At 43.0% G+C, this 72,089-nt stretch overlaps 1 protein-coding gene across 1 annotated transcript; it reads right to left on the reverse strand.

Moving 5' to 3' along the window:
* Positions 1-369: 369 nt before the first annotated feature.
* On the reverse strand, positions 370-48,886 carry cyb5a (cytochrome b5 type A (microsomal)). Its single transcript, XM_043688447.2, has 5 exons — positions 48,466-48,886; positions 13,076-13,204; positions 11,455-11,484; positions 1,972-2,006; positions 370-544 (listed from the first exon to the last, which is right to left on the reverse strand). The coding sequence occupies exons 1-5, from the start codon at positions 48,589-48,591 to the stop codon at positions 463-465; spliced, it is 402 nt and encodes a 133-aa protein (XP_043544382.1). The 5' UTR covers positions 48,592-48,886; the 3' UTR covers positions 370-462.
* Between the last annotated feature and the right edge of the window lie 23,203 nt (positions 48,887-72,089).

Genomic DNA, 72,089 nt, shown 5'->3' on the forward strand with positions numbered 1-72,089 from the left:
TCGTCAGCAGTGATCCTCGAGTAAGTTTCAGGAGCAATATTGGACTGGGCAACAGATAGTGAGAAGATGGTGTAAGATGATCAGTGCTGTGTCCCTGGAAGTGAGGTGGTGGCAGAGGGGACAATTTTTACACCAGAGATAAGCATTTTTTTTCGTATCTTTAAATACCAGCAATAGCCAGGTAATTACTCACAAGGAAGTAATTTCTCAAATGGTTCTTCAACATGTGTTGGGGCACCTACAAACTATTTCCCATAGATTTATTCCATGTAGTTTAGGCAAAGGAAACCTCACAGGTCAACTGGTATGCTTCGCACTTATTTTACACCAAGGGATGAGATTTGCTACCCAAAGTCTCTTCAATGCAAGTAACATAATTGTCAAATTTATTTTCTGTGATAATTAATTTGCAATTGGTTGAAATTGACATGAAATAGTTCCATCATCTCTTCCACAGAATGTTCAATGATCCATTGCAAAATAGCGGTATAGGAGAGCCACAGTCAAGCCAGCTGCTGCTGGGATTATCCAATTGGACCACCAACTGCAAGGAAAGAACAACCACAGAATCAAAAGGCATTGTAGTGTCAGGATCAAAAAATGCTGTAAATCATAATGGGTCCGGCAGCATCCATGGAGAGAAAGCAAGCTAATATTTTGAATTTCGATGACTCTTCATCAGCTGTGATGAAACGTCATCGAGACTTGAAATCTTAGCTTGCTTTCCATCCATGGATGCTGCCTGACCCACTGATTTACAGCATTTTTGTTTTCAGTACAGATTCCAGCATCTGCAGTAATTTGCTCCTATATAGAAGAAGGATCACTTAGATTTACTAACTTCCAAACACTTGGTTATGGATATATATCTTCACTTTCACTTTAAGCAGAAATAGTCATTTAAAATGCACCTTCACATTTACAAGCAAGCGCTACTGAATGCACATATATTTAAAAAAATACACTTTCAATATTGGTACAAGTGACAGAGGAAATCACACCTCTTAGGTATATTTCCAGAGTCCGTGTTGGGTAAAAACTGGGCTAAAATATTTTTAAAAAAAGCAGGTGAGGCAGAACTAGGGAGGGAAGAGGAGGCAGTAATGGGAATGCTTTTGCAGAGACAGTTCTGTGAAGACAATAAACAATACTACCTCATTATTTACCATAAACATACAGTACAAAAGCAAATAAAAAATTAGTTTAAAATTGCTAGAATTCAAACAGAACTGAGCAAAAAATGTTGAATTATACAAAGATATCAGTTTATATCTTATTTAACCAAGGAAACTTATTAATTTTCATTCATGAAAGTCTATGAGATTGGAATGCATTCTGTTGGCCATTGGCAAACAATTTTAGTTCATGATTTGGAGATGCCGGTGTTGGTCTGGGGTGTACAAAGTTAAAAATCACACAACACTAGGTTATAGTCCAACAGGTTTAATTGGAAGCACTAGCTTTCGGAGCGCTGCTCCTTCATCAGGTGGTTGTGGAGTACCTGTTGGACTATAACCTGGTGTTGTGTGATTTTTAATTTTGGTTCAATTTTGGGGCGACACAGTGGCTCAGTGGTTAGCACTGCTGCCTCACAGCCAGGGACCTGGGTTTGATTCATACCTTGTGCGACTGCCTGTGTGCAGTTTACACATTTTTCCCATGTCTGCATGGGTTTCCTCCGGGTGCTCCGGTTTCCTCCCACAATCCAAAGAAGTGCAGGTCAGGTGAATTGGCCATGCTAAATTGCCCATAATGTTAGGTACATTAGTCACAGGTAAATATAGGCTTGGGAAATGGGTCTGGGGGGTTACTTTGTGGAGGGTCGGTGTGGACTTGTTGGGCGGAAGGGCCTGTTTCCATACTGTAGGGAATTTAATCTAATCAAACTTGGTTCAATATTTGAAATCCAATGTTGTATAAGAATACGTCATTGACTTCATTAAAAAAAGATAATTATTAATAATATCATACCTTTGTTCAGACTCCACTAAGACAACATTTGGCTCCTGTAACAAAGACCAAGATGTTAAAGCAGGAGCATAAATGGTCTCAATCAGTAAGATTTCACTTACAAACAGAAAAGGCCAACATGGAGGAAGTTGTCAGCTGCACAATGTTTTCCTCCAAATATCTGCTCCTCGTGTATTTGGCAATACACGAATTTAAAAAGAAAATTCTTAACAGGGTGGGGAAGTCGCGGGCTGGGACAGTATTTATTGCACATCACTAATTGCCCAGCAGATGCTGTAGTGAGCTGCCTTCTTGAACAGCTGCAGTCCATTTGCTGAATGTAAACCCACAATGTCCTTAAGAAGGAAATCCCAGAATTCTAACCTAGTGACAGATGATTATTGCCATCATCTGCATTGGAAAGGAAAAACTACTTTGTGGTCTAATGAGAGAAGACTCGTCTTAAACAAGATGTAGTTTATTGCAAGATAACAAACAGGAACAAGATAAATGTCACTGATTCCTTGGAACCAAGAATGACGCCTGTCAGACTAAATGAATTTTCTGAAGACAGAGAAGCCCAATTTTGGATCCATATGCTTTTCTTCCTCCTTCCTATGCTTCTGCCAGCTAACTTCTCCTTCCTCGTTCCACTTCATAGTCAAGTAAGGCTCAAAGTGGCTTTTTCTTTTATGTTATCAGGAGATGTTAGCAGTCAGCAGCTTCTTCCTCGCAGTTAGATTTTAAGACAGATCCAAAGTTGGTCTAGGTTGGACTTAGATTTTTAATATTGATGGCATATCCATGAATTTCCTGATCATTTCAGAGAGTTGAAGCCTGTTGTAAAGGAAGACAGAGGCAGCCTACCAAATTGCCTGTAATTGCCACTCCTTTTGGTCATTCTTCGCAAAATTTTCATTATTGAATCTTTCTCGAACTTCTTTTCGAAACTTTAGAATATCATGATTACATTAGTGTGGAAACAGGCCCTTTGGCCCAACAAGTCCACACCGACCCTCCAAACAGTAACCCACCCAGACCCATTCCCCTTCACCTAACACTACAGGCAATTTAGCATGGCCAGTTCACCTAAGCTGCACATTTTTAGACTGTGGGAGGAAACCGAAGCACCCGGAGGAAACCCACGCAGACACAGGGAGAATGTACAAATTCCACACAGATAGTTGCCTGAGGCAGGAATTGAACCCGGGTCTCTGGCGCTGTGAGGCAGCAGTGCCAACCACTGAGCCATCGTGCCGCCCACATCATCTTTCTCTTTTATTATTCTTCCCAGCCTCTCCTATGTCACTTGTTCAAATCTGTTGCATCTCATACATATTCCCAATGTTGAAGATTAAGATTGCAGACCTGAACAATTAACTCCCTCTTTCTCCGCAGATGCTGTCTGGCCTGCTGGCTATTTCTAGCATTTCAATTTTTAATTCCGATTTCCAGAACAGAGGGTATTTTGTCCTTTTGTATGTTATTGTGTAAACTGCAAGCAAACCAGATGTGATGGACTTAACCAAAGAACAAAAGAGAAGTACAGCATAGGAACAAGTCCTTCAACCGTCCTAGTCGGTGCCAACCATCATGCCTTAAATAAACTAAAACACAAACCTTCTGCCCTTATTCAGTCCATATCCCTATTTTCCCTCCCTATTCATGTGACCATCCAGATGCCTCTTAAAAGTCGCCAACATGCCTGCTTTCACCACCTCTTCTGACAGTGCATTCCAGGCTCCTACCACTCTATTCCTCGTGGATCTCCTTTAAACATTCCCCCTTTCGCCTGGAATCTGTGCTCCTCTGTAATTGAAATGTCAACCCTCAGAAAAACCCTCTGACTATCCACCCCAACTATGCTTATAATTTTGTAGACCTCTAATTAGGTCTCCTCTGAGCCACTATTTTTCCAGTGAAAACAGTCTTTTTAACCTTTCCTCATGGCCAATGTCCTCAAGATCAGGCACCATTCTCTGCACACTTTCCAAAGCATCTATGCCCTTCTGATCGTGTGGCAACTAAATCTTCACACAATACTTCACATGTGTCCTAATAATGGTTTTAAATAACTGCAACACGGTTTGCCAACACTTGTACTCTGTTTCCCAGCCAATGAAGGCAAGCATGCCAAATGCCTTCTTAATCATCTTGGACATCTGTTTGTGTCGTTGAAAGTTTGGGTTTTTTTTGGGAGGTGGGGGGGTGGGGGAGTGGGGGGACATAAATTTCATTTAAGAGTAGGGAGTGCTTTAGATATGGGCAGCACAGTGGCTCAGTGGTTAGCACTGCTGCCTCACAGCACCAGGGTCCCAGGTTCAATTCCAACCTCTGGCGACTGTCTATGTGGAGTTTGCACATTCTCCCAGTGTCTGGGTGGGGGTGCTCCGGTTTCCTCCCACAGTCCAAAGATGTGCAGGTTAGGTGAATTGGCCATGCTAAATTGCCCATAGTGTTAGGTGCATTAGTCAGAGAGAAAAGGGGTTTGGGTGGGTTACTTTTCGGAGGGTCGGTGTGGACTGTTGGGCCGAAGGACCTGTTTCCACACTGTAGGGAATCTAACCTATTCAATACAAACTCCTTTTAAAAGAAAATCATTTTGGGAACTAGTACATACAGAATTAACAGCAGAGCGAGATTGTTCTGCCCAACTGACCCAACAGCTCATATGGAGATGCCATCTACATTCTAGATCTAATTTCAAACTAGACCAACTTCTGACCTTTCTTAAGACACAAACGCTGACTGGAAGAATGAAGCTGCTGACTGTTAGGCATGTATCTCCTGATCCATAAAAGTGTAAGCCACTTTCAGCCTCAATTAGTTGACCATGAAGTGGAAAGCTAGTGATTATCCTCCCCATGATCCTCAGGATTCTTAGCCTCCTGTAGCGTCCTGCTGAAAGACTTCAGTCCTAAATCACTTCAACATCTTGAAGTGGTCAGGGAGCTCACATGGAGATGCCATCTACATTCCAAAGCTAATTCCAAACTAGATGGATTCCGGACTACATTCAACCCAGCACAGTTCGGAACCGAACAGAACAACCAGTACAGACTACAGATTCAAAACCATCAGAAACAGTTCTCCTTCCAGATCCTCTACTCCACACTCGCAGCAATGTGCCGGCACCTAACCTCTCTACAGTCAGCCCTGCCTCAGCTAAGGGCCACACACTCCCAGAACTGTAAAGGACCCACTCTGTACTATATTCTAAGAATACAAACAGTATTTCAATACCATCTCAAAAATCAAAAACTGTAAATACAACAAACTTTTACACATGCACCCCCATAACCAGCGCTCCTCAAACATTCCAGAAGATTTACCCAGCCTCTGCAACTGCTCGGACGCCATTATCCATATGGTTGGTACAGCTATCAACCCCACGGTGATTGATGACATCACTTCCGCCGCCATCATGGCCACTTCCACAGACACTTCTGCCCCTCACGATTCCTCATGCACCACACGACATCACTTCCGCCCCACGTGTCATTGCTGATGTCACATGTTCAGTGACTTCTATCCGCTCTACTGCCGTGTTCACCACCACTTCCACCCCCACCAACACCACTCACCTGCATTCTGCCGACACCTCACCCCCCCCCCCCCCCCCCCCAAGAACCCTGAGGGGAACACCACCCCTGCTCATGACTCCATCCCAATTGCCCCCACCACCACACCCACTCCAGTCACTCCAGTTACAGGCTCCACCCTCACTCCCAGCTCCACACCTACACCAGGCCCTAGCTCCCAGCCCTGCCAAGTTTTCCCCATTCCCCTGACTTCCCCCTCACTGAGGACAAACAATCAGCCCACAGCAAAGGCCTTACCTTTATCCACTTCCGTCCATGCAATGAATTGAATACACGTCGTGACGTCAAACACTTCTTCCGTCGCCTCCTTACTTTTACAATCAGGACTCCCACCCACCTTCCAAAGACCTCTTCACTCGCCTCCAACGCAGTCCATCCACCTGGACATCCCGCACTGGCCTATTACCCGCCCTCGACCTCTTCATTTCCAACTGCCGCTGAGACATTAACCGTCTAAAACTGTCTAACCCCCTCCCCCACTCCAACCCCTCACCCTCATAATGTGCAGCCCTCCACTCCAATCCCAACCTCACCATCAAACCAGCAGATAAAAGGGGTGCAGTGGTAATTTGGCGCACTGACCTCTACACTGCTGAAGCCAGACGCCAACTCCAAGACACCTCCTCCTACCGCCCCCTCAACGATGACCCCACCCCCATCACCAAATCATCATTTCCCAGACCATACAGAACCTCATCACCTCAGGAAATCTCCCACCCACAGCTTCCAACCTCGTAGTCCAGGAACTCTGCACCGCCCGATTCTACCTCCTTCCCAAGATCCACAAGCCTGACCACCCCGGCCGACCCATTGTCTCAGCATGCTCCTGCCCCACTGAACTCATCTCCTACCTCGACACTGTCCTATCCCCCCAGTCCGGGATCTCCTCACATACATTCAAGACACCACCCATGCCCTCCACCTCCTCCAAGACTTCCGTTTCCCTGACCCCCAACACCTCATCTTCACCATGGACATCCAATCCCTCAACGCCTCCATCCACTATGATCAGGGCCTCCAAGCCCTCCGTTTCTTCCTCTCCCGACATCCCCAACAGTACCCTTCCACTGACACTCTCATTTGTTTGGCTGAACTGGTCCTTACCCTTAATTTCTCCTTCGAATCCTCCCCCTTCCTCCAGACCAAACGAGTAGCCATGGATACCTGTATGGGCCCCAGCTATGCCTGTCTCTTTGTCGTAGAACAGTCGATCTTCCGTAATTATACCAGCACCAATCCCCACCTCTTCCTCTGCTACAGTGATGACTGCATCGGCACCATCTCCAGCTCCTGCAAGGAGGTTGAGCAGTTCATCAACTTCACCAACACATTCCACCCCGACCTTAAATTCACCTGGACCATCACTGACACATCCCTCCCCTTCCTAGACCTCTCCATCTCCATTAATGACGATCGACTTGACACTGACATTTTTTTTTTTTTACAAACCCACCGACTCCCACAGCTACCTGGATTACACCTCTTCCCACCCCACCTCCTGCAAAAATGCCATCCCGAATTCCCAATTCCTCCGCCTCCGCCATATCTGCTCCCAAGGAGGACCAGTTCCACCACAGAACACACCAGATGGCCTCCTTCTTTAGAGATTGCAATTTTCCTGCTCACGTGGTTGAAGATGCCCTCCAATGCATCGCATCCACATCCCGCACCTCTGCCCTCAAACCCCACCCCTCCAACCATAACAAGGACAGAACCCCCCTGGTCCTTACTTTCACCTTACCAACCTTCGCATTAACCATATCATCCGCCGACATTTCTGCCACCTCCAAATGGACCCCACCACCAGGGATATAGTTCCCTCCCCACCCCTTTCCGCAAAGGCCATTCTCTCCGTAACTACCTGGTCAGGTCTGCGCCCCTCAACAACCCACCCTCCCATCCTGGCACCCTCCCCTGCCATCGCAGGAATTGCAAAACCTGCGCCCACACCTCCTCCCTCACCACCATCCAAGGCCCCAAAGGAGCCTTCCACATCCAAAGTTTCACCTGCACATCCACCAATGTCATTTATTGTATCCATTGCTCCCGATGCAGTCTCCTCTACACTGGGGAGACTGGATGCCTCCTCACAGAGCGCTTCAGGGAACACCTCTGGGACACCTGCACCAATCAACTCCACCACCCCGTGCCCCAACATTTCAACTCCCCCTTCCACTCTACCGAGGACAAGCAGGTCCTGGGCTTCCTCCACCGCCGCTCCCTCACCACCTGATGCTTGGACGAAGAACGCCTCATCTTCCACCTCGGAACACTTCAACCCCAGGGCATCAATGTGGACTTCACCAGTGCCCTCATTTCCCCTCCCCCCACTTCACCTCAGTTCCAACCTTCCAGTGCAGCACTGTCCTCCTTCAAGACATGACATTGAAGAGAAGGAGAGATTGTACTTGTGAAGTGCTTGGTCATTACCTCAGTTCCACATCTTGGTTAACGTGAGCAAGCAAATAACAATCTTGAATATATAGTTTAGCACAATTTAATGTTTGTTGGTAAGTAGTGTCTTGCTGGGCGGAGGGGCCTGTTTCTATGCTGCATGACTCTATATCTCAGGACAAGGAAGGCAAACTACCTTGGGACAAGATCCCTTAAATCTGTCAACTGCTTGCAAAAGATCAATATTTTAACAGTAATTTTAACAGTAATAGTCACAGCACACGTGTCGGCAATCACCATCAAGAGCTGCTTAACATCATCACGACGGAATTCCCTAATATTACAAACCTGGGAGTTACCATTTACCAGAAACTGAACTGATGTAGCCTAAGCTGAAAATGTGTTGCTGGAAAAGCGCAGCAGGTCAGGCAGCATCCAAGGAACAGGAGAATCGACGTTTCGGGCATAAGCCCTTGTTCAGGAATGAGGAAAGTGTGTCCAGCAGGCTAAGATAAAAGGTAGGGAGGAGGGACTTGGGAGAGGGGCGTTGGAAATGCGATAGGTGGAGGGAGGTCAAGGTGAGGGTGATAGGCCGGAGTGGGGTGGGGGCGGAGAGGTCAGGAAGATGATTGCAGGTTAGGAAGGCGGTGCTGAGTTCAAGAGATTTGACTGAGACAAGGTGGGGGGAGGGGAAATGAGGAAACTGGAGAAATCCGAGTTCATCCCTTGTGGTTGGAGGGTTCCTAGGCAGAAGATGAGGCGCTCTTCCTCCAACCGTCGTGTTGCCATGGTCTGGCGATGGAGGAGTCCAAGGACCTGCATGTCCTTGGTGGAGTGGGAGGGGGAGTTAAAGTGTTGGGCTACGGGGTGGTTGGGTTGGTTGGTCCGGGTGTCCCAGAGGTGTTCTCTGAAACGATCCGCAAGTAGCCGGCCTGTCTCCCCAATATAGAGGAGGCCACATCGGGTGCAGCGGATGCAATAGATGATGTGTGTGGAGGTGCAGGTGAATTTGTGGCGGATATGGAAGTGTCCCTTGGGGCCTTAGTGGGAAGTAAGGGGGGAGGTGAGGGCACAACTTTTGCATTTCTTGCGGTTGCAGGGGAAGGTGCCGGGAGTGGAGGTTGGGTTGGTGTGGGGTGTGGACCTGACGAGGGAGTCACGGAGGGAGTGGTCTTTTCGGAACGCTGATAGGGGAGGGGAGGGAAATATATCACTGGTGGTGGGGTCCGTTTGGAGGTGGCGGAAATGGCGGCGTTGTACATGGAGGTTGGTGGGGTGGTAGGTGAGGACCAGTGGGGTTCTGTCCTGGTGGCGGTTGGAGGGGCAGGGCTCAAGGGCGGAGGAGCGGGAAGTGGAAGAGATGCGGTGGAGGGCATCGTCGACTACGTCTGGCGGGAAATTGCGGTCCTTGAAGAAGGAGGCCATCTGGGTTGTACGGTTTTGGAACTGGTCCTCCTGGGAGCAGATGCGGCGGAGACGAAGGAATTGGGAATATGGGATGGCGATTTTACAGGGGGCAGGGTGGGAGGAGGTGTAGTCTAGGTAGCTGTGGGAGTCAGTCGGTTTATAGTAAATGTCCGTGTCAATTCGGTCACCCGAGATAGAAATGGAAAGATCTAGGAAGGGGAGGGAGGAGGCTGAGACGGTCCAGGTGAATTTGAGGTCAGGGTGGAAGGTGTTGGTAAAATGGATGAACTGTTCAACCTCGTCGTGGGAGCACGAGGCAGCGCCGATACAGTCATCGATGTAGCGGAGGATAAGGTGGGGATTGATGCCAGTGTAGCTCCGGAAGATGGACTGTTCCACATATCCTACAAAGAGGCAGGCATAGCTGGGGCCCATGGCTACTCCTTTGGTTTGGAGGAAGTGGGAGGATTGGAAAGAGAAGTTGTTCAGGGCGAGGACCAGTTCAGTCAGTCGAAGGAGGGTGTCAGTAGAAGGGTACTGGTTGGTACGGCGGGAAAGGAAGAAGCGGAGGTCTTTAAGTCCTTCGTGATGGGGGATGGAGGTGTACAGGGACTGGATGTCAATGGTGAAGATAAGGCGTTGGGGACCGGGGAAGCGAAAATCATGGAGGAGGTGGAGGGCATGGGTGGTGTCCCGAACGTAGGTGGGGAGTTCTTGGACTAAGGGGGACAGGACCGTGTCGAGGTATGCAGAGATGAGTTCGGTGGGGCAGGAGCAGGCTGAGACAATGGGTCGGCCGGGGCAGTCAGGTTTGTGGATTTTGGGCAGGAGGTAGAAACAGGCGGTGGGGGGTTGTGGGACTGAGGTTGGAGGCGGTGGATGGGAGATCCCATGAGGTGATGAGGTTCTGGATGGTCTGGGAGACGATGGTTTGGTGGTGGGAGGTGGGGTCATGGTCAAGGGGGCATGACACCAGTCATGGATCATAAAATCCCGAAGTGTGGGAACGGCATTCAGCCCATTCAGTTCACACCGACCCTCTAAACAGCATCCCATCCAGATTTAAACCCCTATTTTAATCCTGTAAGCTCATATTTACCATGGCTAATCCACCTATCCTGAAGATCCCTGGGCACTATGGCAATTTAGCATGGCCAGCTCACCCAACCTGCACATGTTTGGACAGTGCGAGGAAACTGGAGCACCCAGAGGAAACCCATGCAGACACAGGGAAGAATGTGCAAAGGCCACAGTCACCAGAGGTTGGAATTGAACCCGAGTCCATGGCATTGTGAGACAGCAGCGCTAACGACTGCGCCATCATGCCATCCCTAAGTTGGGGTAATGATGGAATAGTCCCCATTTGATTCCGTACAGTGTGGAAACAGGCCATTTGGCCCAACAGGTCCATACCAACCCACCCACACCCACATCCCTCTGACTAATGCACCTAACACTATTGGCAATTTAGCATGACCAATTCACCTGACCCACACATCTTTGGATGGTGGGAGGAAACCCACGCAGACACGAGGAGAATGTGCAAATTCCACACAGACTGTCACCCGAGGCTGGAATTGAACCCGGGTTCCTGGAGCTGTGAGGCAGCAGTGCTAACCACTTGCCTGGAGGTGCAGGTCCAATAACTTTCAAGAAGCTTGACATCATCCAGAAAAAAGCAGTCCATTTGATCGCTGCCAGATTCTCAACCATACACCTGTTCAGCGGTTATGCAGTAGGAGCAGTTTGTACAATGTCAAGGTACCTTTGACAGCATCTTCGAAATCCATTACCACTTCCAGCTAGAAGGTCAAGGGCAGAAAATACATGGGAACACCACCCTCAAGTTCTCCTCCAAGCCAAACCATCCTGACTTGGAAATATTCCATCATTCCTTCAGTGTCACTGGGTCAAAATCCTTAAACTTCTTTCCTAATGGCACTATGGGAGTCATTACACTCCAAGGACCACAGCAATTCAAGAAGGCAGTTCACCATCAACTTCAAAGACAACTAGGGATAGCCATTAAATGCTGGGTGAATCAGTGAACTCCTGTACCATACAATAAAAAGTAAAAGCTTTTATTCTAACAAAACCTTACCGGTGGCTTCACAAAAGCTCCTCTATCATCCTGCAATAAAATAAACAAAATACATTATCAAAAATTCATTTTGGTAATCCAATAGTCATACCCTGAATGATTTCACATTATAAAGTTATTTATTGAACCATGGTTTTAATCTGATCATCTGGGACCTCGACCTCCCTCTCCATTTTGCATTATTTGCTCAGAATTGCCATTTTCATATAGTCAGTTTTGCTATAATAGGTGTTTCTTCAATGCGAATTTGTTTTAATGTGATTGAAGAATTTAGACTGTTATTTGTAGAATGCGAACTTTCCTACCTATATTGACTATAGTACGATTCGGCCCATTAGTTTAGATGGTGCGGCTATAGCACAATTTCCTTACAATGTGTAATCACACAAGAATGGAACTATGTCAGAACTGACTGTGCTCAATATTACAACTATAGTCAGAACTGACTGTACTCAATATTACTATACTCAATGTTACAAGACTCTAGTTCTGATAATATATATATCGTATTACAAATGGATTGGACTTGGATTTAATTGGTCAAGCCCTTAAAAACTTGCAGGGAGCACTAAAATAATAAATTGGGTTAAAATTTAAAAGAACAGACAAATTAGCAGATTGTGAAGAAGGATGCAAAAGGAAACAATTGTTGAAGTGATAGATATTTAATGGAATAATTAGACTATAATTAAATACTAAATGGAAAATAAAATTACTAATAAAACCAGAGAACAGGAATAAAAATTGGAAGTAAATTTAGAACGGTGAAAGCGAGATGGCAAGGTGAAAAAGTTGCATATTCTAGAGATGAAACATATTAGTTGCTTTCATCCATGTCTTTGTCATTTCAATTCCCCAGGGTTTACCTGGCTGGAGATCCATGAAAATTTCCATCCATTGCCCTCCATTAATCATCTCATTCAAATATCTACTGCCCATATCTTTACAACATCAGTTTTCACTCACCTATCACATCTCTCCTTGCTACACAGGCTTTGTATTCCATTGTTCCTCAAATTTCAGCTATCTTTAAGTCCTCCTAGTTTTGCTTTTACCTATTCATACAACATCATCCAGTTTGAACAATTTCATTTCCCAAATTCTCCATTCCAGTGACTTGGTCTCCTGAATTTCTTATCCATCATCTCCACTTTATTAATGGCTGCTTCTTCAGTTAAAAGTCCCCTCTACGTTGTAGGGTGCACAATCATGTAGTAATCAAGGAGTGCCACACAGTGGACGTATTGGTCAATTTGAGTAGTGGTTCCTTTAAGACAGCTGCATGAGTTAGCCACTGGCTATTTACAGAGACCATACTGTCAGAAACAGGACAGGTACAATGAAGAGGAAATCAGAGACAACATTCCACAAGCTACCTCGAACATTTATTCTGAAAGTTCTCTTTAAAGCTCTTCTCTGATCATTCCTATTAAAACCAACTTCACATTCTTGCTGGACATCCAATTGCTTCTCCTTCATGCCTCTAAAGTGCTTGAACAATCTTCTATTTTGATAGTGTTACATTAATGTTATTGTTCAACTGAGTTGAGTCAATAACCTCAGGATTTCTAAATTTAATTCTGAAAGTAGTGCTACAAATTTCAGAGGTAACAAGACTCACAGGATGAAGTTCTCCAATGAAGTATTTTTTTGTCATCTCTCGTGCATCAGTAGAATGTCCAACGTCATCAAAAGCTTCTGATGCATCACCTCCTGCTTGCTCTCGGAGTACTTCTTCACCACCAGGATGCTGCAAGACACAATAAAATGGTTGAAGTTAGCAATTTAAAAATTAAAGAACAAGCAGATATTATTCATACATGCCATGATTGATTTGGAGATGCCGGTGTTGGACTGGGGCGTACAAAGTTAAAAATCACACAATACCAGCTTATAGTCCAACAGATTTAATTGGGTTAAGTTAGTGCTTCCAATTAAACCTGTGGACTATAACCTGATGTTGTGTGATTTTTAAAGAAAGACTGGATAGGCTGGGACTTTTTTCCACTGGAGTGTAGGAGGTTGGGAACTGACCTGATAGAAGTTTATAAAATAATGAGAGGTATAAATAAAGTTGATGGTAGATGTCTTTTCCCTAAGATGGGGAATTTCAAGACAAGGGGGCATATTTTTAAGGTGAGATGAGAAAGATTTTAAAGAGGCAATGTTTTTACACAGAGAGTGGTTTCTGTGTGGAATGAACTTCCTGAAGAAGTGGCGAATGTGGGTATAATACAATGTTTGAAAGACATTTAGATGGATAGGAAATGTTTGGAGGGATATGGACCAGGAGCAAGTAGGTGGGGCTAGTTCAGTTTGGGATTATAGTTGGACTGAAGAGTCTATTTCCATGCTGCATGTCTTTAAATCTGCTCTGGAAATGTGTTGCTGGAAAAGCGCAGCAGGTCAGGCAACATCCAGGGAACAGGAGAATCGACGTTTCGGGCATAAGCCCTTCTTCAGGAATGAACAAAGTTTCTCTCAGTCTTGAACATACTTAATGACCCAGTCTCAACAGCTCTCTGCATTAAAGAATCTCCACAGATTCACTACCCTCTGAGAGAAGAAATTCCTCTTCATCCAGTTCCTAACTGGGCAGGCTCTTATTCTGAGATTATTCCATCTTGTCCTCGATTCTTCCACAGGAGAAACAGCCTTTCCACAACTTCCATGTCAAGTTACATATTTCAATAAGGTCACCTCTCATTTTTCTAAAATCCCATGTGTCCAAGCCCAATCTGCTAAACCACTCCTCAGAATTATATTATTCCATAACCGGGATCAATTTAGTGAAACTTCTCTGGACTGTCTCAATTATTAATATACATTTCCTAAGATAAGGGGATGAAAACTGTTCACAGATCACAGAAAGTGGCCAATTTGCACTGGTTAAAAGCCTGTTCTTTTCTCCACACACATTTATCACTAAATGTATGAATTAATAAGCTGAATTGCAAATTCTATGCACGAATTGTACAAGAACAAAATGTTCTCTGATCTGTGTGAATTGGCTGTTTATCCCACTGCTGTTGAAAAGATCTTGAGTTAGTGTGATCACAAAGATATTATTTAAGCATGTATGCTATATTTAAGAGGTATTTAGATGTATACTTGTCAATTTGTAGTAAATTGGGATTAGAATAGATAGGTGGTTGTTTTCGACTGACGCAGAGGTGGTGGCCCGAAGGACCTTATTCTATGCTGTAAACCTCTACGACTCTATGCAAGGAGCCAAATCCATCCTGTCTCAGAGTCTTAATTAACTCTGCAAAAGGTGCAGCACATATTTATAGTACTCAAGTTCCTATTCTGTCACACAGCTTTGAAAATCCAAGACTCATTAGATACCTGGTATGTTGTTTTGAGTACAGTACACATATACAACCTGACATTAACTTTGCCTATAGTCCCTCCTTTGAGGCCTCTGATCAGACCAGCCTGATGCATACAGGACATTCCATTCAGGTGGATGAAGGAGCAATGCTCCGAAAGCTAATGTGCTTCCAATTAAACCTGTTGGACTATAACCTGGTGTTGTGCGATTGTCAAATTCATACATATGCTTGCATCCAAAAATAAAGATTATGTGGAAAGATCATTCACTACATGCCCCTAAAAAACTCAGAAGCCATTTCTTTCTTGTAATTTCACCATGTATTTTTCCTCAAATTTTGTTACATACAAACAAACAAGTCTGTCAAGATGGCTGGACACTCATGCAGACACAGACAGCCAAACAATCATGAATCTCTGTCCTTTAACTAGTCAGAAATGTTTGACTCAAATTTGTATTATTTTGGCAAAGATTTCTGGCTTGATGCTATTAAAGGTGTTCCAGTGAAACGGTCCTTAGTTGGTTCATTGCAGCCTTTAATGTTATTCCATTCTTGGACAGGGTAGGATTCATTTGCTATCAGCCGTATAGGAATGAACAATATAAGTAAAATGAGAAAATATGATGTTCTGCTGCAATGATTTGAAGAGTTAGAGTCCAAATTAAATGTGAAACCTCACTAGCTAATACTCTGATTTTTATCATAGTCGCACTTCAATTGGCATCAGGGATGCAGATTCGACAGTTGAGTACATGGGCTCAAAGCATGGTGGAGGAAGAAGGGGTTTCAGTTCATCCAGCACTGGCACTAGTACAAGGGAAAGAAGGAGCTGTTCCATGGGGCTCCACTTAAATTGGACTGGGACAGGTTTTCTGGCAAATCTTAGACCAGGGGTGTGGATAAGAGGTTGATTTAAGGGAAAGGACAAGGGATAGGTGAAGGAATATATCGAAATTTAAAGGAGAACAGTGGAGGCAATAAAGCTGTGTAGTGATTCAAGTAAAAGATGGGCTGTGGGGCTGCGAGATTAATAGTAATAGTGGATCAATGAATAAAGGTCCATGTATTCATAACAAGATAGATGAACTAGTGGTACAATAGAAATAATTGCTTTAATTGCCATTAGAGATGGTAAAGGTGATCAAGAATGTGAATTAAATATATCAAAATGCACAATATTTGGGGAAGACAGACAGAATAGGATGAAATATGATATGTGAAGGAGAGAGAGAGAGAGAATGAGAATGGAGGCTGCTATAAAGACAATGCAAAACAGTGGGTAACCTTAACCTTCTCACAAACTAGACAAAACAAATTGAAAATTAGGAGTTCGTAGAATGTCTTTGCAACATATTCCTCAAATAACGTGCTATGGAATGAACAGGAGAAAATTATATTATACAATAGCATGGCTAAATTAGTAACCCTATAGTAAAAGATTGTATGAGAAAATAAGTCAAAGCTTCCATAAGTTTGATATACTCCAATACCAAACAACAATCATAAATCTAAACAAAGACAAATTATCGTTTCCCTTAAATCAACCTCTTATCCACAGTCCTGGTCTAAGGTTTGCCAGAAGACCTGAGGAGAAAGTGAGGTCTGCAGATGCTGGAGATCAGAGCTGAAAATGTGTTGCTGGAAAAGCGCAGCAGGTCAGGCAGCATCCAGGGAACAGGAGAATCGACGTTTCGGGCATAAGACCTGTCCCAGCCCAGTTTAAATGGAGCCCCAGGGAACAGCTCCTTCCTTCCCTAGTACTAGTGTCAGTGCTGGATGAACTGAAACACCTTCTTCCCAAACCATGCTTTGAGGTGAGCTAACATTGATTGGGTAAATAGACTTAAGAATATGGTGACAAATAAACATTGGAGAATATTTACAACAATTCAACAAAAATAAATTCCATTAAAATAAAAATCTCTGCAAAAAAAAAAACCCATCTATGCCTTACCAGGGAAACAATGGAGAGTGTTAAATCAAAAACAGAAAAGGCTTCCAGTGTTGCAAAGTGAAGCCTCTAAACCTGAGGATTGGAAGTAATGTAGAAATCTGTAAAGACCAATTGACAAATTAAAGATGAGAAAAAAAAGACCAAATTAAATACAGGAGCAATCATGAAGCTTATAGAAATGATAGATGTTGATTAATTCTGCATCTGTCTTCACAGAAGATGGAAGTAACTTATCCACTATTTCTGATATCTTACAGGTCCCACCTGAACTGGAGGGACACCAACATCCTGGGCCAGGAGGTTTGCTTCAGCTCTTCAGGAGATTTTAAACTAGCTTAGCTGGGGGGTGGGAACTGGAGCACTGGATCGGAGGATGAAGTAGCTAGCGACCATCCAGATACAGTGTGCAAAGGTTCTGTGAGGAGGGATAGACAGTTGATAGTGCAAAGTTGTAGTTGGTGTGATGGGCTGAAGTGCGTCTACTTTAACGTAAGAAGTGTCAGGAATAAGGGTGGTGAACTTTGTTCCAAGTACTAATATATGCTCTATGATGTTGTAGCCATTATGGAGATTTGGGTATCACAGGGGCAGGAATGGTTGTTGGATGTTCCAGGGTTTAGATGTTTCATAAAGAATGGGGGAGTAGAATTAAAGATATGAGCGAGTGGCATTGCTAATCAGGGATGGTATCACAACTGCAAAAATGAAGGTCATCGAGGATGGTTTGTCTACACAGTCAGTATGGGTGTAAGTCAGAAACAGGAAAGGAGCTGTCACTTACTGACAGTTTTTTTTTAAAAAACAGACCCCCAACAGCAACAGAGACACGGAGGAGGAGATTGGGAGGAAGATTTTGGAAAGGTGCAGAAGTAACAGGGTTGTTGTCATGGGGGACTTCAACTTCCCTAACATTGTTTGGAACCTCCTTAGTTCAAATAGTTTGGATGGAGCTGTTTCTGTCAGGTGTGTCCAGCAAGGATTCCTGACTCAGTATGTAGATAGGCCAACTAGAGGGGAGGCCATATTGGATTTGGTGCTTAGCAACGAACCAGGTCAGGTGCCAGATCTCTTGGTGGGAGAGCATTCAGTGATAGTGATCACAACTTCCTGACCTTTACTTTAGTCATAGAGAGGGATAGGAGCACACTGTATGGGAAAATATTTAAGTGGGGGAGGGGGAATTACAGTGCTATTAGGCAGGAATTGGGGCTCCTAAATTGGGAAATGCACATCAGAAGTGTGGAGGTCTTTTGGGGAGCACTTGCTGTTAGTGCTGGATAGGTTTGTGCCACTGAGGCAAGGAAGGGATGGTAGGGTGAAAGAACCTTGGGTGACAAGGGACCGAGTCAAGAGGAAGAAAGAAGCTTACTTAAGGTGGAGGAGGAAAGGATCAAACAGAGCTCTAGAGGGTAACAAGGTAGCCAGGAAGGAACTGACTAATGGACTTAGGAGAGCTAAAAGGGAGCATGAAAAAGCTTTAGCGGTTATGATTAAGGAAAACCCTAAGGCACTCTACATTTATGTGAGGAAAAAAAAAGGATGGCCAGAGTGGGGGTAGGGTCAATCAGGGAGAATGGAGGGAACTTGTGCCTGGAGTTGGGGGAGACGGGGAGGTCGGTCCTTAATGAATACTTTGCTTCAGTATTCACTAGTGAGAGAGGGACCTTGTCATTTGTGAGGACAGCATGAAACAGGCTGCTATGCTTGAACAGGTTGATGTTAAGAAGGAGGATGTGCTGAAAATTGAGAAACATAAGGATAGATAATTTCCCTGGGCCAGACGGGATATACCCAAGGTTACTGCAGAAAACGAGGGAAGAGACTTCTTTGGAGATGATCTTTGCATCCTCACTGTCCACTGTAGCAGTACTAGATGATTGGAGGGTGGCAAATGTTATTCCCTTGTTCAAGAAAGGGAATGGTGATAATCCTGGGAAATTCTAGACTAGTCAGTCTTACATCTGTGGTGGGTACATTATTGGAGAAGATTCTGAGAAGTAAGATTTATGATTACTTGGAAAACCATAGTTTGATTAGAGATAGTCAACATGGCTTTGAGGGGGGCAGGTCATGCCTCTCAAGCCTTATTAAATGTTTTGAGGATGTAACAAATCGCATTGATAAAGGTGGAGCAGTGGATGTGCCGTACATTGATTTTAGCAAGGTATTTGATAAAGTTCCCCATGGTAGACACATTCAGAAAGTACGGAGACATGGGATATAGATTAAATTAGATTCCCTACAGTGTGGAAACAGCCCCTTCAGCCAACCAGTCCACACTGACCCTCCGAAGAGTAACCCATCCAGACCCATTTCCCTCTGACTAATGCACCTAACACTATGGGCAATTTAGTAGGGCCAATCCACCTGACCTGCACATCTTTGGACTGTGGGAGGTAACCGGAGCACCCAGAGGAAACCCATGCAGACACGGGGTGAATGTGCAAACTCCACACAGACAGTCGCCCGAGGCTGGAATAGAACCCAGGTCCCTGGCGCTGAGGCTGCAGTGCTAACCACTGAGCCACCATGCCACCCTGGAGAATATAGGGAAATTTGTCTGTCTGGATTCAGAATTGGCTTGCCCATATAAGTCAGAGGGTGGTAGTAGATGGAAAGTATTCAGCCTGGAGCTCAGTGACTAGTAGTGTTCCGCAGGGACCTGTTCTGGGACCTCTGCTCAGTGATTCGTACAAATGACTTGGATGAGGAAGTGGAAGGGTGGGTTAGCAAGTTTGCGGATGACACCAAGGTTGGTGGAGTGATGAATAGTGTGGAGGGCTGTTGTAGGTTGTAACGGGACATTGGCAGGATGCAGTGGTGGGCTGATAACTGGAAAATGGAGTTCAACCTGGAAAAGTGAGTGGTGATTCATTTTGAAAGGTCGAATTTGAGTGCAGAATACAGGGTTAAAGGCAGAATTCCTGGCAGTGCGGAGGAACAGAGGGATCTTGGGAGTCCATGTTCATTGATCTCTCAAAGTTGACACCCAAGTTGATTGGGTTGTTAAGGCGGCATTTGGTGCGTTGGCTTTCGTTAGCAAGGGGATTGAGTTTAAGAGCCGTAAGGTCATGCTGTAGCTTTGCAGGGCCCTGGTTAGACAACATTTGGAATATTGTGTCCAGTTTTGGTCGCTTCATTATAGAAAGGATGTGGAAGTTTGAGAGAGGGTGCAGAAGAGATTTACCAGGATGCTGCCTGGACTGGAGGATATGTCTTATGAAGAGATGTTGAAGGAGCCAAGGCTTTTCTCATTGGAGCAAAGAAGGGCTCCAATTTTGGTTTCATCTGCAAACTTACTAAGTGTACCTCTTAAGCTCGCATCCAAATCATTTATGTAAATGACAAAAAGTAGAGGATCCAGCACCGATCCTTCTGGCACTCCACTGGTCACAGGCCTCCATGTCTGAAAAACAACCCTCCACCACCACCCTCTGTCTTCTACCTTTGAGCCAGTTCTGTATCCAAATGGCTAGTTCTCCCTGTATTGCATGAGATCTAACCTTGCTAATCAGTCTCCCATAGGAAACCTTGTCGAACGCCTTACTGAAGCCCTCATCAATCCTCTTGGTTACTTCTTCAAAAAACTCAATCAAGTTTCTGAGACATGATTTCCCATACACAAAGCCATGTTGACTATCCCTAATCAGTCCTTGCCTCTCCAAGTACACGTACATCCTGTCCCTCAGGATTCCCTCCAACAACAGGCCCATCACTAAGGTCAGGCTCACCGGTCTATAATTCCCTAGCTTGTCTTTACCGCCCTTCTTAAACAGTGGCACCACGTTTGCCAACCTCCAGTCTTCCGGAGGTGTAGTGAACAGCGAAGAGGGTTACCTCCGATTACAACAGGATCTGGAGCAGATGGGCCAATGGGCTGAGAAGTAACAGATGGAGTTTAATTCAGATAAATGCGAGGTGCTGCATTTTGGGAAAGCAAATCTTAGCCGGACTTATACACTTAATGGTAAGGTCCTTGGGAGTGTTGCTGAACAAAGAGACCTTGGAGTGCAGGTTCATAGCTCCTTGAAAGTGGAGTCACAGGTAGATAGGATAGTGAAGGCGGCATTTGGTATGCTTTCCTTTACTGGTCAGAGTATTGAGTACAGGAGTTGGGAGGTCATGTTGCGGCTGTACAGGACATTGGTTAGGCCACTGTTGGAATATTGCGTGCAATTCTGGTCTCCTTCCTATGGGAAAGATGTTGTGAAACTTGAAAGGATTCAGAAAAGATTTACAAGGATGTTGCCAGAGTTAGAGGATTTGAGCTGTACGGAGAGGCTGAACAGGCTGGGGCTGTTTTCCCTGGAGCGTCGGAGGCTGAGGGGTGACCTTATAGAGTTTTACAAAATTACGAGGTGCATGGATAGGATAAATAGACAAAGTCTATAGTAAAATGAAGAGTATGTAGGTTAATTTGGTCATAGAGCAAGATACAAGGCCAGTACAACATCAAGGTCCAAAGGGCCTGTACTGTTCTATGCTCTATTGCCGCTTTTGGATTATAATTAACTTGTAATGAGAGGCTGAGAAAATTGGACCTCCACTCTTTGGGTTTAGAAAAATGAGAGGTAGTAATGTCTTTGAAATACAAGATGCAGAAGGGGTCTGACATAGTGGCAACTGAAAGGAGCTTTACACGGACTGTGGAATTAAGAACGTGGGCCACACAGCTGGAAGGAGAAGGAGAAATGATATGGGAACAAAATGAAGGAGAAATGATATGGGCGGCACGGTGGTTAGCACTGCTGCCTCACAGCGCCAGAGACCCGGGTTCAATTCCCGCCTCAGGTGACTGACTGTGTGGAGTTTGCACATTCTCCCCGTGTCTGCGTGGGTTTCCTCCGGGTGCTCCGGTTTCCTCCCACAGTCCAAAGATGTGCAGAGTCAGGTGAATTGGCCATGCTAAATTGTTAGATAAGGGGTAAATGTAGGGGTATGGGTGGGTTGCGCTTCGGCGGGTCGGTGTGGACTTGTTGGGCCGAAGGGCCTGTTTCCACACTGTAAAGTAATCTAATCTAAAACCAGTGACGTGCGATTCAGGAGCAAGGGCAGTCAAGTTAAAAAGAAATAGTGAGAGCGGGAAGATATTTGAAGCAGACAGATGGCAGAGTTGAGAGAGACTCAGCAGCAAAGCCAGTGATGTTCCAGAAGCAGACTGACTGATGGCTGAGACACACTTGGGAACAAGAACAGTGAGAGTGGAGAGGGAGAAGTCCCAAACAAACAGACTAATAATAGAGCTGTATGAAACTAAGGAGGACAATGACGATGGAGAAGCAGACAGACAGACAGACAGATGGACAGAGTTGTGAGGGACTCAGAAGTGAAGACAGTGAGGTTAAAAGAAAACAACAGTTGCAGCAGGAAGGTCTCAGAAGCAGAAAGACAGAAGGCAGAGTTGAGAGAGATTAGGGAGCTAAGGCAATGAGAGTGGAGAGTAAATAGGTCTCAGAAGCAGGAGAGGAACTTGGAAGGGAAGACAGAGAGGTTAAAAGGGATATTGAGATTGGAGATGTTCCAGAAGCAGACTTCTGGAGAGAGTCTTGTAGTGTGGGCAGTGAAGTTAAAAGGAGCAGTGGGGACAGAAAGAGTGTGGAGGGGTCACAGGAGCTGATAGACTAATGGCAGACCTGGGAGAGCCCTTTTTTTGAGGTGGGGGGGGGGGGGGTTGGACAAAGGCAGTGATGTTAAAAGAAACAGTAAAGGCAGGAAAGTCCTGGAAACAGATGGACTAATGGTGGAGCTGCGTGGGACTCAGGAGCAAGAACAGTAAGGATAAAAGGAGCAGTGAGGGTAGAGGTCCCTGGTGCAAAGAAACTGAGAGTGCAGCTGTGGAAGATTCAGAAGTGAGGGAAGTGAAGTTAAAAAGAGCAAAGAGCAGAGAGTGGAGAGATCCCAGAAGCAGGCATACCAGGGACAGAGGTGGATCAACAAAACTGAAGTGTGACATTGCAGGAAAGCAGCAAGGTAATTGGTGGGTATTTCTCTCTTGCACTTGAGACTGGATGGACGACAAGACCATAAGTGCAGGTTAAAAATTTTACATAGGTAATTAATATTTTGGAACTTCACTCCAGCAAGCAAAGCAAGTTAGCTTTGAAGGGGCTCTGGATGGATGTTCAACATAAGAAGATTCTTCCAGTCTATACTTAAGAGTAAGGGCAAAATGAGGCTAGGGTCCATATTCTATCTAAATTAAGGGATGTCTGAGGAGTTCAGGTCTGTGACGTGCACGTCCTACACCATGTGGAAAACCCTAGATGCAATGGACGGCCATATGTAGGAGGCACCTCCGGCTGCAATAACTCACCTCCAGATTTTGGAGCTTGAGCAGAAATTTAGGGGCACCACACAGCAGTCACATAAGAGGATAGTAAATAACACATTTCAGGACATGGTCACTCTGCAGCTTAAGGAAATGCAGGCAGACAGGGGGCAAGGGTGGCCATCAGACAGAAGAAAGGAATCAGATAGGGTGCAAGGAAACCCTCCCTCATTAGCACCCCCACCTGCTCACAATCCATTTTCAGCCTTGGAAAACAGCGAGAGGGAGTTGTGTGGAAGGATCATAGGGGATTTTTAGCAACTAAAGTTGACAGGTACTTCTCTGACTTTAAACATCACTCCAGGATGGTATGTTGCCTCTTGGATGCCAGGATCAAGGAGGTCACTGAAAAACAACTTTCTGAAAAGCACCCCCTCCCACCCAAGGACAGCAATTTGGAGATAGTGACCATCACTCAATTAGATTTAGGACAGTTATGGAAAAGAACAAGCATAGGCACAGATTATAAGTTTAAACTGAGGAAAGATTAATTTTGCTGAGATATGATTTAACCCAAGTAGACTGGAACCAGCTATAAGCAGATAAAAATGCCAGAGCAATAGAAGGCATTCAAGGAGGAAATAGTAATAGTAAGGGCAAATATGTTCCAGTCAGGAACAAGGGTGGGATCAGGAACAGCAAACTCCAGATGTCAAGAGGCATAAAAGTGAGTCTTAAAGACTCTGCTTGTGGCAGATCCAGAGGGCTCATTATGCTGCTTTACAGTATCAAAGACCTAGGTTTCATTCCAACCTTGGGTGTCTGTATGTATGAAGCTTGCACGTTATCCCAGTGTTTGTGTGGGTTTCCGCTGGGTGCTCTGATTTTCCCCCCACAGTCCAAAGGTGTGCAGGCTGGATTGTCAGCAATGACAAGCGACAGGAATAGTGTTGGGGGCTGCGTCAAGGTGGGATGCTCTTCAAAGGTCAGTGCAGACTCAATGGGCTATTTGGCCTCTTTATTGGACTGTAAGGATTCTATGAATTGATAGAGTGAAGCTTTTTCCAATTTAAAATATGCAAGAACAAGAGGGCATGGATATAAAAGGATGTACAAACAAAGCAAGGGTTGTGAGTTAAAAAAAAAACTTTTTAATGGATTTATAGACTGTCACTGAATGTTTACATTGACCTGCTGCTATAGCTGGCTATACCAGAGATTAAATCACATTAGGTTTAGCACAGCATGGCTTTGTTGTCAGTAAAAAAATTAAATATAAAACTTTTGTTGGAATGAATATTCCAAAGGAAATAAATAAGTAGAAAATTGTAGTAAACTTGCTGCTAAAGACAACATGTCTTTTCAAGTTTATATTATGCAGCTATAATTAGAGTAAACAACATTCGATATATTGACAAGAGGTTGAAGATTTTACCCAGACATTTCCTGGAAATTTCAAATACAATTGTGAATGGTAAGAAATGATGACCTAGCTAGCAGTATAATATTCTGGAATGTATATGATAGGAGGAGTGTAATTGCACTGGAGAATGTGCAGAAGAGATTATCAGGATGTTAAGTGGGCTGGAGACCTTTAGTTGTGAAGAGAAATTGGATAGACTGGGATGTTTTTCTTGAAGCAGAGGAGACTCTGGGGACATGACTGAGATGTATAAAGTTATGAGGGATGTCGGCTGAGTAGACTGGAAGAAACTTGTCCCTTTGGTGGAGGGATCAAACACCGGGGGCATAGATTTAAGGTAAAGTACAGAAAGTTTGGAGGGATGTGAGAAAAATATTTTCACGCAATGGTAAGGCATACAAGGCTAGGGGCTAAGTGCTGGCAAATGGGATTACAATAGTTAGATGGTTGTTTTTGACTGGCACAGACTCAATGGGCTGAAGGACCTTTTTTCTATGCTGTAGAAATCTATGACACTATATCAGTGAATTGTTAGGGTTGTGGAATAAATTGCCTGAAAATATAGTGGAGGCTTTCAAGACTGCATGGGATGATTAGGTGTAAGGTAACAGTTTGCAGGGATATGGGGAAAAAAGAAGATTAGCATAGGATGACAAAATTGGTGCAAACATGATGCACCTCCTTTTGTGCTCTGACCGTGTAGTTTTAAGATCCATACCTCTGCAACAACCTAGCCAGCAGATTGGGCTCGGGGGCAAAAACATAAAAAGTTAAAAAAAATCTCAGTAGCTATGTTCAATCTGACTCATCACAGACATACTTCGTTTCCATTTAGCTGCCATCTGCAAAACCCAGTCTGCAATTCTGTCATCATTTCTGTTTCACAGGTTTGGCTTTCATTGTCCAGTCTTTACAGGGCTTGGGAAAACAGCACATAAAAAGGAGGCAGTGGCTGGTGCATGTCGCAGATAAGTATCTTTTCTTCCTTTGAGTGCACTCCTTAAAAAGGTCAGAAAAAGTTCCAGGCCCCCTCACCTTCTCAGCCACTTAAAGAAACTTCTGCTATCTGCCAAAACTTTTCCCACCAATTTGGTCTAATCTCCGCTCCCGGTTGTCACAAATACCACAAAGCCTAATATTTTTAAACTAACTTTCTCCAGTTAACAGCTAAAAGAATGACATGAATATTTTTTCACAATTTAAAATATTTACTAAAAATCAAAACAGATTAAAAACACCATTTGATCCAAAGCCATCTTTGTTGGTAACATACACTTTAAACCACAAAATAATGTACTCTGTTCTTATTTTTATTCCAACCAAAAGCAAACAAATTCACTGGCATACTTTATTCTGTCTCTTAGACTGACGTGCAATTTTTCCAACAGCAAAGTGATTCTTAGAGGGTTTTTCTCTGTTCTCAGTCTGGTAAAATGCAGTCTTAGAACGGTCTTTCATTGCAAGGTTTTCTTTTTCCCATAAATTCTCTCGCCTAAGCTCAGTCACTCTTTCAATTTCATTTTAACTAACCCAAAACGTGACCTTTTCCATCAAACAAGAGCTCCCACGTGCATACCTGCCTGGAAAACCATAGGAATGTTTTGGTCTGTAGCCATACTCTCTCCCAAATCCTGGCAGACTCCAAAACACTGAAATATTCACTGATAATCTAGGAAAGCCCCAAACATGACTGAAATAATTCCACTGAGGCCAGTATCCCGTCACCAAGTCACCCTTTATTTATATGTGGCAAGTCCTGGACGTTGCTCCAGCTTCCTCAGACCCTGCTCTTGGACAGTCCTTTTTTTTTCCCAAAATAATAAATCTTTTATTGACAGTCCTTTTTTTTTCCTGTCAGCGAGGGTTCTCTGTTTGGACCAGATTAACAGCCCAATCAGGGAACTCATATTCTAGGAAGTCCACCGAGTTGACCTCATTATAAAATCACTATAATGACGTTCAATGATCAACTTTTCACAGTGGAATCTTGATTATCCAGCAATATCGCAAGGTCCCAGTGATTGGCTAAACTAGGTTATCTGGCATTTAATTATCCAAACGAAATACTGCCCGCCCATGTCCTTCAGATAATCGAGGTTCCTCTCTGTATATAGTAACGAAAATCACGGGCCTGGTATTTAGATGAAAATGTTAATTAGCTATCTTTGACACTAAATCACTTTCATTTTGGACCTAAATTGATAGTTAAGCACAACTATTGACAACCCAACAGTTTCAACACAATTTTGAGATTTTGCAAGCAGCCAGTGTTAACAATCAGGATGCAGCTATTGTCTCCAAGTGCAAACATCTTGCACCTTCTTCCCAATAAAACAAACAATCCAAGGCTACCTTTGATATCTCACAATCAAACCAATCTGGCAAGCAGACTTCAGAACAGGTCACGTGACTAACTTTATTTTACATGGCAGGTCATGTTAAAATTGTATAAGACATTGGTTTGAGGAGAAAGTGAGAGCTGCAGATGCTGGAGATCAGAGCTGAAAATGTGTTGCTGGAAAAGTGCAGCAGGTCAGGCAGCATCCAAGGAACAGGAGAATCGACGTTTCGGGCATAAGCCCGAAGAAGGGCTTATGCCCGAAACGTCGATTCTCCTGTTCCTTGGATGCTACCTGACCTGCTGCACTTTTCCAGCAACACATTTTCAGCTAAGACATTGGTTCGGCTGCATTTAGAATACTGTATACAGTTCTGATCGCCAAATTACCAAAAGGATGTGGATGCTTTGAAGAGGGTGCAGAGAAGGTTTACAAGGATATTGCCTGGTATAGAAGATGCTAGCTATGAAGAGAGGTTGAGTAGGTTAGGATTGTTTTAATTAGGAAAAAAAAAAAGAGATTGAGGGGGGAACCTGATTGAGGTCTACAAAATCATGAAGGGTATAGACAGGGTAGATAGAGATAAGCTTTTTCCCAGGGTGAAGAATTCAATAATGAGAGGTCACACTTTCAAGGTAAGAGGTGAAAAGTTTAAGGGGGATACTTGCAGCAAGTACTTTAGACAGAGGGTGGTAGGTGCATGGAACGCATTGCCAACAAAGGTAGCAGAGGCAGGCACGGTAGATTCATTTAAGATATGTCTGGACAGATGCACGAGTAGGTGGGGAGCAGAGGGACACAGATGCTTAGAAATTGGGCGACAGGTTTAGCCAGTGGATTTGGATCAGCTCAAGCTTGGAGGGCCGAAGGACCCGTTCCTGGGCTGTAACTTTTCTTTGTTCTTTATTCAAGTGTATATCTGTACTATACAAACATCTGGATGGCGCATTTTCACATGTCCTCAAACATACTTCTCAATTTTTCCAAAGATAAATTGGAAGAAATTGCTGCATAGTGCAGTATAACCAGGTACGAAAGGGCAGTGCCGAATTGGAGGGTTGGATCTGGGATGCTCCAACTTGGCACTGCCCTACTGAACTATCCTACTTGTTCATCTTCTTCCCACCTAACAGCTCCACCCTCCCCTCTGATCTATCACCATCATCAAAACCTCAATCTACCCAATGCATTCCCAGCTACCTACCTCCCAGCTCCATCCACCCCCTCCCATTTATCTCTCAGCCCCCTTGATTCCTGATGATGAGCTTATGCTCAAAATGTTGACTCTCCTGCCCCTTGGATGCTGTCTGACCGACTATGCTTTACCAACAACACACGTTTTGGCTTTAAAATATGTTCAAGGTAACTTCAGAAATCCTCCAGGGCTTTCCTCTAATATTCTATGCCCACATGTTCACATATCCATCACTGAAGGCACTGTTGTCAGAGACTATATTCTTGCCTATGATACCTCCATATAAGACGCTATAAATATTGTCAAAATCCTTCCATTTTCTAGGCAGTTACAAAAAGGCATTTTGAAAAAAAAACCCAGGCTGCTCAAAGCAGAGTTGCTCTTGCAAGTCTTTTTTAAAGCATTCCTTAAGAAAAAAGGCAACAACTCACACAAAAATGAAGTTCAATGACATTAAAGCTGCCATAACTCAAACATGCTCACTTCAAAAATCAGCAATTCAAAACAATTAGAAAGTTACATCATTTTTGCAAGAAACTTTGGAACCTCTATTAAGAGTTCAAATAAACAAATGAAAGGAAGGGTAATAAACCAAAGAAATGGCAGTAAATAAATGTTAAAAGTCTCAGTTAAAGAAGCAAAGATTTAATTTGGCTATCTAGATAAGCTTTGAGTAAAATGTATCTCGTTCGCAATATCTACTGATAAGAGTTGAGATCCAGCATACCCGGATTAAACAAGTTCAAAGTCCCACCCACTGAAGTACCAACCAAATTTACTCAAGGACCATGATGCAGCATTTCAAAATCAATGGCAAACATTAACTTCAAGTGTTCCTAGTCATTCCCAATGCAAATGCGGACAGTAGTACCAGACCCAAATCAAACCCTTCAGCAATCTCAAGTATCAAAAAGACAACCAATTTTAAGACAACTGTTAGCAGGGAGTGGCTTTCGTGATTACAAGACATGGTTACAAGAGAAAGATCTAGTTAGGCCTGACAAATTACTAAATCCCCAATTACTCTCCTCTCCCACTTCAGTCAAACAAACAATCTCCAGAGGTATACAAATTAGGAGCTGCAGTAGGCAACTTAGCCCACTGCTATTCAATAAGGTCATTGATGATTTGATTACTCTAAATCCCCTCCTACCTATAGTATATTTTCAATCCCTTTGCTTATCAAAAACAGTAAAGTACTTTAGCCTTTGAAATACTCAAAGGCTCTGCCTCTACCAACTTTTGGGGAGGAGAGTTCCAAAGATTCTCAAGCCTCTGAAAAAAAACACTTCACCTTATACTGTCTTAAATGTGTGACTCTTGCTTTTTTTTTAAAAAAAAAAGTGATGCTTGTTCTAGATTTACCCACCAGAGGAAACACCCTCTCCACATTCACCCTGTCAAGACACTGCAGGTTCTTAGAGTTAGTCATACAACAACTCGGTCCAACTTGTCCGTGCTGACCAGATATCCTAAATTAATCTAGTCCCATTTGCCAGCATTTGGCCCATATCCCTCTAAACCCTTCATGTTCATGTACTCACCCAAATGCATTTGAAATGTTGTAATTGTACCAGCCTCCACCATTTCCTCTGACAGCTCACTCCATACACATACCACCCTCTATGTAAAAAGATTTCCCCTTAGGTCCTTTTTAAATCTTTCCCCTCTCATCTTAAACCTACGTCCTCTCGTTTTGAATCCCCTACCGTAGGGAAAAGACCTTGGCTATTCACACTACGAATGCCCCTCATGATTTTATAAACTTTGCTGAGGTCACCCCTCAGCCTTCAACGCTCCAGGGAAAATAGCCCCAGCCTATTCAGCTTCTCCATAAACCTCAAAATCTCCAAACCTTGCAATATTCTTGTAAATCTTTTCTGAACCCTTTCAAGTTTCACAATATGCTTCCTGAAGCAGGAAGACCAGAACTGAACACTGTTATCCAAAAGTGGCTAAACCAATGTCCCGTATAGGTGCAACATGACCTTTCAACTCCTACACTCTATACACTGACCAATAAAAGCAAGCATACCAAATACCTCGAAGGTCCGTTTCCATGCTGTACATCTCAATGACTAACTAGACATAATTCCTTCCGAAAACCTTTCAATGTTTTGGCCTCAACCACTTTCTTTGACAGACAATTTCTCAGGCTCACTACTGTCTGGGGGAAAACATTTCTCCTTATCTCAGTCCTAAATGGCCTGACCCATAACCATAAACTGTTAACCCGGTTTCTGGACTCTCCAGTCATCAGGAATGTCTTCCCTTCATTTATCCTGTCTAGTGCTGTTAAAATTTTATAGGGTTTATGAGATACCCCCCAATTCTTCTCAACTCCAGTGAATATTGTCCTAACCAATCTAGCCAGATGACATGCATCAATGCTGCTATCCCAAGCATTAATCTGGGAGACATTTGCTACACTTCCTCCATCACCAGAACATTCTTCAAACAAGGATCAGTCCAGTACATTGTTATCTGTAAATCCAGTTGTGTTCAAAAAATTCAAGGGTGGCATAGTGGCTCAGTGGATAGTACTGCTGCCTCACCAAGGATCCAGGTTCCATTCCAACCTTGGGCAACTCTGTGTGAAGTTTGCACATTATTCCTGTATCTACGCGGGTTTCCTCTGGGTGCTCTGCTTTCCTCCCACAGTCCGAAGATGTGCATGTTAGGTGAATTTGCTGTGTTTAATTACCCATAGTATCCATGGATGTGTAGGCTATGTGGGTCAGCCATGGGAAATGTGGAATTACAGGGATAGATTAGGGTGGTGGGTCTGGGTGGGATGCTCTTCAGAAGGTCAGCGTTGACTCAATGGGGTGAATCGCCTGTTTCCACACTGTAGCGACTCTACTCTAAATGATGGATGTCTATTCTAGGTAAGTTCCCTCTTGAAGGTATGATAAGAATTAATCCACTATGCCAGCTAACAATGTGTTAGAGGTTCATTGCTCTCTGAAAAAAATGTAAGATCTTGAGCAGACTTGATGTTGGGTTTTTATCAAGTTGAAATTCACATCCCCTGATTCTCCCCAATCTGTTGAGTTAAATAATCTATCAATAGGTACACTAGCCAGTCCTTGAATTATTTCTCATGTTGGAACTAAGTCAATCTTCTAAGTGGAAAAGATGCATGTTCTTATGCCAAGTTAGTTAAGGGCCCAAAAGCGAAAAATAATTTTCAGATTTCTTTTGAGGCTTTTCCAGTATCACTGTATACCTCAACATGTAGAGAGCCCAAATTGGCTACAATGCTCAAAATGCCATCTGACTAACAACCTTTGTAATAGCAAAAAAGAAATGTCCTTTGACTTACAAGAAAACTAGGAATATAACAGAGTCAGAGAGATGTACAGCATGGAAAGAGACCCTTCATGATACAGTGTTAGTTTTAATTACAGCTTCTCTATGCCGCACTTCACTACTTACAGCTTACTAAGCCAAGACAGTTAGTTCTACCTCTGCTTCCTGTTTGCTAATTAATTCTTTATTAATGACAATATGTTATTCCTTACACCCTCTGCTCTTAACTTGTGGAGCAACCTTTGATGAGACACATTATCTAACACTTCCTGGAAATTCACTGACACAACATTGACCCGTTTTTAAAAAAAAATCCGATTGATAACTAGAACTACATGGACATAATCTAGAATAAGGAATGATTAACAGTGGATGATAGCAAAAGCAAAGTATCGAAACAAACTAAAATAATTAAAAATGTACAAGTTCTTTAAACGTAAACTTTTTTCAAATTTGCTGGAGACTAATGTAATGACCACTGGCAAGATTAAAAACAATCAAAATAACTGATTAAACCAGCTTGACATAGCTCCTGCTCTCCTGTACACTTTATCTGGAATAAGAAACACCATTAATTTTTAACCTAGATCAAGGGTTTGAACTTCCACCTACCAGCGCACTATAACAATGGATGAAATATGTAAAAAGCATTCAATCAACTCATTTAATGGATAAATAATTTGAACTTGACAAATTTATTCCCTAAAACATAAAAACGTGCAGCATATGCTAATCATATATGCGAAGTACAGGAATCTATTATTTAACTCCTTAACATGCAGGGTATTAAAATATGGAATAATCACATTACTCATTTTTCAAAATCCAAGTTTTACTACTCTATAAAACAGCATCTGAGCAAAGATGGCAATAAAACTTTAGTTCAAAGTTCTTGCACCACTGTAGAAGTTGTATTGTGTAAAGAGGCAGCACAGTGGCACAATGGTTAGCACTGCTATCTCACAGCACTAAGGACTCAGATTCTATTCCAGCCTTAGTTGACGTGGAGTTTTTACGTTCTCCCCTTGGCTGCATGAATTTCTGCTGGCTGATTCAGTTTCTGCCCACAGTCCAAATATGTGCAGGTTCGGTGGATGGACCATCCTAAATTAAATTAGATTAGATTACTTACAGTGTGGAAACAGGCCCTTTAGCCCAACAAGTCCACACCGACCCGCCGAAGCGCAACCCACCCATACCCCTACATTTACCCCTTACCTAACACTACGGGCAATTTAGCATGGCCAATTCACCTGACCTGCACATCTTTGGACTGTGGGAGGAAACCGGAGTACCCGGAGGAAACCCACGCAGACACGGGGAGAACGTGCAAACTCCACACAGTCAGTCGCCTGAGGCGGGAATTGAACCCGGCTCTCTGGCGCTGTGAGGCAGCAGTGCTAACCACTGTGCCGCCCCCAAATTGTCCTGTCGCATCCAAGGATGTGCACGCGAGATGAATTAGCCAAGTCACTTGCATCCCTAGAATGGTTTTAACTTAAAGTGATGCTCTCTCACTCTCTGTAACCTCATAATAATCTTTATTTACACAATGTTGCACATCAGACTGAATGCAGCCCTCTAATACAAGATTCTTCACAAGTCTCCATTATATGTTTTCTGTCTGTCTTTTTTGATGTCAAATATATGGTCAATTATATTATTGTCATTAACAAAATAATTCCTCATTATTCAACAGATTTTATACACCATAAAGTACAGTGTAAAAGAAGTCCAATTATTTTTATATTTGTAATGCTACAAGGGTTTTGCAACTATTTTGATAGTTCTCAGCTGTACCCGTCTCAGATCGATCTCTTTCCTCACTATCTCCCTGGGTCCCACTTCCCTCCCTCCCATTGATCTCTTGGAAGCTGACGTACCCCTCGTTGCATTAGAGCCAGTCTCAATACCAGAAACTTGGCTGTTTGTGCTACGTTCCCCTGAGAATCCATCACCCACTATGTTTTCCAAAACAGCATACCTGTTTGAAATGGGTATATCCACAAAAGACTCCTGCACTAGCTGCCTACCTGTCGTACCGTTCCTGGAGTTAACCCATCCATGTGTATCCGAGACTTTCCCCCCTTCCTCTAACTGCCATCCATCACATACTGTTGCTGTTGCAAATTCCTCATCGCTTCTAATGTCTCTCCAACTGATCCACTCGATCTGATAAGATTCGCATCCAACAGCATTTATGTAATCCGCAGTAACTCAAACTCTCTTTAAACTCCCACAACTGACAAGAAGTACATATCACTGCAAAGGCCATTTTTGCTCCTTCACAATCTACAGACCCAGAAAATAACACCATCTTATTCCTCTACAAACACTGCCCCAGGTTAAATTAATAGCTATGGCTTATATTTTACGTTTAATCAAGAGACTTATCTCCAAAAACATATAATCAAGAAAGAATCCACTATACTCACTACTGCAGCCTTTCTCTTGGACAGACTTAAAACAACAAGTAACTTATCTGATTCTGTGCTGTGAACTTCGCCCAACAGTTCATCTAAGATTAGTTGTGAATTTCACTGTTTGTTAATTTGCCCAGATGCACTCCGATGTCCAGCGATACACGAATTCAAACAACAAAAGCAGTAACTGTGCAGATTCATTGCCAGAGGAAAAGTGAATAAGACTTACAAGGAAATTTGGTGAAGAACTAGTTAAGTGTTATCTGACAGAGGTCCCCATGGTAGACTACTGCAAAAAATACGGAGGTATGGCATTGAGGGTGAGTTGGAGGTTTGGATTAGGAGTTGGCTGGCTGGAAGAAGACAGCGGGTAGTAGTTGATGGCAAAGGTTCATCTTGGAGTGCCGTCACTAGCGGTGTTCCGCAAGGATCTGTTTTGGGACCATTGCTGTTTGTCATTTTTATAAATGACCTGGAGGAGGGGTTAGAAAGTTGGGTGAGCAAGTTTGCGGATGATACGAAAGTCGGAGGAGTTGTAGACAGTGAGGAAGGATGTGGCAGGTTACAGCGGGATATAGATAAGCTGCAGAACTGGGCAGAAAGGTGGCAAATGGAGTTCAATGTAGCTAAGTGTGAGGTGATTCACTTTGGTAAGAGTAATAAAAAGATGGGGTACTGGGCTAACGGTCTGATACTTGGTAGTATGGATGAGCAGAGGGATCTTGGTGTCCATGTACACAAATCTTTGAAAGTTGCCACCCAGGTAAATAGTGCGGTGAAGAAGGCATATGGCGTACTGACTTTTATTGGTAGAGGAATTGAGTTCCGGAGTACTGAGGTCATGTTGTAGTTGTATATGACTCTGGTGCGGCCACATCTGGAGTATTGTGTGCAGTTTTGGTCACCATACTATAGGAAGGATGTGGAGGCACTGGAACGGGTGCAGAGGAGGTTTACCAGGATGTTGCCTGGTATGGTAGAAAGATCGTATGAGGAAAGGCTGAGGCACTTGGGGTTGTTTTCATTGGAGAAAAGAAGGTTTAGGGGTGACTTGATAGAGGTGTATAAGATGATTCGGGGTTTAGATAGGGTCGACAGTGAGAATCTTTTTCCTCGTATGGAGTCAGCTATTACAAGGGGGCATAGCTTTAAATTAAGGGAGGGTAGGTATAGGACAGATGTTAGGGGTAGGTTCTTTACTCAGCGAGTCGTGAGTTCATGGAATGCCCTGCCAGTAGCAGTGGTGGACTCTCCCTCATTATGGGCATTTAAGCGGGCATTGGATAGGCATATGGAGGATAGTGGGCTAGTGTAGGTTAGGTGGGCTTGGATCGGCGCAACATAGAGGGCCGAAGGGCCTGTACTGCGCTGTATTCTTCTATGTTCTATGTTCTAGAGGGTTGAGATTCAAGTCCTAGTTCAGAAACTTGACCACTCCAACCTTGCTTTTCCTTTCAGTTGTACTGAAAGATATGGTGAGACTACTCAAAGAGTGTGGGAGTTCTTACAATTTCCTGATCAATATTCACACCTCGAACATCATCACAAACAGATTATCTGACTATGTACCTCAGTTATACCTGAGAACCTGCTGTGTGAAAAACACTTTATTAGCTATAAAACACATTACAACACCTATTTAGAAATAAAATTATTTCCCTTTATTACATACTAATTCCAGCATCACAAGTACCAACTGCCTAATTTTACAAATTTTAAGATCCAAATGTCTAAAGATGAGGCAAATAAAGATTTTGGTTGCTCGGAACATCAGGTGTGTGCACAATAGCACAAACTAGTTGCATTTATAGAATGTCTTCAACAGAATTTAAAATAAATGGCTGAAGGCACTTCAAAAATAGTACTCAGATAAAGATTGACACCAACTATAGGAGGAGGTATTAGAACTGGTGACTGTCAATTTGGTCAAAGAGGTTGATACTAGCAATTATATTGAAAGAGAAGCAAGCAGTGACGAAGCAAGAAGATCTATAAAGAAAATTTAGACTTTGTCAGTTAGAAATGGTGGGATGTTGGAATAGAGACACGAATGCAAGACCAAAAGTCTAATTACTGAAATGCAGAAAATATCATCGTTCTATCCCCTCACAAAAGAATGTAAATTTTCTTTCAGAACTGTTCATGCAGATTTCATTCTTCTGTTATCAATAAAAATCTACTGTTTTTTAGAAGAAGTGAAATTAATTTAGGTTGTTTTAACCGACCAAAGTCATCCTAAAACGTTTATGAAAATTAAACCTTCCACTACTGTGTATATCTACAAATGCAAATCAAAATGTTCCACTGAATTTCTACAATGACTGAATTCTGCACAAAATCCAAACCAAGTTGGCTATAGAATATTTTCAAAAACCATTGAAAATTAGGCAACACAGTCAATTCACAGAAACTAACCAGTCATTAAGTGTTTACTTTCGCACTACAATATTACCTAAATTTTATTTGCAACTTGCAAATTTTATTTGCAACTTGTAAGCAAAAGATCTGTTTGATTCTACACAACAGTTATAATCTGAGTATTACACATTCAAAAGGATTTAATATAAAGTAGAATGATTTTTATTTATTCTCCAGTATAAAGCATCCTTGTTCCTCTCAGACTATAAAGCATGCCAAATACAAAGACAGTTGATCCATCATACTATAGTCTCAGAAACATTTACAAATTGACTCTTAAATTAATAGTGCAGTTTATCTAATCTACACCAAATACATGCCGTAAAGTCAGAATATATTATGAATACGATCCAACTGACAGATTTTGATACTTTGCAAAATCAAAAAGACTTGTTGCTATAGAACTGCATTCATGAGCACAATTAGTCATACCAAAATGCAAAATGTCTCAATAATCTTAGAAGAAAACCAAGGCTTGCTATATCTTCCAGATTTTAGATACCCCTGACCCTCAAATTTAACAAGAATGTATGTTTGGTCTGTGTTTTACTTGGATCGAAGAGTTTGAAATGATAAATGTTGAGGTGTGCCTTAAGTACCACCCATTATGATGTAATACAGGCTTCGTGGGAGAAAAGTTTAGAGTCTCGAAGGAGAAATGTGGGTCTTTCTCAATCTTTGCAGCAATAGTTATCACATCAGTGCCAACTTGTACATCATTGCTAGCACACAATAACTATATCTTGTTCAAGACAAGGGAGTCTCTTGTTAGACAAATAAATGGCTTTCCTTGACCGCACTAAATCAAGTGGGTCCTGTATATATCCAACATAAAAAAAAGAGGATGGTGGCAAACCTACTATATAGTGAGCTTATAGCCTTATACAAGAGGATTAGCAATTGCACATATTCCTCACAAAATAGCATAACTCACATTGGGATATCTGCCATCCCCGTTAACCTCATTTACCCAGGGTATTATTGGGGGCCTAAAAGCACAGTGGTTGTCTTATGTCTGGATGTTTGGACAATTAACCAAAGACCCGAATTCAAATTCTGGATAGGAACCTAAGGATGTTAATAAGAACAAGCAGTAAAAAGCCACCTGGAATCACATGCCTGCTCCACCTTTCAATAAGATCATCTCTGATTCACCTGTGGCCTTGAACTCCGCTTTCTTGCCTGCTCCCTGTAACATTTAATGCCCTCACATCAATAATCTCAGCACAATTAACTTTGCACTGAAGTTATTCAATGAGCTATCCTGCTCAGAAGAAATTCATCCTGATCGGTGCCTAAAAATGAGACACTCCCTTACTTGCAAACTGTTTTCTGGTTTTAGATTCCCTCATAAGGTGAACATCCTTTCAGCATTCACCCTCTCAAGCCCCCTCAAAATGTTATGTTTCACTAAAATCACCTCATTCTAAAAAGGTCTTTAATTCCCCTAACCTTTTCTCATAAGATAGCTTCATCATCTCAGTAATCAATCTATTATACCTTCTCAAAACTACTTCCAATGCAATATTGCTCCTTAATTAAGGAGACCAAATTATAGTGTTCTATGTGATGTCTTGTCAATCCCCTGTACAGGCGCAACAAGATGTTGCTATTTTTATATTCTATCTGCCTTTCAATGAAGCCCAACATTCCATTTGCAACACTGATGACTTGCTGTGTCTACATATTAACTTTGTGCTTCACACAAGGTTACCTTGTCCTGCAGCCTCTCTCTATACAGTATAGTCTGTGTTCCCATTCTTCCTACTAAAGTGGACAAGTTTACATTTTCCAACATTACATACCACCTGCCAATCTTTTGCCCACTCACTTAACCTATCTCTATCCTTTGCAAACTCTTCAGATCCTGCTCATGCATGCTTCCCACCTATCTTTGTATTCATTAGCATATTTGACTGCATTGCATTTGCTCCCTTAATTTAATCCGTTAATAAAACCTGTAGATAACAGAGGGCTCAGCACTGATCCCTGTGGCACCCAGGGCTCGAACTAAACACACACACACCACCACACACAAACATCCCCAGCCTGGAATTTTTTTTTAAAAAGAAAAAGATGCTTAAGTGTCTTTTCTCATTTACTCAAGTTACTTTATTCGGTGATGCAGTCATAAAGGAACATACCTTCAGCATGTGTTTTTTTTTGTTTAGAAATTTTCTTTCTCAAAAACACAAATATCAAATACTACACCCATATTAAATGGTTTAACTTGGAATCAAAGAATCATATCTTGGCATTCAGAATCACAAACTCATACAAGGACTCCGAGGAAAGGCTTTGGACTCAACTGCTAACTCTGCTTTCTCTTCACACATGTTGTCAGACCTACTGTGTTTCTCCAGCAATTTCTGCTTTTGTTTGTTTCAGATCGCCAACATCTACTATTATAGATGATTAGAGTCATACAGGATGGAAATAGAACCTTCAGTTCAACTAGTTCAAACCGACCATGTTCCCAAACTAAACTAGTCCCATTTGTCTGCATTGAGCCTATAACACACCAAACCTTCCCTATTTATGTGCTTATTCAAATGTCTTTTAAGCATTATAATTGTACCTGCAACCATTTCCTCTGGCAGTTCATTCAATACACTAACCACCGTGTGAAAAATGTTGCCACTTATGTCATAGAGTCGCAATGCACGGAAACAGATCCTTTGGTTCAATCGGCCCATGCCAAAAATGATCCAAAGCTAAATTTGTCCCACCTGCCTGATCCTGGCCCATATTCCCGCAAACCTTTCCTATTCATTTATTTATCCAGGTGTCTTTTAAACATTGTAATTATGCCCACATCCACACTTCCTCAGGGAGTTCATTACACACATGAACCATCCTGTGTTAAAAAAAATTGCCCTTCATGTCTTTTTTTAAAATCTCTCTCCTCTCAATTTAAAAATATGCCCCCTAGTTTTGAACTCCCCCATCTGAGGAAAAATACTTATCTATGCCAGTCATGATTTTATAAATCTCTATAAGGTCACCAGTCAACCTCCAACGCTCCAGTGAAAGAAGTCCCAGCCTATCTATATAACTCAAACCCTTCATTCATGGCAACATCCTGGTAAATTTCTTCTGAACCCTCTCCAGCTTAATAATATCCTTCCTATCTATACCAGGGTGACCAGAAGTGGACACGATACTCCAGAAGAGGCCTCACCTAACATCCTATCCCAACTCCTATGCTCAAACAACGGAGCAATGAAGGTAAGTTTGCTAAAAGCCTTCCTAACCATCCTGTCTACATGTGAAGTTCTGTTTTATCTTATAAACTTATTGTAAAATATACAAGAGCATTTTATTTATTATAAACAAATCTCCCACACTCAATTTCAAAAATGAAAACTCTAACTAATTGATAGAAGGTAACTTATGGAGAATGAATCTTACATCTGCAACAACTTTATTGGAATTCAACAGTTCAAAACAATGAACTTGGTCCTCCATTCTGATTTTGATTTTCCTCGTCAAGGCTTTGCCTGTATTTTATTTTCTATGGTTTACTTTCAGTCAGAGCAGATCCTTATTCTGCTATTAACATATATCGAGGACCATGCTTTATGTATTTACTCTAAACCTCAAGAAAGAGACTTTGTGGAGTGCCTCCGAGATGGATTCTTAGAACAACTGGTGCTGGAGCCTACCAGGGAGAAGTCAATTCTGGATCTGATATTGTGCAATGAACCAGAATTGATCAGGGACCTCGAAGTGAAGGAGCCATTGGAAAGTAATACAATAAACTTCAATCTGCAATTTGAGAGGGAGAGGGTACAATCGGAAGTGACAATATTTCAGTAGAATAAAGGGAACTATGGAGCTATGAGGGAGGAGCTGGCCAAAGTTCAATGGTGCAATACCTTAGCAGGGATGACAGTGGAGGAACAATGGCAGATATTTCTGTGTATAATGCAGACGATGCAGGATCATTTCATTCGAAAAAGGAAGAAAGATCCTGGGAGGAGGCATGGGTGGCCATGGCTGACTAGGGACGTTAAGAAACATATAAAGTTAAAAGAGAAAAAAGTATAACATAGCAAAGATAAGTGGGAAAATGGAGGACTAGGAAGCTTTTAAAGAACAACAGAGGATTACTAAGAAGGAAATACGCAGAGAAAAAAAATGAGATACGAAGGTATACTGGCCAAAAATATAAAGGAGGATAGTAAAAGTTTTTTTAGGTATGTGAAAGGCAAAAAAATGGTTAAGATTAAAATTGGCCCTTGAAGACAGAAACGGGAATATATACGGGGAACAAAGAAATGTCAGAAGAATTGAATTGGTACTTCAGATCTGTGTTCACTGGGGAAGCCACAAGCAATCTCCCTGAGGTAACAGTGGCTGAAGAACCCGAACTTAAGGGAATTTATATTTGCCAGGAATTGGTGTTGGAGAGACTGTTAGGTCTGAAGGTTGATAAGTCCCCGGGGCCTGATGGTAGATATAGTGTACCTGGACTTTCAGAAAGCTTTTGATAAAGTCCCATATAGGAGGTTAGTGAGCAAAATTAGGGAGTATGGTATTGGGGGCAAAGTACTAACTTGGACTGAAAGTTGGTTGGCTGACAGGAAACAAAGAGTAGTGATAAACTGCTCCATTTCGGAATGGTAGGCAGTGACCAGTGGGGTACCGCAGGGATCAGTGCGAGGACCGCAGCTTTTTACAATATATATTAATGATATAGAAGATGGTATTAATAATAACTTTAGCAAATTTGCTGATGATACTAAGCTGCGTGGCAGGGTGAAATGTGAGGAGGATGTTAGGAGATTACAGGGTGACCTGGACAGGTTAGGCGAGTGGTCAGCTGCATGGCAGATGCAGTTTAATGTGGATAAATGTATGGTTATCCACTTTAGTGGCAAGAACAGAAAGGCAGATTACTACCTAAATGGAATCAATTAAGGTAAAGGGGCAATACAAAGAGATCTGGGTGTTCTTGTACACCAGTCAATGAAGGTATGCATGCAGGTACAGCAGGTAGTGAAGAAGGCTAATAGCATGCTGGTCTTCATAACAAGAGAGATTGAGTACAGAAGCAAAGAGGTTCTTCTGCAGCTGTACAGGGCCCTGGTGAGACCACACCTGGAGTATTATGTGCAGTTCTGGTCTCCAAATTTGAGGAAAGACATCCTGGCTATTGAGGGAGTGCAGCGTAGGTTCATGAGGTCAATTCCTGGAATGGCAGGACTACCTTACACCGAAAGACTGGAGCGACTGGGCTTGTATACCCTTGAGTTTAGAAGACTGAGAGGGGATCTGATTGAGACATATAAGATTATTAAAGGATTGGACACTCTGGAGGCAGGAAACATGTTTCCGCTGATGGGTGAGTGCCGAACCAGAGGACACAGCTTAAAAATACGGGATAAACAATTTAGGACAGAGATGAGACGAAACTTCTTCACCCAGAAGAAGTGGCTGTGTGGAATGCTCTGCCCCAGAGGGCAGTGGAGGCCCAGTCCCTGGATTCATTTAAGAAAGAGTTGAATAGAGTTCGCAAGGATAGTGGAATCAAGGGTTATGGAGATAAGGCAGGAACACGATACTGATTAAGGATGACCAGCCATGATCATATTGAAAGGTGGTGCAGGCTCGAAGGGCAGAATGGCCTACTCCTGCACCTATTGTCTAAACATTGAGCTAAGGTCAAGGAAGCGGGAATGACATATGTTATTTTATCTCTCCGACCCTCTACCTTATCCTCGACCTTCCCTTTTGCTTCACCATGCACCCATCCCCCTCCAAAAATTAAAATGGTCCACTAGTGTCCTTTTTGAAAGGAGGAAATTGGATGTTCCCCTCTGGTCTGATGGGAGTAAAGAAAAACACCGTACAAGATAAGTACTCCAAAAAATTCTCTAAAGCTGTTATTCAGCAAAAATTAACACAGCTTTTGTTGTCTGCTGACTTCTGGCAGTTGATGCCGTTTCTGTGCAAAACATTGCTGTCAGTATGATATGGTCTGAGTGTTCCCTTTCTGTTATCCTTTGTAACACATACTATAAAGAGAGTGGGGTCAGTTAGTTTCGTTGGTTAGATGGCTGGTTTGTGATGCAGACTGATCCCAATGTGGGCTCAGTTCCCACACTGGCTGAGGTTAGCATGGTGGACTCTAGTTCAAAACATCTCCCCTCACTGGAGATGTGGTGACCCTCAGGTTAAACCATATCCAATTATTTCTCTCTAATGAGACAGCAGCCCTATGGTCCAGAATAACTATGGTGAATGTAAGGACTGGGTTCTTGTGGAGAAAGTTGATTTGAAGTGTATGAACAATACTGCTTACACATCTAGAAGATCTGTTTAGAAATAGTCCATGATCTGTGCTTGCTGGCAATTCTAACTGAAGGCTAGTTAGATTATTCATCCAAAAACTCAGCTATTGTTCTGGTGATCAAGTTTGAAACCCACCACAGCATATGGTGAAATCAACAAAAATATGTGGATGACTACAAAACCATTGTCAATTGTTGGAAAACTCATCTGGTTCAATAATGTCCTTCTGGAGTGGAAATCTGCCATCCTCACCTCATCTGGCTTTTCTGAGACTCCAAGCAATGTTGAGGTGTCAGTGTTGGACTGGGTTGGGCAAAGTTAAAAATTACACAACACCAGATTATAGTCCAACAGGTTTATTTGGAACTTCTAGCTTTCAGAGCACTGCACCTTTGACAAGTAACTAGCTGTTGGACTATAACCTGGTGTTGTGTGATGTTTAACTTTGTCCAAATAATGTGGTTGACTCTTAATTGCCTTCTGAAATGGCCTAGCAAACCACTCACAGAAAATCTCTGAATTCCAACAGCGTGGAAACAGGCTATTCAGCTCAATAAGTCCACACTGACTCTCCAAAGAGCTTCCCATCCAGACTTACCCCCCCTACCCTATCCCTGTAACCCTGCATTTTCCATGGCTAATCCACCTAACCTACACATCCCTGGACACTACAGTCAACTTAGCATGGCCAATCTACCCAAGCTGCACGTCTGTGGACTGTGGGGGAAAAAACCAGAGCACCCAGAGAAAACCCGTGCAGTCACAGGGAGAATGTGCAAACTCCACACAGACAGTTGTCAGAGGCTGGAATTGAATCCAGGTCCCTGGCACTGAGGCAGCAGTACTAACCACTGAGCCACTGTGCTGTCCTCAGTTGTACCAATTGCTATGAAGTTTTGAAGAAGTGAAACAGGAATGGGCCACGTGGCATCCACAACAGCAGAAACAGCCCTGTCAACCCTGCAACGTCATCCTTATTTACTCTTTAGGGATTAGGGCTAAAATTTGAAAAACTGTCTTACTGACTAGTCAAGCAATAGCTTGACAGTCATAGTCATGGAATCATACAACAGACAAAACCATCACCATCCCTGGTATGCCACCAGCAGGACAGAGGTGGTGGCACAGTGATATACAGTCGTGAGAGAGTTGTCTTAGAGTCCTCAACATTGAATTAGAATTAGAATCCCTACAGTGTGGAAACAGGCCCTTCAGCCAACAAGTCCACACCAACCCTCTGAAGAGTAACCCACCCAGACCCATTCCCCTACCTATATTTACGTCTGACTAATGCACCTAGCTTATACATCCCTGAACACTATGGGCAATTTAGCATGGCCAATTCACCTAACCTGCACATCTTTGGATTGTGGGAGGAAACCGGAGCACCCAGAGGAAACCCACGCAGACACGCAAAGAATGTGCAAACTCCCAATGCGGGAATTGAACCTGAGTCCCTGGCACGGTGAGGCAGTAGTGCTAATCACTGAGCCACCATGCCACCCCATTGACTCTGGACCCCATGAACTTTCATTGCTTTAGGTTAAACATGGGAAAGCAAACCACTTACTGATTACTGTCCTCCACAGGTGAATCATGTTGAACAATACTAGGGAATTCAATTTCTGCCATGGAGCAGCAATACTGATTTTAGACTCAATAAACTCAAAGATACATCTGCTAGACTGGTTCTGTGGCAGATGATGAGGGAACTGATAAGAGGGAAAAAATATACTTGACCTCATCCTTACCAATCTGCCAACTGCAAATGCATCTGTCTGTGACAGTATCAGTAATACCACTGCACTGTTCCTTTTGAGATGAAATCCCACTTTCACAATGAGAATACACTCCATCTTCTGTGACACAATCTCTGTGCTAAATGGGACAGACTTCAAACAGAGTTAGCAACTCAAGACTGGGCATCCATGAGACTGCAACACATTCTGCAACCTCATTGCCTGGCATATCCCCCACTCAACCATTACTGTCAAGCCAGGGGATCAACCCTGGTTCAATGGAGTGCAGGAGGGCATGCCGCGGCAGTAGCAGGCATAGCAAAAATGAGGTGTCAACCTAGTGTAGTGACAAAACAGGACTATTTGTATGCCAAATATTATAAGCAGCAAGTGATTCCTATAAGCAAGTCCACCACCAATGAGTTAGATTTAAGCTTTGCACCCTGCCATATCCACTCATGAAAGGTGTTGAACAATGAAACAACTCACTGGAGGAGACGGTTTCACAAACATCTGCATCCTCAAATGATGTAAGAGCCCAACATTACAATGTAAAATATAAGGCTGAAGCATTGCAGGATCTTCAGCCAGAAGTGCCAAGTAGATGATCCATTGTGGCATACTACAGTGGTCCCCATCATTAGACTCTTATTTCCAGATTATTATTGAATTCAAATTCCACCATCTGTCATGTCAGAATTTGAATCCAGGTTCCCAAAACATTATCTGGGTCTCCGAACTAATGGTGTAACAATAATACCACAAGGCCATTGCCTACTCCTGAAGTAAGTCATTTTCAATAATGAGAGAATAAGCAAGCATTAGTAAGACTGGTAAGGATAGGCAACAAATACAGAGTCAAAAGGTATGGCGCTGGAAAAACACAGCCAGTCAGGCAGCATCCGAGGAGCAGGAGAATCAATGTTTCGAGCATAAGCTCTTCATCAGGAATGTGCCCATTCCACAAACAAAGCTGCAACAGGACATTATTTCAATAAGCCAACACACACTGCAGCACTGAGGAACTAAGTAGAGCAGAACAAAATCACCTATACCTTGTATTCAAAAAGAATGAACAGTCTGCCGATTTCTCAGCAACAAACCCAAACAAGCAGACAAAACACATCCAGAAACCGTAGCCACTCTCCCCGACATCAAAGACATCTCTGAAATGACTGCCAGCCTACTCAGACCCATTGGCATCATGGTAGCCCACAAACCTACCACCACACTAAAACAGCAGCTAATGAACTTGAAAGATCCTATACAGACAACAAGCAAAACTAATGTCATTTACAAAATACCATGCAAGGACTGTAACAAACACTACATTGGACAAACAGGCAGAAAACTAGCCACCAGGATACATGATCATCAACTAGCCACAAAACGACATGATCCTCTCTCACTAGTATCCTTACATACAGATAAGGAAGGACACTACTTTGACTGGGACAACACATCCATCCTAGGACAAGCCAAACAGAGACATGCACGAGAATTGCTAGAAGCATGGCATTCCAACCAGTATTCTAACAACAAACACATCAAGTTAGACCCTATCTACCACCCTCTGAGAAAAAGAACAGGAATATGAGGGGCATGGATAGGGTAAATAGGCAAAGTCTTTTCCTGGGGTTGGGGAGTCCAAACTAGAGCGCATAGGTTTAGGGTGAGAGGGGAAAGATATAAAAGAGACCTAAGGGGCAACATTTTCACACAGAGGGTGGTACGTGTATGGAATGAGCGGCCAGAGGAAGTGATGGAGGCTAGTACAATTGCAACATTTAAGAGGCATTTGGATGGGTATATGAATAAGAAGGGTTTGGACGGATATGGGCCAGGTACTAGCAGGTGGGACTACATTGGGTTCGGATACCTGTTTGGCATGGATTGGTTGGACCAAAGGCTCTGTTTCCATGCTGTACATCTCTATGACTATGCCATCACCAACCCAAAGAAACCCAAACATATAAACAGAAGGCAGGAATTATCAGCAGTGCTTCACCCAGAGGCCCACTGAAGATGTTACCTAGTATGGTGACGAAACGTCTGGAAATGAACCTTCCAGCTCAGTGAACAAACCTACATCCAGAACCTCAACCTGAGCTACAAATCTTCTCAAAACTCGCAGCCCATTCCAGCTCAAATCCCACAAAAATGTAAAGTCTTCAGATTTCTCTCCTATTCTTGAATTAGAAATAAAATATACATTAAATAAAGACTTTCTAACAGCACTTCATGACTTCTGACATCTTCTCAGAGGCTATAGTCATGTTGCCAGATTTGTCTACACAAACTTACAAAACAAGTCACTGGAGATTGTGAAATACCACACAGTACCCAATATCAATATTACACTGGCACAATGAAAACAACCTTCTGGTTTCATCGTTAATCAGATAGAGAATACATGACTCAGGACTTGATACAGGCTGCATATGACAAAAATGCTGCGCTTTTCCAGCAACACATTTCCATCTATGACAAAAATAGCCCAGTTCCTTTATGGAGGTGAATTACTGACTGACAACTCACGCTATGGTTCACTCAAGTTCAAAGGTCACTTTAGAGGTTACATTCAGGCAGTACAGTAGCTCAGTGGTTAGCACTGCTGCCTCACAGTGCTAGGGACCTGGGTTCGATTCCAGCCTCGGGCGACTGTCTGTGTGGGGTTTGCACATTCTCCTAGTGTCTGTGTAGGTTTCCTCTGGGTGCTCTGGTTTCCTCCCACAATCCAAAGATGTGCAGGTCAGGTGAATTGGCCATGTTAAATTGCCCATAGTGTTAGGTGCATTAGTCAGAGGGAAATGGGTCTGGGTCGGTTACTCTTCGCAGGGTCAATGTGGACTTATTGGGCTGAAGGGCCAGTTTCCACACTATATGGAATCTAATCTAATTGTCTGAGAGTTACCTACTTCCATAGACATGGAAATGAAAGTGGATGCATATTTCCGGGAAAAGATTTGTGAATAACTATGACATTAGAAGTAATTAAGCAGGTAACTTTTCTCACAGTAGTAATAACCGTTAACAGAATTATACAAACAAATATCAAAATATAACATTAGACAGGATGGCATTTTTATGTTCACTTTTTCAATACAGTACTTTGTTTTTTTTAATTTAAAAGGCCCAAGATTAAATATAGTATTACTTCTAAATGCATACATATAAAATGCCAGTATAATATTTGTAAGGAATTCAAATTATGAAAAATATAGCCCTTCTGGAATTAGTATATATTTATTTCAACTGTTTAAAGTTTGAGTGGTCACACAAATGCTGCAAGTCACCATCTGAATGTAGTGACTGAATGTAATAGGTGCTTTTAGGGGAATTTCAGAGTAAGTTCATGCTTGATGATATGTGCAAAACAAAAATTAAACTACTCTCATAAAACCCAAACAAAAATCCATTGAGTCAGGCAGGACACACCATATCTAGTTGTCCATTATAAAAATGCAAAAACAATAACAATTAGGGCCTGTGTAGCCTGTTAGCTTCCCTTCCTTGGAACTGGCAAGCCTCAAGCAATGAATGCCATTTGTGAAAAAGTCTATTACAAGCCTGGGGGTGAAGGGGAAAGAGAGTCATCCCTGAGCTTAGCGATATGTTGATCAGATGGGAGAAACAGGTGTTTCCTGACAAGGGTGTGAAGGCAGAGGATGGAGGGCTTTATTCTCAAAGATTTGGGAGAGTTACTGCTTTGAAAAAATTGTTTATGCCAGTCCCTAATTCCTATTTTCCACAAAATCCTAAATGAAACAGATAGGGCAAATTCTGCAGTAAATTACATGTAATCTCAGATAATTCAAAAGCCAGACATTGGTGTAGAGGGCAGGTCTCATACCCCAAAATGAACAGGTACACCAGATTTTCAACGGATGCCCTCAGATCTGAAAACTTTTTTTCATTTCTAACAGAATAGAAAAAGGCAACATCTTTACTTACAGAAACAAACGTTAAAACAAAGGTCTGTGCACAGATCTATACAAGGAAAAACAACTGTGGAACTTTGCTGCAGTAACAAGGGATTCTGCCACATGACTTGGCCAGGTTTAAGGTCGAGGAATAAAGTCCAGGAGAGGTCACAAACTCTCATGCATCTTTGCAAGTGTCACGTAACATTCCAAAAAAGGCTTCTTAAAGTCAAGAGAAAACCAGGATATGTTTTACAAACGTTTTGATTTTGTGCTATGAAGAGGGAATTATTTATGTACGGTTGGGTGAGAGGCTCTTACACGAATGAACTAGATGAAGCGAAGAACTATTTCAAAGCGATCGGAGAGTTTGAAACAACCATACCTCCTCCAAGAACTTGGTCACATCGTAGATTTTATCGTGAATATGGATCCAGGCACTGTTACCGCTGCTATGCCGCTTCAGTTCTTCCAGCCGGTAGTACTTAACTTCTTCCTTGTTCTCAGCCATGTTGCAAGCAACTCAAGGACCAGCTGAATGCGAGCTCAACCCACAGCTCACTCATTCACATTCTCAGCCCCAGTCCCGCCCTCTCACTGCTTCATTGGCGGCTCGACCTATCACTCAGCAAACCCTACAATGCTCGCCTTTCCAATCCGAACAGTAAAGCCCGACGTAGCGTTCGGCAGAAGCTTGTCAATGATCTCGGCCGGGAGAACGCCTATATGTTCAGGAGACACTCTTCCTTTATTAACCGAGGCAGAAAATAGAATATCGGAGTAGGGAGGTTGAAAGAGGACTGTGATAGAGCACGCTCTCAACGCGAACAGCTTTGTTGCCAAGATCGTGGTTACCTAATATCACAGGATATAAAGGACTGTAGTTCCTGGGAGTGCGCTTTTGTTACCAGCTGTTGTTCCAGTGTTCGGTTTCACGTAACCAAACAATGATGTCAACTTTCGCCGAATTCCAGTCTTATCAGATCGTTTATGATCTCACTGAATGGAGGAGCAGACTCGATGGGCTGCATACTGTAGTTCATGTCCACTTCCACGTAGAAATGGTCCCGCAAGAGACTTCTGTGTAACTCAGATGACATGTAGCTATTAAGTACTACGTAAGAAGCCTTTTCCCTTCAACAAGACCAACCCCGTGCTATACTGTTCTATTATATTCCAAGTCTTCCCGAAGACTGTGGACATCTTCTCCATTTGGTATCAGCAGTGACTTACACTAAGATCAACAAGGTGGATTGATGATACTGGCTGTATTCAAACCATCTCAGATTGTTCAGGTGTACAACCACAACATCTACCATACAGGGAGGGAAGGTTAGCTTCATTTGCAATGCAGAGTGATGCCTACATTGTGGGCCCAACCCTGTATTGGCTGAGGTCAGCATGATGATGCTGCCTACTCAAATTTGCTCCTTCTAAAAGACATGGTAACCCTCAAATTTAATTTACCACCAGTAGTCTCACATGAGAGAGCAGCCCTCTGGAGGTACGGTGACTTTATTAGTGTGGCCCAGTTAAAAGCACTCTTCCTCTAGCGTCTGAAGGTTAGGTGTTCAAATCCACACTCCAGAAATGTGACCAGGGGAAAATCTAGGCTGATGCTCCAGTGGAATAATAAAGTGAGAGCTCTGTTCATGGGCAATGCACATGTAGAAATATTGTCTGCCAACTAATTCGATGGTTGCATGACTAGATGGATAAGTTGTCCGACTTTGGGATGGTTTGTGATATTATCAGAAGTTTGAAAGTTTAAGTTCTGCTTTTGGAGCTGAAATCTGGACTGTGTTCAGAATGAAGCCATTTCCCTCTCTCCTTATTTTGTGGGCTTTGTGACACTGTGGTAATGTCACTACCTCTGAGCCAAAATGCCCAGATTCAAGACCCCCCCCCCCCACTTAAAAAGTATGTTATAATATCTCCAAACAGGTTGATTCTCATAGGTGATTTGGTTTGCAATGCAGAGTAATGCTATCAGTATAGGTTCAATTCCTGCACTAGCTGAGTTTACTACGAACAACTTTCCTTCTTAACCTCTCCCCTTGCCTGGGGTACGGTGATGCTCAAGTTAAACTACCACCAGCTGTCTCTCTGTCTCTCTAATGAGAAAACAGCCTTATTGTCCAGTAGAATTATAGTAATTTTGCCTTGTGGCACAGTGGATAGTATCCTGCCTCTGAGCCAGAAGTTTTGGGTTCAAGTCCCATTCTAGGACAAATTTATTTGTTAAATTCATAACTTAGTGAAACAGGCTAAGCAACAATCTGCAATTCCTTCCAACAGTCAACTGTGTGATAGAAAGAAAGTTGAGGACTCTTCCACCAGAATCTATACCTTCAGGCTACAAAAAGAGGACAAAATGAACAACTTCACCTGATTTTTACACTCAAGCAACCCTCCGGTCTCAAACATTCACACAAATTGGTGATATTTTAACTTTAGTGTTAGAGAAACACAGAGTCAGAGAGTCATCGAGATGTACAGCATGGAAACAGACCCTTCGGTCCAACCCATCCATGCCGACCAGATATCCCAACCCAATCCAGTCCCACCTGCCAGCACCTGGCCCATATCCCTCCAAGCCCTTCCTTTTCATATACCTATCCAAATGCCTTTTAAATGTTGCAATTGTACCAGCCTCCACCACTTTCTTTGGAAGCTTATTCCATACACATACCACCCTCTCTGTGTGAAAAAGTTGCCCCTTAGGTCCCTTTTATATCTTTCCCCTCTCACCCTAAACCTATGCCGTCTAGTTTTGGACTCCCCGACCCCAGGGAAAAGACTTTGTGTATTTATCCTATCCATGCTCCTCATAATTTTGTAAACCTCTACAAGGTCACCCCTTAGCCTCCGACACTCCGGTAAAATAGCCCCAGCCTGTTCAGCCTCTCCCTATAGCTCAAATCCTCCAACCCTGGCAACATCCTTGTAAATCTTTTCTGAACCCTTTCAAGTTTCACAACATCTTTCCCATAGGAAGGAGACCAGAATTGCACGCAATATTCCAACAGTGGCCTAACCAATGTGCTGTACAGCCACAACATGACCTCCCAACTCCTGTACTCAATACTCTGACCAATAAAGGAAAGCATACCAAACGCCTTCTTCACTATCCTATCACACAGTTGACTATTGGAAGGAATTGCAGATTGATTCTTAGCCTGTTGCACTAACTTATGAATTTAATTTGAATCAATTTGACCTAGAATGGGACTTGAACCCAAAACGTTTGGCTCAGAGGCATGATACTACCCACTGTGCCACAAGGCAAAACTATTATAATTCTATCCTATCTACCTGCAACTCCACTTTCAAGGAGCTACGAACCTGCACTCCAAGGTCTCTTTGTTCAGTAACACTCCCTAGGACTTTACCATTAAGAGTTTACGTCCTGCTAAGATTTGCTTTCCCAAAATGCAGCATCTCGCATTTATCTGAATTAAACTCCATCTACCACTTCTCAGCCCATTGGCACATCTGGTCAAGATCCTGTTGTAATCTGAAGTTACCCTCTTCGCTGTCCACTACACCTCCAATTTTGGTGTCATCTGCAAACTTACTAACTATACCTCTTATGCTCATTTCCGGTTCTATTTCCTCAGAGGATGGTCGATGGGGTCCAAATCGATGTGTTTATTGGTGGAGTTCCAGTTAGAATGCCGGGCCTCTGGGATTCTCATGGTGTTTCTGTATACCTTGTCCTAGGATGGATGTTTTGTCCCAGTCTCCAGAACTCCATCAATAAACACATCGACTTGGACCTCATCAACCATCCTCCGAGAAAAAGAACCAGAAATGATATCACCCACCTTTAGAAACCAAGACACATAAATAGAAAGCGGGACATAACACCAGTGCTTCACCAGAGGCTCACTGATGATGTTACCAAGTATGGTGACAAAACATCTGAAAACAAACCTCAAGCTCAGTGAGCAAACTTACAACTATAACCTCAACCTGAGCTACAAACTTTCTCAAAAATCACAAACTGTAGAAGTTTTTGTAGGTACTGCAGAGGTTTCAGGTTAATGGGTCACCTGCATTATTAAGGGGAAAGTGAGGCCTGTATGTTAGAATGGCATACACTTGAACCATGCTGAAGCCTGTGTTCCAGCAAGCCAGATAACTGCCAAAGTACAGAGGGCCAAGGGATTAAATTTGTAAAAAAAAAATGTTGTGGTAAACTAAAGAGCAGAGACAAGGCAAAAGAGAAATGGGAGATGATAAACAGATCGTGATAGGAAAGGTCAGAGAATACATATAAGACTGAATCAACAGATAAAGCCAACGGTTACAAAAATAATTAAAGCACAAAATGAAAGGATCTGGGTCTGAATTCATTTGGCACAATAAACTAAATGGATCAACTGAGAAGGTAAATAGAAATAATTAAATAGGATCTGGTAACCATTATGAACATGGTTGCAGAATGACATTGGTTGAACCCATATATTGAAGTATACTTACATTTAGGAAGGACAGAAACTAGGAAAAGATGGAGGAATGTCACTGTTAATTAAAAATTAAAAATCACACAACACCAGATTATAGTCCACAGGTTTAATTGGAAGCACACTAGCTTTCGGAACGCCGCTCCTTCATCACCCTAGTCCTGGTCTCCCCAACCCAAGAAAAACACCTTGTCTATTTACCCTATCCATGCCCCTCACGATTTTATAAACCTCAGTAACGTCACCCCTCAGCCTCTGATACTGCAGAGAATACAGCCCCAGCCTATTCAACCACTCCCTTTAGCTTCGACCCTCCAACCCTGGTAACATCCCTGTAAATTGTTTCTGAACCCTTTCAAGTTTCACAACATCCTTGATAGGAATGAGACCAGAATTGCACATATTTCAAAAGTGGCCTAACCAATGGCCTGTACAGCTGCAACATGACCTCCCAACGCCTATACTTGATGCTCTGACCAATAAAAGAAAGCATACCAAACGCCTTCATCACAAACCCATCTACCTGCAATTCAACTTTCAAGGAGCTATGAACCTGCACTCCAAGGTTCAGCAACACTCTCCAGCACCTTACCATTAAGTATATAAGTCCTACCCTGATTTGCCTTTCCAAAATGCAGCACCTCATATTTATCTAAATTAAACTCCGTCTGCCACTTGTTCCATTGGCTCAATCTGATCAAGATCCCATTGTACTCTGAGGTAACCTTCTTCACTATCCATTACACCTCCAATTTTGGTGTCATCTGCAAACTAACTAACTATACCTCCTATGTTCATATCCAAATCATTTATATAAATGATGAAAAGCAGTGGACCCAGCATCGATCTTTGTGGCATGCCACTGGTCACAGGCCTCCAGTCCGAAAGGCAACTCTCTACTAACACCCTGTCTTCTACCTTTGAGCTGGTTCTGTATCCAAATGGCTCATTCTCCCTGTATTCTATGTGATCTAACCTTGCTAACCAGTCTACCATGAGGAACCTTGTCAAACGCCTTACTGAAGTCCGCATAGATCACATCCACCACTCTGCCCTCATCAGTCCTCTTTGTTAGTTCTTCAAAAAAACTCAATCAAATTAATAAGACATGATTTTCCATGCACAAAGCCATGTGGACTATCTCTAATCGATCCTTGCCTTTCCAAGTACATGTAATCCTGTCCCTCAGGATTCCCTCCAACAATTTGCCCACTACCGATGTGAGGCTCACCAGTCTATAGTTTCCTGGCTTTTCCTTACCACCTTTCTTAAATAGTGGCACCAGTCTTCCAACACCACACTTGTGACCATCGATGATAGTAATATCTCAGCAAGAGGCCCAGCAGTCACTTCCCTAGCTTCCAACAGAGTTCTGCAGTGCAGCTGATCAGGTCCTGGGAATTTATCCATTTTTACACGTTTTAAGACATTCAGCACCTCCTCCTCTGTAATATAGATGTTTTTCAAGATGTCACCATTTATTTCCCCACATCCTATGTCTTTCATGTCCTTCTCAACATTAAACACTGATGTGAAATATTTGTTTTGTATCTGCCCACCTCCTGCGGTTCCATACATAGGCTGGCTTGCAGATCTTTGAAGGGCCCAATTCTCTCCCTAGTTACCGTTTTGTCCTTAATGTATTTATAAAAGCCCTTTGGATTCACCTTAACCCTATTTGCCAAAGCTATCTCATGTCCCCTTTTTGCGCTCCTGATTTCCCTCTTAAGCATGTTCCTACTGCTTGTATACTCTAAGGATTCACTCAATCTCTGCTGTCTATACCTGACATATGCTTCCTCTTTTCCTTGATCAAAACCTCAATTTCTCTAATCATCCAGCATTCCTTACACCTACCAGCCCTTGTCTTTCACCCTAACAGGAACACACTGTCTCTGGACTCTTTTTATCTCATTTTTGAAGGCTTCCCATTTCCAGTCATCCCTTGACCTGCAAATATCTGCCCCCAATCAACTTTTGAAACTTGGAGCATAAAGGAACCAAAATTGGAGGTGTACTGGACAGCAAAGAAGGTTACCTCAGATTACAACGGGATCTTGATCAGATGGGCCAATGGGCTGAGAAGTAGCAGGTGGAGTTTAATTTAGATAAATGAGAGGTGCTGCATTTTGGGAAAGCAAATCTTAGCAGGATCTATACACCTAATGGTAAGGTCCTAGGGAGTGTTGCTGAACAAAGAGACCTTGGATTACTCCTTGAAAGCAAATTTGCAGGTAGATAGGATACTGAAGAAGGCATTTGGTATGTCTTCCTTTATTGGTCGGAGTATGGAGTACAGGAGTTGGGAGGTCATGTTGCGGCTGTACAGGACATTGGTTATGCAACTTTTGAAATATTTCGTGCAATTCTGGTCACCTTCCTAACAGAAGGATGTTGTGAAACTTGAAAGGGTTTAGAAGAGATTTACAAGGTTGGAGGATTTGAGCTATAGGGAGAGGTTGAATAGCCTAGGGCTGTTTTCCCTGGAGCGTCAGAGGCTGGGGGTGACCTTATACAGGTTTATAAGATCATGAGGGGCATGGGTAGGATAAATAAACAAAGTCTCTTCCCTGGCGTGGGGGAGTCCAGACCTAGAGGGCATAGGCTTAGGGTGAAAGGGGAAAGATATAAAAGAGACCCAAGGAGCAACTTTTTCACGCAACTTTTTCATTTAAAAGGCATCTGGATTTGGTATATGAATAGGAAGGGTTTGGAGGGATATGGGCTGGGTGCTGGCAGGTGGGACCAGATTGGTTTGGGATATCTTGTTGGCATGGACAAGTTGGACTGAAGGGTCTGTTTCCGTGCTGTACATTTCCATGACTCCATAACATGGACATCACTAGCAAGGTGAGTATTTATAGCTCATCCCTAATTGAGAACTGAGAGTCAATTACATTGCTGTGGGTCTGGAGTTACATAAAATCTGTGTCTATTGTCCTGCTCCACACTGCTACCTGAGCAGCGCCCTGAAAGCGAATGCTTCCAAATAAACCTGTTTGACTATAACCTGGTGTTTTGTGATTTTTACTTTGTTCACCCCTGTCCAACACTGGCTCCTCCACATTATCTTTAAAACATTGAAGAGGTAATAATACTGAAGGGGTTTAAAGCTGCATACTAATATTTTAACATACTTCAAAAGTACTTTAAAACATTTCAAGAAAATGTAAGAGCCCTTAAATACATGACAAAAAGTTAAACGACAAAATCAACATTGAAGAATACAAATAGTAAGGCTTGCATATTAGGTTCCATTGTCTGTTAAGTTTAAAATGCCTCTTGCCTCTCTCAAAAGCAACCCTGCACATCATTCTGCAGTGGTAATTGAGGCTGTTATTGTCTACCAGTTTATTTACACGCAATGGGGATGAGCAACAGCCTTCAAAAGTGCCATGACTCTCTGGGTGGTGATGAACATCCTCTGAGTAGCATTTGAGAGGAGTACTTGACGTAAAGACTTCAAACAAACCTCATCCCAATTTTCACATATGGCCCTAAATTGGTACAGTAGAAAAAGGGGCAGCCTTGAATTCTGTTCTTCATTTAATGTTCTCCTGTTCACTCACTGGCTCTGGAAGGTCACTGCTGAAAAGGAACATTTTATCAGAGAAGAAAGAATGTATTTTGGCTAGCAGTCAATTTTATAGTTGCAAAAACACACTTAAGAGTCATTCACCTTCTAGATTTGGCTGCATCCTCCAGACTAGTTTGTTAAGTCTGTTTCTACTGTTATTTTATAACAATTGTGTATTTCGTTGTAGTAATTAATGGTTAAAGAGAAACATAGATCACTGTAACAAAGTTTAAATATTTAGAGTCGTAGAGATGTACAGCACTGAAACAGACCCTTCGGTCAACTCATCCAAGAGAACCAGATATCTGAAATTAATCTAGGTCCATTTGGCCCATATCCCTCTAACCCCTTCATATTCATATACTCATCCAAATGCCTTTTAAATCATTTTATTGTACCTATAATGTTAAAAGATTAAATGGGAATATCTTTCTGGACATTAATGCAATATTAAAGAGTTAGACTGCAAAACTGAACATTCTGGAGGTGGGTGGGGATGACATTCTGTCTCACAAAAAGCATGCAGAATGCAGATGACTATCCATTGTAATTTACACTTCATTTAGACAGTCATTTGCTATTACTCCCCTGCTATTGTCAAGTTAAACTATAATTCAATCTCTTCCATCCAGAGAAGCTTTCTGGTCAGAGGTATGTCATCCCTCGTTGTCTTGGGGCCTCACGGAGTCAGGAAATCATCTGCATAACGATTCCCCAGGATTAGGGCATTAGCATTTGCATTATCTCTGAGGATGATCTCATCCTGTCATTGTCCCTGGGGTAACATGTCACTGTGAGTGACTGGAGGTTGTCTTGAGTGGCATGTGACAATGCGGGAGTGGCCAGAGCATCTGTAGCATTGCCAACTGATTTGTATAAAGGGAATGTATTTTCTTTGTTTGCGGTCTCTCTTCTGATTCGACTTTGCACACCCACAAGGAGTTTCAGAGAGGTTACCTAGTTTGTATAAGCTTTATTAAACTTTAACAGTTTGCAGAAGTCGGTGTGAGTGATTTGCATCTTGTGTGCAAAACCTCGGGAAAAGAACCTAACATATGATGGCAGCGGTGGGATTCCAACATAAACAAGACTTTCCAAGTTGACTGAATAAGCGATCATCTGAGTATTGGTTGCATGAGACAGAAGGACCCACAAGGTAAGCTTCACCTTGATCTATCCCTCTCTCTGTCTAAACCTACCATTTATTCAACCCCTCGTCTCCTTGAGAAAGTCTATAGCCTGAAAACTTGTCTTTAAACATTTTGACTAAAGGGTAATGCTGAACTATAGATCATATTTAGTGCACTAGAAAATAGACAGGAAGGCTCAGAAACAGGGTAGAACTTAAAAAATGCAAAAGATAGGGACACCTGGGCTCACCAAGTGATAACAGGATGCTGTAAGACAATGAAGAACATTTGCGTTAGCATCGGTGAATCTGTGTGAACAGGACATCAAGTGATAACATTCACAGCAGTTCCCTTATGAAATTAATGGCAGTGTTCGATTCTGATCCTGCAACGAAACTCGGTACTATCAAAAACTTTGTAATTAATGGTCAGATGCTGCCAATTATAATGGATTCTTATTACCCCTTACAAGTGGGGCAGACACAGAGAGATAAAAAGAAGTATACATATTAATATATATTAACATGGGGCAAGCGTTAGGTAAGTCAGGGGCTGGAAACCTTTTGTATTGACGATACTGAGATGACCCCCAGAACGAGAAAAGGTTCAGGCGTCTCTCAGGATGCTTAAATAAGAAATTGGGCAGTGAAATCTGGCCATTAGGAGGGACGTGGGACATAGAGAAATGTTTAAAGGCCGAAAAGGCAATCTGGAAGCGCAATGCAGGCACTCAGTGGAAAACTTCAATTACTGCGTGGTGAAAAGCGGCTCAGGAATTAAAAGACAAATCTAAGCAGAGTAGCTAGGAGAACAGCACATGCCAGAGAGGGATTAAATTATGTGATAGTGAGGGTAACCATAAGCCTTGGGCAGTGTTGAAGACTCAGCGCAAGGACTATGATCTAAATGTGAGAAACCAGGAAAAGTTAAAAGGCACTAGACAGACTAATGTACCAGGGTAAAAATGCCAAACCCAACTACCGGCCGAGAGCAAAACGGACATACGTCCGGACATCTGATCTGATGTTGTTCCAAATTGATGACATTGATGAGCAGGAGGAGGATTGGCAAATACCTGCTAGCTCCCCGCTTGCCGCCTTGTAGTACACCCTTCTACACCTGCTAGCGATGTGATACCCAAACCAAAATCCACCGGCCCACCACCACCCCCACCATATCCTTCACTGCTGCCTGTTCTCCCGCGCTCTAAACCTTGACCATGGGGAAGTCCCAAACCCCCATGTCCTGACCAGACCCAGGCTCCTGAAAGCTTCGCTGACCTAGTCACTTTTAGGACTTAATCCAACACTAAAAAAAGACAGAGACAGGCCCTTTTCAGACACACAGAGAACAGGGCACATTATCCTATAACCCTGGCACAGACAGCGGTAGCGGGCAGGATAGGCCCCACTATTACAACCCCGAGAGGTCTCCAATGGAATTGCTAACCCTGGTCCGCCTAACTGAAACAGAACAGGCAACACTGCCCATAAACGCGAACAGAGAAAGTTCCCTACCCAGACAGTTCCTAACCCAAACCCTGGTGCAGGGGAAGAGGCCACCATAGAAGTTTACTCCCCTGGAAATTCCAAGAGATGTGCTTGATCATGTCCCACACCCCCAACCAAAAGACGAGTCCAGAGGATTTCATTGATTATGTTCCAGGCACAATTCAAATGTATCAAGCCACACCTCTGGACCTCTTTAGTCTGTGCTGCACGGCTTTGACCCCAAGTGGGTGGCACGGTGGCACAGTGGTTAGCACTGTTGCCTCACAGCACCAGAGACCCAGGCTCAATTCCCTCCTCAAGCAACTGTCTGTGTGGAGTTTGCACATTCTCCCAGTGTCTGCATGGGTTTCCTCCGGGTGCTCTGGTTTCCTCCCACAATCCAAAAATGTGCAGGTTAGGTAAATTGCCCGTAGTGTTAGATGAAGGGGTAAATGTAGAGGAATTGGTCAAGGTGGGTTGCTCTTCGGAGGGTCGGTGTGGACTTGTTGGGCCGAAGGGCCTGTTTCCACACTGTAAGCAATCTAATCTAAGTGAGGGGTCTGGTGGAAAACCCAGTTGGGGGTTACAATGATTGAGAGGCCTTTTCCAGAGCCGTTCCCCAGCCTGGGGACCAAATCCAGATGACTGGAGGTGCTCTCCAGAGATCCCTGCAACAACCGATTGATATAACTAGGGCATTGGAGTGCTGCCCAAAGCAGGAAGAGACTGGTTCAGACTTTTGGGATTGGCTTTGCTCCACATATCCCCTGCATAGATGGAGTGTACTTACTTATAACGTAGGAAATCCCTCACCCCAGTTTAACTCCCCACTATTACAATGTATCCCAGAGGGGGTAGCTGCTGCTATTAGAACCAGTGATAATGGATTGGCCGGAATACACCCATCAACAAATGAGAAGAGCACTCACTTATTACTGGCATAGTCCTAAAGACCATAAACAGGCAACAGTCAAGTATGAAATGATACAGCGCCCCTCCCATCTTTCCCCTCACAAAGATTCTAATGTCCCTGTTGCAGGCCCTGACGCCCTCAGGAACCACCCAATGGAACCCCACCATTGTCCCCAGGGGTATGTTGACGAATATGACCATGTAAAACCAATGACTGCAGATGCTGGAAACCAGGGTCTAGATTAGAGTGGTGCACAGCACAGCAGTTCGGGCAGCATCCGAGGAGCAGTAAAATCAACATTTTGGGCAAAAGCCCTTCATCAGGAATACAGGCAGAGAGCCTGAAGGGTGGAGAGATAGATGAGAGGAGGGTGGAGGTGGGGAGAAAGTAGCATAGAGTACATGTATATGCCACTAACCCAAATGGCTCCAGTGCACTTTTTCATTGTTTCCCTTACACCCCTCCATCCCCTTTCCACAACTACCACAGTCACCCCTGACCCCGTGGTGGTCCGCCCCCATAAACAATGACACTGCCAAAGCAGACCTATTTTCACTGTAGTGCGGATAGTCATTGGCAGCGTGACTACTCACTATTGCACCCCAGGCAGGGGGCGGGTTTGCTATGCTGGAGATCCCTTCCCAGCCTGACCAACCCCCCCCTTCTGCTTTACCCAATCCTGACTAAAGACCCTGAGGATGAACCGGTAGTGAGCTTGACTGTCGAGGGTAAAGAAATCCCCTTCATGATTGATACCAGCACCTCCGCCTCAACACTTGAGACCTCCTGTGTGCACCAACATGGATTTGGACTCTCTCACAGCTCTATGCACCTTAGTTGTCTAACTGGACAGGAAAGGCAGTTGTCCCCCAACAGAACATGGTTCAGTTTGACCCCCATACCTGTACTGTCCAATATATTCAAACCCCTAATTTAGGCATTAACCTAGCAGAGAGGGATTTGTGGTGTGCCCTTCAGGCCGAGATTCTCTGCCTTGTTGAGGGCATTACAATGAGACATAATTCTACCAAGAGACAGTTCTGGATCTATTGCACCCCCCAATGGTGGGCTGTCGAATTACAGCCAAAGGATTTTACCACTCCTCTACAAGTTCCTGGTCCCCAGCCACGTAATCCTTTGTTACAATTTCACTGAGCCTCCACTGAGCTGACAGCCACCTTTGCCCCCTTCCTAAAGTCCATTGTCACTATTACTGTAATGGGACACATTGAAGGTGAACATGGATCCGCCCTCTTAGTAAATGTTCCTCTCCACCTCTGGCATCAACCAGGGTTGGTTTCTCCTCACATTGCTTTGTAGCCCTCGTTTACAGATAAGGTAAAGGCCCTGGGATTTTTAGTACTGCAATTACAGCAACAGTCGGCCCCATTTTCACTGATCACACCCAACACCTTACACAAACTCAACTTAGCCGTTATGAGGTTGCCCTTCTTAACTACCCCCTTCTGACCTTCTCATACTGCTGGACTGTTAACACGGCGACTTTACTCAGCGTCCCTCCACAAGAGCTTCTTCATCCTCCCCATGACTGACTTCTTGGCATGCCCCCAACCAGACCTTTTGGATGCTTCCATTGCCCATACTGGATTTAACTCTTTGTAGATAGTAGCTCGTCAATATCACCCCGAGGAGTGCCTCTTTCAGGATATGCAATCGTCACCCTCACGGTCACATTAGAAGCAGCTTCCCTCCACCTCCCGGTTTCCACCCAGAAAGCAGAACTCCTTGACCTGACACGAGCCTGTATCTGGCCAAAGGGGGAATGGTCAATCTCTACACAGATTCACGGTACTCCTCTGATGTGGCCCATGACTTTGGCAAGCTTTGGTCCCAGCGAGGATTCCTGACCCCTTCAGGCACCCCTATTAACAACACATTATGTCCAAAATCTCCTTAAGGCCACCCTCCTCCCAAACAATTGGCCATAATCAAATGTGCTGCCCATATCACAGACACTACAGATGTCAGCCATGGCAATGCCAGAGCTGACCAAGCCGCGAAGGACATGGCCAGAGTTCACAATTCAATCGGCAGGCACCCAACTGAAAACCTGCCTCAAAAACAAAAGTCATTCCAGACATCATCACCGTGCAGTGTTTACAGGGGGACACTCCTTATTCAGAAAAACAGATACAAAAGACGCATGAATGCTCGTCCTCTGTGTCAAGAGGCCTCTGGATCACTCCAGTCGGTCAAGTATGTATACCTGATACCTTGTTACCAAAGCTCATTGATTGGCTTCATACTGATACACACCTTGGCAAGGAGGGAATGAGTAGTATCATGTTGCAAACCTGGTGGCACCCCCGACTGGCCAAAGCAATCCAAAAGTGTGTCAGATCATGTTTGATATATAAGCAAAATAATGCAGGTCAAGGGGTGCAGTGTGTAACAGGAAAAGCTCCCTTGCCAGCAGGTCTATTGGCATGTATTCAGCTTGATTTTATTGAATTTCCGCATGTACGTTGCTATAAGTATTGGCTTGTTGTTATGGATGTCTTCAGTAGATGGATTGATGCTTTTCCCACTATACTAATAACACTGCCTCAATGGTGGTACGATTACTCCTAACAGGGATCATACCGAGTTTGGAGTGCACTGACAGCTTAGTTCAGACAATGGCGCCACTTTGTAGGGAAAGTTAACATAGAGCTGTGTGAAGCGCTACATATCCAGCAAGAAGGGCTTTTGCCCGAAATGTCGATTTTGCTGCTAAATATTATGGGAGAGGAAATGCAGGCATACTTTCGACAGCTAACCTCGTTTCTAAAGTTCCTTCACTCACAGGTCAGGAACATCTTTGGATCACCACCACAAACAGTGAATCATGATTCGAGCAACCCGAATGAATTTCCCAACCTGCAGACAGGAGACCTCATACTGACCAAAACCTGGGACCACCCCAAGCTTGGATGCAGGTGGAAAGGAAAGTACCAGGTGCTCCTACGAACGCCAACTGCAGTCCAAATCCAAGGACAAAGCAGTTGGATTCATTTAAGTGACTGTCCCCTCAACCAACCTGGAAACTGCATTTGCAGTCTATAGCGCCATTGCCGCTGTTGCAACATTCTGCCTAGAGGACAACTTGTTTTATAAAGCTCATATGCATCTGCACTGTAGTGGTAGGAGGCTTAGAAGGATGGCTTCGGGTCAGTGCATAGAGCTGATTAAATTCAATTAACACTCAATCTTCCAACCACATGGAAGCCCGGGAAAAAGAAGGTACTGCTTCCCACAACCCCACAAGCTATCCCCTTAACTTCGCGGGATGGGGATGGGATTGTGTGTGCCTACGCCTTGGACCCCACGAATGCCTCTTGTGCCCAGAAACAATGTACCCACAGACATTGACAGGTCAGCCATGGAATGTTCACCTGCACGTGTGACGAGCAAAGGTGCTTAAATGTTACTGCAGTTCATTTGCAGGCACTGCAACGGTATCCATGTCAGCTCAGCCTTTTGGTCATACCCTTTTTCTGATTACCAACTGATCAGATCAGGTGGAAACTCTAGCCAGGACAGGAGCTGGCGGTTCATTTAGTTCGTAGCTGTCAGCCACAAAGCAACTAAGTGCTACCAAGCCAAAAGAGGGTTTGTGTTCCTTCTCAACGGGCCCTTCACAACAGCCACCCCAATTCTCCCTATCCTGTTTGCTGGAGGGACAGTAGGACCACTCACTGTGCCATGTCCACAAAGTGCTCCTACCCGTCGCAGAATAGTAGCTCGATCGGTTAGTGAGAGATTCTGTGCGGACTGGAGGGACCCAGTAACTCTGCGCTGTGCCTAGGGGGAGTGGCAGGGTTGATCACACAAAGAACAGAAATGACTTCATTTATGGGTTGACCATTCTCAGAAACTGTATCATAAGATAAGTGCAGTTAATCACGAATTGGCAGAACTAAGGTTTGACGCACAACAGACCAAATATGCCATTGATTATTAACTGGCCCAACAAAAAAAGCATCTGTACAATTATGGGAAATAAATGTATTACCCACAGTACAGATGAATCTTACAACATAACACATGCCATTCAATCCATTCAGCACCAGCTAGATGATTTCAGACAGGACCCTCATAAGGCACAAGACTGGCTCGGCTGGCTGTTCAGGGGAACTTGGAGATCCTATTTGTTTCACAGGTTAGTAATTTTTGCTGTCCTACTCATTTTATGCTGCATTTCACTGACTTGTTTAAATACTGACTGTAGAATCATTATGAATAAGCTACTAAGACCATTCTCAGCCCCCATTTAGGGGAGTTATATAATCTAATCTAATCATGGAATGATAAAACAGAGGAATGTAATGTTAAAATATTAAATGTTAAAATCTTTCTGGTCATTAATGCAATATTGAAGAGTTAGACTGCAAAACTGAACATTCTGGAGGTGGATGGGGGTGACATTCTGTCTCACAAAAAGCATGCAAAATGCAGATGACTATCCATTATAATTTATGCTTCATTTAGAAAGTCATTTGCTATTACTCCCCTGCTATTGTCAAGTTAAACCATAATTCAGTCTCTTCCACCAAGAAATGCTTTCTGGCCAGAGGTATGTTGCCCCTGCATTGTTTTGGAGAAGCATTGAGTCAGGAAATCATCTGCATAACGATGCCCTAGGATTAAGACATTAGCATTTTCTCCGATCTCATTCTGCCATTGTATCTGGGGTAACATGTGACTGTGAGTGACTGGGAGGAGGCAAATGACTATGGGCGAGTGGCCAGAGCATCTGTAGTATTCCCAACTGACTTGCACAAAGGGGATGTATTTTCTTTGTTCGAGGTCTCTCTTTCGACTCACTCCTCGTGGGCACATGAAGTTATCAGACAGGTTACCTAGCTTGTACAAGCTTTATTAAACTTTAACAGTTGCAGAAGTTGGTGTGTGCAATTCCTTAAGAACCTAACAAACCAACCTCATCCACTTCCTCTGGCTGTTTATTCCATATATGCCCCGAGAAATACCTTCTATACCTTCTGCGTGAAAAAGTTGGCCCTCAGGTCCCTCTTAAATCTTTCCCCTCTTATCTTAAATCTGTGCCCTCTAGTTTTTGATTCTCCCATCCTGGGGAAAAGACCTTTGCTATTCGTGCCCCTCATGATTTTATAAACTTGTATAAGGTCACCTCTCAGCTTCTGATCTCCAGTGAAAATAGCCCCAGCCTATCCAGCCTCTCTCTATAGCTCAAACCCTCCAATCCTGGCAACATCTTTGTCAATCCTTTCTGAACCCTTTCAAGTTTTAAAATATCTTCTCTATAGCAGGGAGACCAGAACTGAACACAGTATTTCAGCAGCAACGGGACCAAATAAATTCCAGAAGACTCAGTATAGCAGCACTTCACAGGAGGCTCCAAAGCACTGAAGATGTCAGCTAGACAGGGGACAAAACATCTGCAAATCAACTTCCCAGCTCAGCAAACATACCCACCACCACGACTTTCCAGAAATTGACCAAGCAACATCCTGTACAGCCACAACATATCCTCCTAACTCTTATACTCAATGCATTGACCAATAAAGGTAAGTGTACCAAATGCATTCTTCAATAACCTGTGTCTCCACTTTCAAGGAACTAAGAACTTGCATTCCAAGGTCCCTTTTGTTCAGCAACACCCCTGGGGTGTTTTAGGATTCCCAGATATTGGTATTTTAATGTAACTCATCAACTTCATTTCCAAAAATATATACTCATCTGTTTTATTCTCAGTATATATTAGTTTTATGATTTTCAATTTCAATTTCCACTCTGATCTCTTCATTACCCTTTATTAACATGATATAGAAGTACCAGTGTTGGACTGGGGTGGACAAAGTGAAAAGTCACGCAATACCAGGTTGTAGTCCAACAGGTTTGTTTAAAATCACAAGCTTTTGGAGCCTTGCTCCTTGAGCAGGTGAAGTGGAGGGAAGCCGATATATAGGTGGCGAGCTAACAGCTAGGTAATTCCAGGTAAACTATCTTGCCATTATCTCTCCACCTATATATTCTGTGCTTGTGCACTTTCCTTCATTTCACCTGATGAAGAAACAAAACTTCTGATTTAAACCTGTTGAATTTATAAGTTGTCATATGACTTCTGACTTTTAATAAAATATATCACGTGCTTTTGGATTCTGTGGATTTATTGGCTTAAATTGCTCAAACAAATATTTTATAATCATTTATTCATTATATGCATTTATTTTGTTTTCCAGTATTTGACCTGGGTGTTGTGTGCTCTGGCATTTCAACTGTTAATCTAAATATTGTTAAATGTCTTGACAGCTCCCGCTACTACCACTGTATTAAGCAGTGGGTTCTTCCTGATAGAGTGCATAGATCCATCCACCTCAAATTTCACCGATCGCTAATTTGTAAACCTTCACATTTTGGGATAATGATTTAAAACTTAGTGACAACGCAGAAGTAAAATACTGCAAACACTGAAAATCTGAAATAAGAAAAATGCTGGAAATACTCAACAGAACAAGCAACATCTATGAAGAGAGTTAAAAATCACACACCAGGTTATAGTCCAACTGGTATAGCTATAGATTCTGTGTCTTACAATTGAGCCCTCCACAACCACCTGATGAAGGAGCGGCGCCCCGAAAGCTAGTGCTTCCAATTAAACCTGTTGGACTATAACCTTGTGTTGTGTGATTTTTAACTTTGTTCACCCCAGTCCAACACCGGCATCTCCAAACCTGTGAAGTGATGCAGAGTTTACCTTTCAGGTTGTAACTTCGCCACCAGGCCTCTGAATAAAACAATGATAAGTTTAAGTGCGACGATTAAAATCGTACTTCAGACCGTATATTGAGCACGGGGCTTGTAAACTCGAAGGTGGGGCTTCATTTATCATATATCGGTACCATATTCACGTGTTCGGGTCTAGGGAGAGGAATAATTTTAAATGTTCATAGAGCCACCTATTTCCCACAGTACACCACGGCATAGACCACCCTTCATCGGCACTATGCCTCGCTGTGCACCTTGGGAACAGTGATTAGGAAGCGGATTGGGGGAAAGGTGTGAGCGCGTGCAGTGTTAATGACGCATGCGTACTGCCGTAGGGGCGCTCGTGTGTTGCTGTCGAGAGGTTGGTGATCGATTCAATTTGGCGCCATTTCCAGCGCGAGAGGGACGGAGGAAATTTGTCTTTGAACCTGCGACGAAGTAGACGTTTGGGGAGGGGACAAACCTGAAGACCATTGTGCAACATTTCACATGTACCTCAGCAAGTTTATTTTTCTAGTCTGATTGTGCTTTAGGATAGGTTTGCTCCCAGTTCAGAGGATCAGATTCTTCTATCGTTATTGGTGGCAGGGTCAGCTTCTGAGGTCTGTTCACCTCGGCTGCTGCAAGATTGGACCGAAATTATTTAAGCTTCACGTTATTTTTTGACTGGCCATATTAAAACAAAAAAAATCATTTGGAAAACAAGCAGGGGAGTTATGCCGTTTTCTTCCTCTCGTTTTCTAACCCCAGGATGGGATTTGTGCCTCAGACAACATCCCACAACAAAATCAGACTTTCGTGATCATATGGCTTTTTGTGCGTTATTGTGTGTTTGTGTTATTGTGTCCCAACAGTTCTCAAATGCACTTGACAAAATTGTGTGTTTTAGAGGCTTTGGTAGGTGTAATGCAGGTTTTTTTTCTTTTCTAACTTGCTTATTAAATCCAGATTGTGATTTACTAAAGACGTGATTTGGTTTGATGCAGGTAATGAAAATCTAGCGACCTTTTTGAAGCCTTTACAAAAATGCTGAAGGATATTTTGCTTTTGTTAGCTAGCATAATTTGATTTATTATTGCTGTATGTACCTAGATACAGTGAAAAGTTTTCTTTTGCATGCACTACATGCAGATCATAACAAAGATCATGATAGAACAGTGAGGAAGACAAAGTTATGGCTGCAAAGTAGGTGTACAAAAGCAATATCAGCATTAGATTTGAAATTTCAGGGGTCCATTCAGAAGTCTAATAACAGTGGGGAAGAAGCTGTTCTTGAACATGTTGGTATCTAGGTTTAACTTTTCGTACCTTCTGCCAGACCGAAGAGTTGGAAGAGATTATAACTGAGGTGGGACAGGTCTTTGTCTTTCCAAGGCAACCAGAAGTGTAATTGGAGTTGATGGAAGGAAGGTTGGCTTGCCTGATGGAATGGGCTGTGTTCACAACTCTGTGTAGTTTGAGCAGAGCAGTTGCCAAGAAATTTAATTACCAAGCTGTGATGCATCCAGGTAGAATGCTTTCTGTGGTGCATTTGTAAAAGTTGATGAGAATTCTTATGGAAATGCCAAATTTCCTTGGCCTCCTGAGGAAGAAGAAGCTTTGTGCTTTCTTGACCATCGCATCAACATGGATGGTCCAGGCCAGATAGTTGGTGATCACACCAAGGAACTTGACATTATCGACCATCTCCACCTCTGCTCTATTGATGTAGGTAGGGACATGCTCTCCTTGCTTCCTGAAGTCAATGATCAATTGTTTAATTTTGTTGACATTGAAGAAGAGATTGTTATCTTTAGACCATGTCATCAAGCCCTCTATCTCTTTCCTGTGTTCTATCTCCTCTTTGTTTGATATCAGGCCTTTAACATTGGTATTATCAGCAAAATTGTAGATGGAGACTGGATGGCATTTAGCCAGTTATGAGTGTACAGGGAGTACAGTAAGGGGCTGAGTACACATCTGTGTGAGATGCCAGTGTTGAGTATTGTTGTGAAGGACGTGCTGTTGACTTTGTTCACTTATTACGATTTGTGGGTCAGGAAGTCAAGTATCCAGTTGCAGGGGAAAAGCAGTGACCTAGGTCTCGAAGTTTGAAGTTTAGTTTAGTTGGGATTATAGTGTTGAAAATAAAGCTGTAGAAACCTGACTTAGGTATCATTATCGTCCAGATGTTCTAGGATGAGTATGGTTAAAAACAATGACTGCAGATGCTGGAAACCAGATTTTGGATTAGTGGTGCTGGAAGAGCACAGCAGTTCAGGCAGTATCCGAGGAGCAGCAAAATCGACGTTTTGGGCAAAAGCCCTTCATCAGGAATAATGGGACAAGGGAGATGATGTCTGCTGTGGACCTGTTACACAATATGGATATAAATACTTGAAGACCACCCCTATGCAATTTTGTAAACAATTAAATTTAACCTTTAGGAGATAACTGGGTTCAGTATTTGTATTACTGAATAAAAGTCTGAATAAAAGTGATCCTGAATAAAAGTCGTAAATTTTCCAGCAAAATGGAACCTACCAATGTAAAGGGTTTTGCCTGTCTGGCAGTATAACAGACTTCAGCTAGGGTCTTGGATTGCGTAAATAACAAGTTAGAAAGAACAAGTACTCATTCTGGGTTGTTTCTGGATATGAGTGGGGCCATGTCTTGGAATCAAGTCCAGCCAGATTAATTAGACCCTGGTCTGCTGTGGAGCTGATGTTGCACTTTTGAGAAACTTGACAGACACTCTTTAGACCTTTCTCCTTTGACTAGGGCACATTGCCTGGGAATCTCAGAAAGGGTGTATGTTTCCATTTTTGACGACTTCATACTTCTGAAGCTCATCTTGATATCTTGTACATTAAAATGAACCGATATCAGTGTGGGTCGTGCGGTAATTTAACAACTTTAATAATATTTATCTTCTACAGTTGTTTGCAGATACAGATCACATTCAGTACCTAAAAAGATGAAGGAAAATTGTAGTTTTCAGTCTTTGTTCTTCATTAGTCTTCCTGACCTTCGGAAATTGTGTGGCATAACAGTTAAATTGAACTGTGATGATGCTGATGCAAGAAGTTTACAGATTTTAACATGCAGGTAATATAAATCACTCATTAGAAAAATAAAATATATCCTTCTATCACTACTTAATGCTCCTTTCCAGTCATGTACATGTCTATTTTTGTGCTAACAATAGGCTGAAATTCATGTCGAATAAATTTAGGTGCAGATGGATATTAAATTCAGAGAAGGATAAAATGGATCACCCACTTAACAATTCTGGCTTAAAGTGGTTACCAAATGTTTCATCCTTGTCGTTTGCACTCGTGTGCTCTGCATTCCCATCATTGAAGATATGAGTATTTGTGAAACCTGCTATTCTTAGTTCTTTAATTGTCCACTGTCATTCATAACAGGACTGCAGACCTTCATTCTGATCCCTTGGCTGTGGGCTTGCTTAGTACTATCTGTTGCATGTTGCTTCTATTGTTTGGCTTGCACGAGAAGCAACATGCTGTTGTGGTTCTGTTCCCCGAGTTGGGAATTTGTGTTGCAGACGTTTCGTCCCGTCTAGGTGACATCCTCAGTGCTAGGGAGCCTCCTGTGAAGCGCTTCTGTGTTGTTTCCTCCGGCATTTATAGTGGTTTGTCTCTGCCGCTTTCGGTTGTCAGTTCCAGCTGTCCGCTGCAGTGGCCGGTATATTGGGTCCAGGTCGATGTGTTTGTTGATAGAATCTGTGGATGAGTGCCATGCCACACACACAGACCAAGTCCTGAACTATGAAAGCAACCACCCTAACACACACAAACGAAGTTGCATCAAGACACTGTTCAAAAGGGCCACAACACACTGCAGCACACTAGAACTGCAAAAAGAGGAAGAAGAACACCTCTACAATGTATTCGCCAAAAACAGATACTCCCGCAATTTCATCAACACATGCCTAAGGGAAAGACAATGGAATGAGGACATGCCGCAACCCAAAGGACTAGCCACGTTACCATACATCAAGGACATTTCTGAACTGACAGCCAGACTACTACGACCACTAGGACTCATAACAGCACACAAACCAACAGCCACTCTCAGATAACAACTCACTAGAACAAAGGACCAGATACCCAGCATGAGCAAAACCAATGTAGTGTACAAAATCCCATGCAAGGACTGCACAAAACACTACTTAGGACAAACAGGAAGACAGCTAATGATCTGTATCCATGAACACCAACTAGCCACGAAATGACACGACCAGCTATCCTTAGTAGCCACACATGCAGATGACAAGCAACATGAGTTAGACTGGGACAACACCACTATTATAGGACAAGCCAAACACAGAACAGCCAGGGAATTCCTAGAGGCATGGCACTCATCCACAGATTCTATCAACAAACACATCGACCTGGACCCAATATACCGGCCACTGCAGGGGACAGTTGGAACTGACAACCGGAAGCGGCAGAGACAAACCACTATAAATGCCGGAGGAAACAACACAAGCGCTTCACAGGAGGCTCCCAAGCACTGAGGATGTCACCCAGACGGGACGAAACGCCTGCAACACAAATTCCAAGCTCGGCGAACAGAACCACAACAACGAGCACCCGAACTAAAAGTCTTCTCACAAACTTAGAAGCAACATGCAACAGATAGTACTAAGCAAGTATCTTTTTATGTGTGCCTGTGCTGCTCCTGGCATGCTCTTTGTCACTTCTGATTTAAATTCATGGTAATGTAAGGGATATGCTGGGCCACAAGGCTACAAATTATTTAAATACACTTCTGCTGTGGTTGATGCTCCACAACATCCCGTGGATGCTAACATTTGGGCTGCTAAATCTGTTCCTCGTCTATCACAATTAGCAAGGTTTTAGTGATGGACACAATGGCTAGTATCTCCATATTGAAGACTTGACTTTGTGTACAGTGGTAACTCAACCATTGCTGTCATGCACAGAGGAATCTGCAACAGCTCTGATGACAAAATTTTGTTGGCAGATCTGGCAGATTGTCCTTCAGGGCATAATCAGTAGTGGTGCTACTGAGCCATTCTTGATGATGGATGTTGAAGTCCCCCACCCAGAGTACATTCTGTGCCCTTGCTACCTTCACTGTGCCCTTCAATTGGTATTCACTTATTGTTGCTGTGTTTGTAGATGACAGGTAGTGCTGAGCAGGCAGAGATACTGCAGAAGAATTTGGGCAAGTTAGCAGTGTGGGCAAAGAAGTGACAGATGGAACAGAATGTGGGAAAGTGTGATGTTATGCACTTTGGTAGGAGGAACAGAAGCATAGATTATTTTCTAAATGAAGAAATGCTTCAGAAATTTGAAGCACAAAGGGACTTGGGAGTCCTAGTTCAGGATTCTCATAAGATTAACATCAGGTTCAGTTAGCAGTCAGAAAGGCAAATGCATTGTTTATCTCATTTCGAGAAGGCTATAATGCAAGAGCAGAAATGTTCTGCTGAGGCTGTATAAAGCTCCTGTCAGACTGCATTTGGAATATTGTGCACAGTTTTGGGTCCCATACTTAAAAAAGGATGTGCTGGCATTGGAGGGGGTCCAGAGGAGGTTTATAAGAATGATGTTGAGAATGAAGGTCTTGTTCTCTGAGGAATGGTTGCAGACTCTTGGTCTGTACTCGATTGAGTTTAGAAGGACAAGTGGGTATCTAATTGAAACTT

The sequence above is a fragment of the Chiloscyllium plagiosum genome, unplaced genomic scaffold, assembly GCF_037043375.1.
Source record: "Chiloscyllium plagiosum isolate Xiang-an unplaced genomic scaffold, Cpla_swu_hap1 HiC_scaffold_4, whole genome shotgun sequence".
In the NCBI taxonomy this organism is placed as follows: Eukaryota; Metazoa; Chordata; class Chondrichthyes; order Orectolobiformes; family Hemiscylliidae; genus Chiloscyllium; species Chiloscyllium plagiosum.

Coding starts and splice junctions, on each gene's coding strand:
- cyb5a (XM_043688447.2), bottom strand. CDS start 48,591: ATGGCTGAGAACAAGGAAGAAGTTAAGTACTACCGGCTGGAAGAACTG. Junction 13,205..48,465: donor TGACCAAGTTCTTGGAGGAG/GTATGGTTGTTT, acceptor TGTGTCTTGCAG/CATCCTGGTGGTGAAGAAGT. Junction 2,007..11,454: donor GAGCTTTTGTGAAGCCACCG/GTAAGGTTTTGT, acceptor TCTTTGTTACAG/GAGCCAAATGTTGTCTTAGT.